Below are 72089 nucleotides of genomic sequence, written 5' to 3' on the forward strand. Positions count from 1 at the left end.
AGAAACATAACTCCATTGTTTCATGAAACACCCAGCGATGTTCATCTCTCGTGTTGAGATGTGTATCAACATCAGATAGCACTAATAGGAACAAAAAAGCAATGTCATGATTGTTTCCCTATGTTTTCAAAGTACATGTTAGCTAGGGTCACAGGGACCTTATTTCTGTTAAATACAAACCTCATTATGTTGTTTGTTGACACTTGCTTGCTTCCACCTAAAATTCGAATTCTGAATTATCAAAGTTCACAAAACAACAAACTGTACCTACAGTCTTCCAATATAATATGCAAAATAAATACATATGTATCACATCCTGTGACATGACATTTCCAATTTTGAATATCATATCGATATTCAACATACGTCTATTCTAAAGCGTAAACACTAATCCATCCTCATTGTCTGTTGTGATTTCTTTGAACTAGAAATATTTGCAGAGAGAAAGATGCTCCACTGCCGATAAGGTATAAACGATATTCATCATTTGAACATTGATTAGTGTTAATTTATGTAAATATATGTCTAATTAACACGAAAATGAAATTAAAAAAAATACCATTCGTTAGCAGTGTAGCATTTTTTTTTTCAATAAAGTTTTTCCTCTTTGTAAAACGAAAAAAAAGGAAATAAATTATTTTGTGCGGCATTTAGTATGATAGTACAAAACTGTGTTACTTCTTGTATAACACTTTTGTGTCGGGGCTTTGCCATTGTATACTTTGCCCTATCGGTCAGGGACTAGAGCCCAGTATGATATTAGCCATGGGTCGATCTTTTTCGCTTGGCAATCCGTCTTTTCTCAACTACGAAAAGCATGTACATTCTTTATTGGCATCATCTTTTCTTTACAACTTTAACTAAGTAAAATTAAACTTAGCCAACAAATTTCCATTCCCGTTGCAGTTATATTTTCGATATTTGTAGATTTCCAATAGGTAAAATGCATTTCGGCCACAAAACACGAAGTAATTGGAAATGAAATTCAAATATGACCTCCTGAGAGCAGATAACCTAATTATATTTTCATTGCATTGTGCCTATGACTTTTTTGTTTATATATATAATGTATTGAAATGAAACCATCCTTATAGTGTACTGTATCGGCATATTGTTTGAAGTGTGTAATAGGCTAATAAACCGGTCTAACATGAACAGGAACAATCAATTATGTTGTTTTTCAAAAACTTTGTCAACACATACAAAACATCTACTGCTAAAACTTGTTGAAAAGATAATAAATTGCTGATTTTTATTTGAGATGTTTTATTATCCCAATAACAAATAAAAAATAACAACATTTGCAAGTCATTTCGACTTTTGTCAGTAACAATAATATAATAATACCATGATTTCCTCACTTAACACACTTTTACCTTTCGTGCATATAAATGCATTTGTCTCGAAATACAATCAACATCTTTTGTACTGTGAGTTATGACTATGGTCGATTATAGATAATCGATGGTCTTCAATTAAAGTAATACTGTAAAGCTTATTGCAATCTCGACTTCATATCTCTGTGCGTCACGTTTTCTTTAGGCAAGGCCCTGCGTCGATTGTTATTGGCAGGATATAGAAATGTATATCCATTTGTCATGTTCATAATGTTTGTAAACACCTTCGGAACACAAAAAGTCATTTGGCAGAGTTCAGCACTTCTGTTCAATAAAATGCAGGTAAGTCTTTCATCACACTCGTCGGGGTTTAACTTCTAGCAATGTAATGGTATGTAGTTGGCTGGTCCTTTTATGGATAATTCTGTTGATACTAATTCCAAATTAGGAGGACAGTAAAAAGAGTTGACTAAATGAACGCTTGTTCATATTTCAGCATTAAACATAATACACTTAGCAAAATCTTTTGAACATTTTGGTATGGTTGTTATTTGCCAGTATTTAAGTCCTTATCCATTGTCCGATAACCGAGATGGCATAAGTCCCTTCTAATGGTATTGCATGGTGCCACACAAACTCTCATCGCTGTCAGAGTCTGCCGAACTCAGATCCTCTGTGGAACTGGATGAGTCTGAAAGAATAGCAGTAAATTTTGAATTGATGATGTGCAATGCAATGAATTTCTGAAAAGACAATTTAGACGTATCATTAACTTATGACGTTTTAAACATCCATACACGTTTTTTGTTAATGTATATGTTATTTTTTGAAAACTTATTATAAAAACCTTTTTTTTCAAAAAAAATGATTACCTTCAATGCTAGAAAGAGATCTGTTAAGATTTCTTGATCTAAAACTTGGTGTGTGTCTGGTTGTGATAGGCTGGTCATCATTGACGAATGTCATGCGGCCGTTAACCAAAGCAAGTTTCTTCCTCAATGGTTTGCCGGAGCTTCTTTTCCGTTTGGACAACGTCTTGATGTTGTCATTGATGGAAAGCAGTTGTTTCATCAACTGGACGTCTTGTTGTCTGAGGTCAAGCTGTAATATTTAAAGGAAAAAATAAACAATTGAATATCAAAGATGTAGGGAAAATAAATCACCATAATACAATTTCAATATATAACATAGCACTCTTTATTATTTGAGTGTTAAAAATTAATATAACTTCTTGCATCTAGAAACTTCTACGAGTGAAAATGTATGGCCAATTCAAAACTCATTACTTAAGAAATGAATGAAAATCATCAAATGTCGAGAACAAAACAATAATATAATATGATTTTATATAATGACTTAAAACAGAGATTTATACCATTTCACTCCTGAGAGTAGCTAGAGCGCTTGTTATCCTGTCGGAGGCGACGGTGTTGGATGTAGATTCCATCTTAATTTGTTCTGAGTTATAGAACGAGTTGTTCCGTGTAGTAGGTGAGTTTAGGCGAGAAGTAATCAGACTGGCGGTGTTAGGAGTATATATACCTACCCTATGTTACGGACTGACCACGTGGTCGTATGCCACTGGAGACCGATCGGTTACACACTATGTGTGTTTGATTGTTAATCAGGTGTGGCTTAAGTTTCACAGATGGTGCTAGATACGGCACCCGTACCCATGGATTTAGTTAGATTGTTCTCCTACATGGAATTGGGACGGCGGAATGCGCGGTCTGGCTGGAACAGGACTAGCACTGTTTGACATATACTGAAAAGGCAACGGAACAACACTAAACAATTAGTATGTGTTTATTTCATGTGGTAGTATAAGGATGGGAATTCGACATTTAATGGTTTTCAAAATAGTTTATAAGTCTCAAAGTGAGTCCAAATAAAATGACATTGCGTCATAACACAGGATGGTTTGTCTCTTTAGGACACTCAATGAAGGAGGCAAATGAAAGAAAGGTATCCAGGGAAAATTAGAAATCCAAGGTTAAAAACCAATACACATGAAAAAAGTAAAAATCAATACAATATATACTCTAAAGATACTCTCTTTCTTAGTATTAACGTGAATTTAATAACTGTATTATCACTTTCATTAAAAAAAAAAAAAAAAAAAAAAAAATATGGAATGTATGCGCACTTTTGGAATAGCATTCTACTAAGAGACGTTTTGTAATTGGCGTAGTTTCTATTTTTTACTGGACACTATTTTCCTGTTTTTACCAATAACATAAATATGTTTTTTTTTTGTAAATGCAATCAGACTTACATAATCATTTATCAAACCAAATTGTGTCCTTAAATAGGCAGGTGTAATTGAAATCACTTGGGCGACCGGGAATGTATCTGTCTCAACCTTCCAGCAAATATCATCATTGCGTTTGCTATAAGTAGTTAACTTTTCAAATTATACGTTGTAATGCGGACCAAATAACACTTGTACTTGGCTTTTAACAATGTAGTGCTGGATTGGTGTATATATGGATACTTATTGTTCTGGGCAAGGCTTGCTTTGATTTCAATTTAAACGCGAATGTATTCTAGAAGATTAAAACATTTAACAGTATCAGTGGAACATTTGGTTATTCAAAAAACGATTTTCTATGTTCAATACTAGAAATTGTATTCCTGTCATTGTTGGTAGTTATTGAATGCCTATGATAAGGCGTAACAATTAACGCTTCAAATGATGAAGGTTTTATTATAATATGTATATCTATACTTATACACATTCCACGGTCCTAATGCCAATTCGGAGAGATCACTTACATTGGCACATTAACAATGTTACACACTATTTTACATATCAACTATTCATAAACTATTGGATATATATCTATATATGTATATCAATGCAATTGATACCCTAACGGTAGGTACGGAAAAACATGTTCATAGAAAATAGCAATGAATTTGGCTTTGTCCATTCAGCTTGCACAACCCTATATATGAAGTTATTATCTTATGTCAAAAGTATAAAACGTACGTGTAGCCGGCATGATACATGTATTTGTATTCAAATTCGAACTCTTACAATGTAACGAATAAAGACAAACATATGACAGCATTGCGCAATGTCTGCTAAAATTGCAAGAATGAAAGCAGAATTTTAAATTTCATCTTCATGGATGACATCTAGGATAAGTGGAACTTTAATTCGACTTATTCTGGGTGTCATCAATGAAAATGAAATCAAAATTAAAGCTAATTACTACATTTGAATCCAAATGAAAGAACCTCCGAACATACGGAATTTGTTAAGTTTAATATATATCTAACGACGTCTATATTTCCTTTTTACGCTTTAGAAATTAACCGGAATAGAGTGACTTAAATGAAAAGAAAAAAAAATCCTCTTTAAACTATATACTGCTATTTTATGTGACATGGACCACGCAAAATATAATGGTACAACAATCAAAGAATGTTTGTAAGGGATATGACATATTACCATGTCGAGACGATTTGACTATTAAGTTAGAAGTGAACCATTCAATATAGTGCTCGTATTTTGTATGAATATTATGAACATAGTTTTCTATTGTTACAGAATTCTATTTTAAACATAACAGTCTTCAGTTTTTATTTATATAGACTGATAAGCTGTTACAGCCACAACTGAAATATATGATATTTGTGCATTGTTAAATTTAGTTGGGAAACTGCATACAATGCTGCTTTATCTTAGATAGTTGTTATATCAATATACAAACATGAACACAAGGTGAAAGTGTCACTTAAAACAAAAACGGCAGCATAAACTTAAGTCTTTTATTTCAATAGTAAACTTAACATAAAAATTGCACATGTCCCAATTTTTGAAATACGATGCATATCTTCAAAATATTAACTTCAAAAGCTATATATTTATTGCGATACACACCATCTAAAATTATACATTCTCCTTTCAGCACTCAAACTTCGAATCCGGTCTTTTATAATTCATTTTCTTCAAGTGTGAATGTAATACATTTACCCCCGTCGTCATCAGCATAATTCATCAACGTTAACATTTGTTTAAGAATACCACGCATATCTACATTCATTATGAACACACACGTTTATAATCAGGCAGTTTAAAGAAAATGTCAGTTCAGGGAAAGCTTTATCACTATCCGTCTGTCGTTAATGAGTCCTTTAACAGCATCAAAGTCCAACGTCTCGGAATGAACTTTATATATGTGAATGTCTAGCTTTATGAAAAAATGTCATGGAAATGTGTCGATATCTTTGTCACAATCACCTTCAGCAATGAAGAACTGTTTATTTTCTAGACCTGGAATAGTTGATCCAACGATGTATGATCATATCAATACCTTTTGAGTTTTAAGATGTGTCAATGTTCGTGGGAATGTTCCTACGCTGTCGATTAATTTGATGGAAGTCAACCCCTGTTTAAGTACTTCAATACGTCATCTAGATTAACCCTCAATATCAGAAAGACTTTCATCGCTGTCAGAATCTGCAGAACTCGAATCTTCTTCTGGGATAGATTCTTGTCTGTTGACGAATTTCCATCGTCTGTTGGCCAGCGTGTATTTCGTTTTACATTGTCTAGGTCTGCGTTTGGCCAGTGTCTGGATGTTATTGTTTATACTCAACAGCTGGTTCATCAACTGGACATCTTGTTGTTTGATTTCAAGCTGTAACGATAAAAGCAATAATTCTATTGTAGTCAAAAATGTACCTGGCTTTTAAAAATAAAATTAGCATATCAATCCATGCACTGTTACATACAACGAATAAAAATACATACATTATTTCTATAATACTTACCATATCGTTCCTTAGGGTAGCGAGTGCATTGTTGATCCTGTCAGTAGCAGAGCTGTTTGGGAACATTGTTAATGATTCCATTGCTGGGGAATACACACAATCGTGTAGAAAATTGGTCAGTGTCTATGTTAGAAATGACAAGAGCCTTCCCTGTTTCCTTATATACTACCCCTGACGCTGAACTACGTAAATCCGTGTGTGGGTTAGTATTGGGCACACAAAATACCTGTTTTCATAGCCAAGTACCACCGGACAGGTATAAGTTACCATACAATCATGTATCATACAGCGGCAAGGTATTGTTTTAATGTTAATTGTTCAGATGGTGTTGGATAAGGCACCATATTTATGTATTCTACTAGTAATCGATATGCTTCCTACGTTGTGTGTGTCACTATACGTATTTAAAGAAAATCCATACATATTCTGTAATATTTTTTTCATGTTGATGTTTGTTTGGCATAAGTATTATATAAATATTTTCAATAATGTTAAATCTAATGCATGTATTGCCAACATAAAGACCAATATGTTTACCCAAAGCTTCGATGTCAAAGATTTTTCTTTTTGGCTTAATGTCGCAAGTACAACTTACATGGGATGGTATTTTTATCATGTATATGTTCTGCTTAAGTTTCGAATAGTTTACTTTCCTTCATACGATGAAAAGTTTATCCTAGATAGCAAATTACATGTAAAGTATATATAAAGTTATTATTTTTTGTCATAAGTATACAACGTGTAGCTGATATAATACTCTTCGATTCGACTTACAGCGTAACGGCTAAAGACAAACAAAGTATCTATCGAGCGATGTCTGCTAAAATTGTAAGAATGATTCATGTCATGATTCATATGACACTCAATCTAAGTGGAATTTGAATGAAGTTAAATTACCTTGTGGCTCACTTTAAACTAGGTTGCTGCAACTGAGTGCAAATAGGAAAAAAACCAAACTCACAGGATTTAAAAGTAAGCTTATACCGATGAGTACAACATGTTGAGGATACTTTTTATGGTGACAATATTGGCTCTTTACGCGTAAGCAATTAACCGGAATAAGAGTGATTTAAATGTAAAGATACTCTTTAAATAAGATACTGCTATTACATGAACTATTACCTATGCCTAATAGACCACCCAACATATAATGGTGTAACAGTCAATAGTTTTTGTAACTGATATGGCATATTATCATATCTAGACGATGGATTTTCTAGTTATAAGTGCACCATTATATCTGCACTAATATTTTACAAGTGATCTATATCGTTTCTATTGTTACACAATCTATATAAAACATAAAACTCTTAATTTCTCTTATTTATAGCTTGATTAGTTTTTAAAGCTTAATATGTTTACCAAGCTGTCTTTGAGAAACTGCATCAAATGCATGTTGTTTTTCTTAGTTAATTATAATTAATTTTAGCAAACAGGAAAACAAGAAGGGAAAGTGTCTAATAAAACAAAACCGATAACATAAGCATACATGTATGTTTTTTTATTATTTCAACAGTGACATTAACATGGTTATAAATATTGCACCTGTCCCATTTTTTATATTCTGATCCATATCTTAAAATATTAATTCACAAGCTATATGTTTATTGCGATATGTTCTCAAACACTAAACTTCGAACTCTGTCTTAAAATCTTTCGTTTTCGTTAGGTGTGCATGGAATACAGTTACACCTGTCGTCATCAGTATCAAACTTATTCACACGCTTCAATGTTAATTTTTGTTTAGGAATAACACATATATCTACATTCATTCTGAACACATAAGTTTATAATAAGGCAGTTTGAAGCAAATGTCATTTCACGAAAGGTTTCGCCATTATCCGTCTTTTGGTATTGAGTCCAGCTTATAAGAATGAAGTTTTAACTCCTTAAAGTCTAGCTTTATGAAACCATGTCATGGAAATATGTCCATATCATTTTCACAATCACCTTCAGCAATGAAGCATCCTTCGTGTTCTAGAACTGGGCTTTGCTGATCCAACGATGTCTGTCCATATTAATCATATCTTTTCAGATGTGTCGAATGTTCTTGGGAATGTTCTCACGTTGTCAATTGACTTGATGAAGTCAACATTTTTGAAATAGCTTCAGTACATCATCTTTAGATTAACTCTCAATACCAGAGAGACTTTCGTCGCTGTCGGAATCTGTAGAACTCGAATCTTCTTCAGGAATTGATTCTTGTCTGTTGACGAATTTCCGTCGTCCATTGACCAGTGTGTATTTCGTTTTACGTTGTCTGCCAGAGATAGGTCTTCGTTTGGCCAGCGTCTGGATGTTATTGTTAATGCTCAACAGCTGGTTCATCAGCTGGACATCTTGTTGTTTGAGGTCAAGCTGTAATGATAAAAGTAATAATTCTGTTAGAGTCAACAAAGATAATTTAGTGTTGCAAATAAACTCAATATAATAGCAACTCATACCATCCTACATCTGTAATGAATATAATTGAATACATTATATCTATAAAACTTACCATATCGTTCCTTAAGGTAGCGAGAGCATTGTTGATCCTGTCAGTAGCAGAGCTGTTTGGGAACATTGTTAGTGATTCCATGGCCGGGGAATACACACAATCGTGTAGAAAATTGGTCAGTGTCTATGTTAGAAATGATCAGATACCTCCTCCTGTTACCTTATATACTACCCCTGACGCCGAATTACGTAAATCCGTGTGTGAGTTAGTATTGGGCACATAAAATATCTGTTTTCATAGCCAAGTACCACCGGACAGGTATCAGTTACCATACAATCATGTATCATACAGCGGCAAGGTATTGTTTTAATGCTAATTGTTTAGATGGTGTTGGATAAGGCACCATATTGATGTATTCTTTAAGTAATCGATATGCTCCCCACATTGTGTGTATCGCCATACTTATTTAGAGAAAATCCAGGAGCAAATGTTTTAAAATAGTTACATGAACTGTTATATTTGTTTTGTTGTTAGTTTGTTTGAAATAAGTTATAAATAAGAGTTACGTGCATTTTACGCTAATCCTCATCATTAATATCAAAGAAATTTCGCAAGTAAAACTTCAATTAGTGGCTATTTAATGTCTTGTATATGTTCTGTAATAACGCATAGTCTATTTGCATCATATGGTGAAACGTTTATCATAGAAAGCAAATTCCCTGCAAAGCATTTCTTATTAACGAATGGCAGTAAACGGTAATTTAATAAGCTTGTCATTAAAGGATGACGTGAAGGCTGTATTACCCTAACCCTCATTGTTTGTATGTATATATAGTAAAAAATGTTCGTTATAAATCAACCTTGGCCTCCGAGAGTAACAATGCTCCTCTTGTTTTATCCAAATGCCTACGTGTAGAGATTGATTACATTTGGTATATGTAGACAATGCATCTTAGAGTGGATATATTTTGTGCATTAATTCGTTTGCTAGCGATTGATAAATAAGGTATTGTTACATTCTTACAGTGATTACTGTAATTTGCATGTTTACCGCGCGGATTGATAATATGTATGTCATTAAAGTGATAATAGGCTTTTGTGCACAATCACCAAACGCATTCTAGGTCAAAGTTTCTTCGGTTGTGTTTAATTAGTAAGATGTATCTTATCAATTATGACGATATGTCGGAAAGGCAAATTTTTGTTTTATGGTTCTAAAATATAATCTAAGGTTATACATTAACCCTAATTTGTGATTTGAAACAATGAAAATACTGTTCTAATTAATAGAAAAACATAACTTAAATAATTAAATAATCAATGCGACCCAGTTCATTCGAAGCAGTTTGAAGTGAACCATTTTCATTGACGTTATGTCGCCTTCTATTCTATTATTTCTATAGACGTTCGTTTTTATATTTATTTGCCTTAAAGCGCACTTTTATAATCCGGTTATCATATAATGTGATGTTAATATAACACATGTGGGTCAAAGTCGTGGTATCAAAGATCTCTTCCGAGTAGCACAGATCATTTTCCACGTATATATGTAGGATACCAATTACGTCAAATTATAGTAAAGGAACAAGTAGGTAATTCTAACACTACAAAAAATATTATCGAATTAGTCTAATTTCCAAGGTAGTCTGCACGGTGAGTATTACATCACAACCACACATATAAAAGTAAAACAATAATATTGCAATAACATTTTATTTTGAATTTATTCTTATAATTAATGAGGTAAGAAATATTGCATTGCCCCAACAATAGCACTTAAGTAACAGGCTGTTTAGCGCCTTTGTCAACACAAACTTTATATGATTCCTACACAGAGATGCACCTGTGTATCCCCTAATTACCATGTCGTTTTAGTGAAAACGCTTGCTTTAATGTACATTTAGTCAATGGTTACACTCAGGTCAATTACACACATATCGTTTAGCATTTACTCACTATAAATTTGCAAATTAGTTCTTTTGTAATGACAAGAACATATAATATAATTACATGCATATGTTTCGTTTAAGCATGAAATCTCCTTCAGAGACGCACAACGACTCCTTTACTTTAACATGATTATGTGTATGATATGAATACTTTTTGAACACATTTAAAAAGTATGGCAGTTTTGAGCAATTGTCATGCCATCAACGTCTTTCTCACAATATAGCTAAAGTATTTTCCCTAGTTTCTTCCATGAGCAGTGGTAACCATCAATGCTCTTAGTTCATTGCATTCCTTCTTTAGATACGCCCTTTCATAGCTAAAGAATGTCTGAAATATATATCTGGATCGCCTTCAAATTATAATCCGGGTAAGCGAATTTGGTTTCTTCTCCATTGTTAGCATCAAAGTTTTAACTGTTTGTTTTCTGGAGGAAAGTTTTTGTTGAGTTAGATATCGACTAATTTTCATTTCCAGAAAGACTTTCGTCGCTGTCGTAATCTGTAGAACTCAAATCTTCTTCAGGGATTGATTCTTGTCTGTTGACGAATTTCCGCCGTCCGTTGGCCAGTGTGTATTTCGTTTTACGTTGTCTGCCAGAGTTAGGTCTTCGTTTGATTAGAGTCCTAATGTTGTTGTTGATGCATATTAGCTGTTTCATCAACTGGACATCTTGTTGTCTGAGATCAAGCTGGAATGAGAAAATGAAAAGTATGTTTAAATACCGGTATCTTTTCTTAATTGAGTTTCTATCACTGTATAAAAACAAATAGGTAAGTAAGTTATATTATTGCTTGAATTAAACTGCTTACCATGTCGTTTCTGAGTGAAGCAAGTGCATTGGTGATCCTCTCAGCGGAGGTACTGTTGGCCTGTATTTGTACGGATTCCATGTTGTATGTAAATTGGTAATTCGGATAAAACGTCTGAAAATTCTTGTTGCAGATAGACTGGTGTCTTTGGAAGAATTACCAGCTCTTGGACTACACTCCTATTTATACTGTTCCTCCACCCTGGCCTGGAGGCCTCGTACATTCGGCGGGTGGTTTAGAGTTAGAGCCAAAAACACCTGTTGTGTCATCTTAGTACCACCACAGACAGATCAATTACACCTCTTTTTTATGGTCAATACATTGGCATATTGTTTATGATATTGGCCTATTAATAAGGGGACGAATCATAATATGGTATTTTTCATATTTCAACATAGTAAGATACCTCACATAAGTTTTATTCCAATGCCAAATATAGATACCGAGGACCTCTGTGAGTCGGGTACCAGATACACCATGGGAGTCTGTTTATGCCCCATATGTCCTGACTCATATTAGCGAAACATTGGAGGGATAGAGCCCCCCCACCCCTCACCCTCAACCCCCAACATAGACAGAAGAAATTCAAAATACTTGGCAGATTATTTTTATCAATGACAGATTTAGATATAAAAAAATATTTTATCCTATATATTCATATGGCTTGGTACAATTGATCAATGGCATTCATGTATAACTGTGTCTATTTTAGTATTAGTCGGTGATGCAGAAAATCGAAATATCATCAAACACCGACGCTCACTTGAATTAGTTTTAAACGATTGTAATTTTAACAATCGGCATGGTCTAGTTTTGTACACGTGATATAATAAAAGACTTAAATCAATCATCCTCGATACTCTAGGTGTTCCGATCACTTACGATCTCTACATCCCTCGACTATCAGGGGAACAAATCTGAACCAATCACAGGCCTGCAAAGAATTCCTTTGAAGACTTACAGAGAGAGCGATGACCTACTTCAAAGCCACACAGTCAATCAAGGTACCGTCATGTGGCTCTTTTAATGGGGTGTAGAGATCGTATGTGATGGCAACCCCTAGGGTATCGAGGATAAAAACAATCAGAATCGTGTCAATTATTGAAAATCAAATTGAAAACCTTTGTGAAAATTCAAATATTTCCTAAAGATACGATACGAGTTTTTATTACTTTTTCACTTCCGATATCTTACTTATTGTATCTATTAATAGGTGTTTGCCTGCCCAGGTATTGAATATATAAGTTACCACTTTTCATAATTGTAGATTTTAATGCAAGATATAGCAAAAAACACTAGCTCAAGCAAAATATGCTTTTGAAGTACGGATGTAATTATGCAAAAAACCCAGTTCGCGTTAGCTGTGTAATACAGAAAATGCAAGTGAGATATATTGTCAGTTTAAGATCCATTTGATAATGTCTGATGTACTTCCTCTGAGAATTATGATACCTCTTTTGTTATCAATTATAACATACAATGCTTAATAATGACGGATTCCTTTGGCGATCTGCCGGCCCCTTCGTCGCATACTAAAGCATTGAGATGGCTATATCAAGAACAATTAAAGCAGAATCAAATTACATAAGCATGTATCAAAACGCCGAATTTAATGTTTATGTTATAAAATAAAGATATGATGAATTCAATACGTACACGTTTTTGTCGTTAATTAAAAAATGAATGTCTGTCGAAGGGAACATTATACTATATCTAAAATATACATTTTCTGCATAAATTAGGAAAAAGAGTTACATATTTCTAATTAGACAATTGTGTTTTAATTTTTTATGGTTGTTGATTGAGTTGATTGATTTTAATTTAAACTTTATAATTTTTTGTGCAGATTTTTTAAATTTTAGATACAACTTCCTTCAAACAAAATTGACTTGTTTGAAGCATCGATTAAAAAAATCAGGAGAAAGAAAATTGAAGTCGAAATATTTATTCATAGTAATTAACAAATAATTGCTTTCGTCTTCCATTTGAGAATAACTTTAGGAATAAATTAAATGCATATAATTACTTAACTCATATCCACATTAGTATGATATGTAATACTCCCTGACCGACTATGTACTGTGTGTAATTTCCTAGTAAGATTGTTTTCCAGGCATCTAGCTTTGGACTTATTTTCACCTAATTGAATATGTAAGCAAATGATATAAGTCGATTGTCGTTTATTCATGCATTAAAGACATAATTCGGGATATTTGACTCTGAAGAATGCAAAAAAAAAAAAAAAAATTCAATTCGTGGGGTTAATCTCTATAGAATGGATACGAAGGTCTAATAAAAAACATGGTGTGTGTATATAGTCACTGTGGTAGATGTCAAATTCAGAGGAATGAAAATTGTTGAAGACAAACTGCCTTTTGTTTGGGATTCACATTTCAGATGTCTACATACATATACCACCCTGGCGAACAATTGACAACCCCTGAAGAACACAATTTCATCAAACACCATCTACCAATGCAATATATTATAACAGTATTCCGTTTAATGTCTATCTACTATACAGGTAAGCTTTGTAGCAGGTGTAACCGATACCTCCCTGGTGGTATCACATCGTGTTGGCCAGGTGGTTTACCTGTCATTAACCAAACACAAACACGTGGTTTACCCCACCTAAGATTACGGACATGTATATAAAGCGCCAGCAACAGGTATTATATCAGTTTTTATACTGACACTGTGGAATAATCATCTGAATCTTATTTATTTCATTACACTACAGTAACCAAAATGGAAGCCGTTCTGACAGGAAACGCAAGTGATAGAATTAACAGTGCACTAGCAACTCTGAGGAGCGAAATGGTAAATATATTTATTTACATTCATCTGATATGACATTATATGATATTATAAGATTAAAAATGGATAAATAATGAAAATAATGTAATGATAATGATTAATGTACTCAAGATTTGATAACTTTAAAAAAAAATATGAATTGTTCCAATTACAGCTTGACCTCAGACAACAAGATGTCCAGCTGATGAACCAGCTTATGAGCATAAACACCAACATCAAGACCCTGGCCAAACAGAGGTCACACCCAGGCAGACAGCTGAAGAAGAAACATATGTCGGTGAAAGGTAGACGCAAATTCATCAGTCTACATGAATCCATCCCAGAGGAGGATTCTAGTTCGGCGGACTCGGACAGTGACGCCAGTATCTCTAGTAATGACAATGAGATATGATGGAATGGGTAAAGTTGGATCAGATGGATCAAACGTCTGGAAAACTATGATTCTGCGACCGAGCGGAACTCTACATGGACATGGACACGGAAACACATGTTCTGTGCAGGTAAATAATCAATATGAATTATTTTCATTCAATATGTAAGTAGTTAAAAGTACATGAAAATGGTCTTAGGATAATTGATTTCCTACACTTTAAACTTGAATTAACCGCAAATCTATTTTCAATTATATGTTATTTAAAATCCATATATAATATTTTCTTCGTTTTGTCGTTTCAGATGCATCCACGATACTGTATACTTCAGAGAGGAAAGTGACAACATGGGTCCATGGCCGAATTGAAGACTGTGTCTACACAACAAGGCAACGTTACACAACTATCTAATGTGATAATGTGACCTCTTAAAACTGTTTTTATTTCTACCTCCAAGTAACTACGGAAACATATTTTCCTAAAATTATATTGGGAAAGAGAGACTTAGCCAGACAGAAGAGGAGGGACTGAGATTATTATCGTATCTCTATGACATTTTTGCTGGAACGACTGTTTAGTGGAAAAGATATTTCAGTGAACATAAATGACGGAACATTTTTTTTTCCGATTACCAACCAAACATCTTAAAGTGCATAACATTCTCTTATATATGCTGAATACGCTGTGGATTTAAATAGTGGAAAATGAGCATGATACGAATAACAACATAATTATATGTGACATTTCATACACTATATGTTTAGATAATTTATATCTAAAGCTGTGTCATAACCATGGCGGTTAACACAATGCGGATGTACAATACGGCATGTTGCAATTATTTTGAAAACAAAAATAAAACTGATTGATTCAATATATTTTGTCCTGTTATGCATATATCGTACTTCATGTAAAACACATTTCAGAAGAGTATCTTGTTCCGCATGACTAAGATTTCCCCAGAATTAATAATTTGTTATTTATATGAAATCATTCCATTTCATTGAATCCAGAGAAGCGACAAAGATTGAAATTGTTTATTTATATATTACACTATCTTATCAGGACTCAGAAGTAATATAAAATGCTTTTTCATCAATATTCGCCAATAGCATTATAGAATATAACGATTATGTTTGTTTTCATCTTAGTACCACCAAAGACATATTATTTGCACCTACTCCATATAGTTCGTACTGTGGTAAAATGCTTATTATATTGGTTTTGTAACGTTCTTAACTTCTGTTGTTTTCTCTAGACTAATATCACTTCTGACACCAATTGTCGCGTTTCCAATAACCACAAATTCACTTAAAGTAATATTTACAATTTATTTACAACACTCAAAATATGTACAGGAGAACGAAACACAGTTGATACGAAATAAAACCTAAAATCCTAACGTCACTACGTTGACGATCCCAACTATCCAATTAAGAAACAAATCTAAGCGGAATATCTCTAATTCCCAGCGAAATGAAGAAAAGCCTAAGTCCCGCTCCCAGCGAAACACTACTATCCAAAAGCGCACTCAATTAGTCCCAATCCCAGGGTAAGCACTTTTGTAAAATCCTGTCGAAAAAGCCTACGTCCCGCTCCCAGCGAAACACTACTATCACAAAGTACTCAATTAGCCTCACTCCAAGGGTAAGCGCTACTTTAAAATCCGGTCAGGAAAAGCCCCAGTCCCAGGGCCGCAGCCCTTTTTATACCCATTCATTAATGAGCTCATGCATAAACATAACCTATATCTACAAATACAAATCAAATATAGAATCTACCAGCATCTAAATTAAGGAATCTAAGTAAAGATTTAAGGAAATACCCTTAGACTATATATAAGCTCAGCCGAGCATCTAAATTAGGGAATCTAAGTAAAGACTTAAGGAAATTCCCCTATACTAAATATACACTCGAAACATCCAAAATGAAGCTAAATATACTTTCCAAGCAAAGCTAAATAAAAACTCCAAGTGACCCCTAAAATAATTCTGTGAATTCCCCTAAACTAAATATATACAATGCCATCTCTCTGAGAAGTAGGTCAACTGGACCCTAAAAATACACACACACAGGTTGCCTAGAGTTCAGGCTCCTGTACACAGCCTCCCTATACACTAGTACCATTCCTAATTAGTTACGGCTACTTGACCAAGTGTCTAGGTTTCCCCCAGACCCAAACTGGACAGAACCGACCAATTTACACCCTTTAATGAACATTTGACTCGGGTAATAAAATAATAATCTAGACACTATGGAACTAATTTCTTACTCTTACCACCAAATGAATGAACGTAACATTATCTCCTGCCTGGTGTGAGCTCCTGCGAACACAATTAAATCCCATTGAGATTAATCCGTTATAGAAATCACAAAAATGAATTTAAAATCCCAATATAGATAATAAATATCTCACTTATTATTGTCAAGTTCATCACTGCTGTTAAATCCCAATTCAGAAATGAAATTTTCACAAAATTTTACTGTCAAAGTTCTTCACGACTGCTAAATCCCAATTAATGTAAGAATTGTCACACAATTAATGTCAAAGTTCCTCACGGCTGCTGCTAAATCCCAATTTAGGTAAGAGTTTTCACAAACTTAAATGTCAAAGTTCATCATAGCTGCTACTAAATCACAACGTTTGCAAGAAAGTTCACAATATTGATTTCAAAGTTCATCGCGGCTGCTGCTACATCCCAATTCAGGTAAATTTTCACAATATTTTGTGAAAGTTCTTTACGGCTGCTGCTACATCCCAATTTAGGTAAATTTCACAACATATGTTAAAGTTCTTTATGGCTGCCACTAAATATGTCAAAGTTCATTACGGCTGCTGCTAAATCCAAATTCAGGTATGAAACTTTATTCTTTTGGTAATATTTCAAAAGTTTCACTGACTTGTATAACAAAGTTTATCATAAGGTGTCATCGTAGAACATGGAACACTACTGCAAGGTGGTTGTTAGGCCCCTCAGTTGATTCTGGTTTTGATATATGTCTTTTGTTGATTCTTCACTCTACTTATGATGTTGCTGTCGATCTATGAGGATGTCAATCTTTGATGATGAAAAGTTTTTACTTTTTTTTTCTTTTGACGTACTTTTCTACATTTCTTTGTTGGTGCCGCTGATTCTTGACGTTACGTTTGTCGCTGTGGTGTTCCAAACACCAGAGTCGTTGTTTGCCCCAACGGTTGCGTTGTTCCATATCCATCCAATCTTTCAGCTGTTGATCGTTGCGCGAAGCCGATCCCGTCGAAATTCCTCCCAAAGAATGACACTCATTCTTAGAGCCTACACTAGATACCTATACTACAATTTTCATAAGAGCTTTGATCAATTTCAAAATAATTTTCACTATCATCAGCCAGATTTAAATCATAGACGAGAATTTTAGTGCCAAATAAGATGAGGTGCCAATTTTGAACATAATGAAGCACACAGCATGATCACTTCTTTTTAAATCCAACGAATATCAACACTAAAATATTTTGCAATATATACACACTTTTTGTAATCCACATGGAAACTAAACTTAAATCACTTTAAATATATACACTTTCTCTAATCGACACGAATCTACACAAATAGATGCACTTGATGTAATCCACATGAAAAGCAATACTTTCACTTCACTTCATATGCTATCCCTAATTCACACAAATAGCAATACGGAAATGATTTTTACTATAAACACTATTTAATCCATACGAATAGCACAATAATCCATATGAATGGCACAATAATCCATACAAATGGCACAATAATTCATACGAATAGCACAATAATCCATACGAATAGCACAATAATTCGTACGAATGGCACAATAACTCGTACGAATAACACAATAATTCATACGAATAACACAATAATCCATACGAATAACACAATAATTCATACGAATAACACAATAATCCATACGAATAGCACAATAATTCGTACGAATGGCACAATAATCCATACGAATGGCACAGTAATCCGTACGAATAACAGCACTGAAATCACATTTATATACACTAATTCTAAATTTCTATTCCTCAATAACTTTTCACATCACTTTCTAAATCTAACACCACTTTTTGTATCGAATGAATCTAGCACAAAGACTATTTAGGCACTTCAATAATTTCTTACACAATGATTTCTCCAACGCATTTTTGGCACTTTTTCTAAATTCTAACACTTTGATTATTGGCACTTTTTTGGCTAATTCCTATCACATTGAATAATTCCATTGAATTTGACACTTTTGCTAATTTCTAACACTTTGAATAATTCCATTGAATTCCGGCACCTTTTCTAATTTTTAACACTTGGATGGTTAACACTTTTGCTCTAACACTTTGATAATTGGCACTATTGATAATTTCTAACACTTTGAATAATTCCATCGAATTCTGGCACCTTTTCTAATTTTTATCACTTAGAATATTGGCACTTTTGCTCTTACACTTTGATAATTGGCACTTTTTTTTGGCTAATTCCTATCACTATGAGGCTCTAAGACACTTTTGTTTTCTTTCAAGCTTTACTCCAAAGAATTACCGGCTCCTTTCTCTGCATCTTCTGAAGATGTTGGTTGCTGATGGTTCTGGAGATAGGCTGTAGTATTTTGGACCAGACTCCAAATTGTAGACAGTATCTCCGGTGGCATTTCCGTGTTTCGTTTTTTTGATAGGTGGATAATTCCTTTTGTTGTTTTCTGGATATCTTGCTTCAGATTTTCCGCCAATGCCTTCTGGTATTCCATGCTCCTCCTTAGACTTTCATGGTTATGTTTGATTGCGTTAGATGTTGCCTCTTTAATGGAGATTTCCATCCTCCCTAGTCGCTCTTCAATATTTGTAATTCTGCCTGACAACCCTTCTAAAAATTTAGTAAGTTGGCTGACAGGGTTCTGTTCTGTTTCTCGTGTGTTAATTGTCGCCGCTGACTCGGGCTGAAAGCAGGTTGATGGCCCCGGCAATGGTGAGCAGTCAAAATCCACCTCAGACACTGGTGAAAAAAGATGAAACTCGTCTTGTAATGGAGTGTTAGGAGTATCCATGTTGACTTGTTGGTTTCAATTTGGAGAATGATGTTCTGTTTGCTTGGTTTTCAAAGTCATGTGATCGATAATGACAACCTCCCCCTCCCCTCTCAGTCTAAGTTTACTCGTGCCAAATCCGTGTCAGTACGTCTAATGTCCTTTTTAACAACATGAGAAGAAATTTAGAAACACTAACTCAGTCTGGATGGACGAAACCGTGGCCGAAATGTTCATTTTTGATTTTGACAAATTCATTTTCTCCTCGTAACTTTTACTAAATATCCACTGTCCACACTATTTTGACAGCACAGTTGGTCCTAATTTCTTCCATCTACATTTAGGTAAAGTCTTGACATACAATATGACACTATTTACAGACACACACAAGACAACTCCAATGTGTGTTACACAGTCACTAGCAATAAAATCCCTCATCACCCGCGAGCCCTTTCTTAGCCAAGCCTATTAATCCGAAGCGGCCGGGCTGTTTGTGATGTCTACTGCCCCGTCTCAAATCAGTTCATTCATTTTGATTTTGTGGATCTCCTGCCTAGAGTAGACCCCCACTCCAGTACTTTCATTAAAGATACACAGTTATATTGTTGGCCATATAGTGAATAAACATCTCACCTACGTGAACCAGTGAGACTTATGTTCTCAAACTTTGCGAAAACACAAGATGGTTCATCACTTTTAGTCACTAATACAGTACTTCGAAACACTTCCAAGTCTCTACATATCATTGGCACAAATGGACAATATCTCCAACACATTTCCACGTTCCTCTCCATGACCCCTAGTTTTAATACCTCATCAAAACTTAGCATGAGAACTGGCAAATATGTCTATATTTCCAAATCTCTCAGTACCTTTTGGCAGTTTTGAAATCGCACCAAAACTCCAAAAATGGTAAGTGTTACGACAGTCATTTAAAACTCTAATATTTCTACATTATAATCCGAAAAAGTCACATCACCAGAACCATAACTCTATTTGCAATATCCATGATTAGTTCAGTCGTCAGGCTAATTTACTTATGTTAAAATCTCACTTATTTTCCTGGATCCCAATTTTTGTCCGATTCAAGATTCACAAGATATTCCCTTGAAACCGAGAGATAAGTAGGGAAACTACGTTCTCTGTAATTATTAACACTTTCTTTTCTATAATGGTTTTCTTGTAAAACATACGAGTTGTCAAACATTAACTGACATGAAAGAAGAATAATTGCTAATCCACACACCATGTCGTACAGAAGAACCATCATACTCCAGCAGGTTAAATAGAAATCAAATCCAGTATAAGAATATCTATGTTACATATAATCCAAAAAAGGAAAATCCAATATCAATCCCAATCACTTGGAAATTCGAATTTCTCGGCACTTCTCAAAAATCTTGAATTTTACGTCACTTAAATCCCAAACATACACGAAAATCCAAATTCTTAAAATAATCCCTTTGAATGCGCGTGTTTAAAGCTGACAATGCAAATTAAAATTATTAACATGATTTTTTTTTAAAAATAAGTATACTCGTTTTTCCAAGAATCGTTTATGAGACATTCCCCGGTTGAGGACAGCCATTTTTGTTTTACATTCCGACGACTCACCGACCCCTATATAAAGCGCGTGAATCGACACACGTGCGCTCATTCATGTACCTAAACACCTAGCAGTCCACAGGTTATATCACCTACAAATAGGTAAACAAAACCCTCACCTGTAAAACTATAAGGGACTTTTTTTAGCAAGAAAACATGTCAACTCCTCTAAGTTGTCATTTAGATGTTTCTCAAAATAAAATTCCTACGCAAGTGAATAGAAATCCAAAAATAATCCGTCCACATATCTCCACGTATATCATCGTACCCGACGCACTCAACTGACCATATACACGTGACTATGTACCTGACCCGAACGAGCGACAACTAGCAAGGACACACACGTGTCGTTGTACATGTACGTGTAAAACTTAGTGTATATTGAAGTGTTTTATTAGTTCGTATTGGACATATGTTGGGATATAGCTGACAACACATTCATCTATTACTTCAATGAAATATTGTCAGGTGAGTGCAGTGTTTATTTTCAATTTGACATTGTTATTTGCAATATCGGGGCATGTGTATCTGAGACAAGATATGTTTAGAATGATACACGTGTGTCAAGTGTCCCGTGCTTTATATAGGGGGTTGGCCAGTGAAGGTTACTAAGCAGAGCAAAAGAAAAATGGCTGCCACTTCCTTAGATACCACACTGTCATAACTAGGGGATGTCTCAGAAACAATTTTTGAAAAAAAATATTTCGTTAATATTTTTTTTTTAATTTCAACTGCATGTTTTTAACTTGCATTGTCAGCTTTAAGTACGAATTCCACTTCTGACACCAGTTGTAACGTTCTTTACTTCTGTTGTTTTCTCTTGACTAATCCCACTTCTGACACCATTTGTAACGTTCTTACGCTCTTTGTTTTAATTTGAAGAAGTATCCCACTTCTGGCACCGGTTGTAACGTTCTTTGATTACTGTTGTTTTCTCTAGACTAATATCACTTCTGACACCAATTGTCGCGTTTCCAATAACCACAAATTCACTTAAAGTAATATTTACAATTTATTTACAACACTCAAAATATGTACAGGAGAACGAAACACAGTTGATACGAAATAAAACCTAAAATCCTAACGTCACTACGTTGACGATCCCAACTATCCAATTAAGAAACAAATCTAAGCGGAATATCTCTAATTCCCAGCGAAATGAAGAAAAGCCTAAGTCCCGCTCCCAGCGAAACACTACTATCCAAAAGCGCACTCAATTAGTCCCAATCCCAGGGTAAGCACTTTTGTAAAATCCTGTCGAAAAAGCCTACGTCCCGCTCCCAGCGAAACACTACTATCACAAAGTACTCAATTAGCCTCACTCCAAGGGTAAGCGCTGTTTATTAATAAGTAAGGAGATGAATAATGATATGGTATTTTGCACATTCCAATATATTACCTCCCTATACACTAGTAACCATATTCCTAATTAGTTATGGCTACTTGACCAAGTGTCTAGGTTTCCCCCAGACCCAAACTGGACAGAACCGGGAACATTTTGACTCGGGTAATAAAATAATAATCTAGACACTATGGAACTAATTTCTTACTCTTACCACCAAATGAATGAAACGTAACAGTTTATTAATAAGGAGATGAATAATGATATGGTAATTTTGCACACCTCAACATGGATTTTAAGCGAATGCCAAAAATAGATACCGAGAACCATTGTAAGTCGGGTACCAATTAAGACATTGGGAGTCTGTTTCTGCCCCATAGGTCCTGACACATATTAACGAAACATGGTGTGTAAAATACAGCCCCAAACAAAGGCAGAAAGTTTGTTTTTTTTTTTTTTTTTTTTTAAATAATTGTTGGTTTGTATGTATTAATGAAAAATTTATGTACAACGCATGGAATGTTTTGACCTAAGAATTCATATATATGGAATGTTTTGACCTAAGAATTCATATATATACAGTATCCAAGATATAAATAGTTTAACGAATTTTATAATAATAAACTTGAATAATCATTTTACAATCAATGAAAATCGTGCTAATTATGGAATATCGAATTAAAAACACCTCTAAAAATTCAAACGTTTGCTAAATATACCAAAATGTAAGCTTTTAATATTCTTTCACTTCAGACATTTTGCTGTTTGTACTTTCAAATGCCCATCTGGTTATTTAATGTATAAAATGACACTAATTCTAACTGTAAATTTTCATGTAGGCCTATTGTACATGAAAGTGCACGATCTAGTACAGAATATGCTTTTGAAATACGGGTCTGATTACTTAGTATGAAAAAAGCAGCTTGCATTAGGCATGTGATACAGATATGCAATTGAGAGATATTGTCAGCATAAGATCCATAAGATAATGTCTGGTGTACACTTAGCAGGTTGCCCAGTGGGAGGAATTACTCTGAGAAATATGATACTTTCTTTGGCTATCTGCCGACCCCTTCGTCGCATGCTAAAAAATTAGTATGGCTATATTAAGAAAAATTAAAAGAGAATCAAATTACATAAGCATGTATCAAAACGCCGAATTCAATGTTGATATTGTAAAATAAAGGTATGGTGAATTAAATACGTAGACATTTTATGTAGTTAATTAGAAAATTAAAGTATCGTGTCTCTCATTAAAGTCAACAATCCAATAAAACACGATCGAAGAGAACGCATGTGTAAACTATACATTTTCTGTATAAATTAGCAAAATGATCAAAACATTTCAATCAGAATATTTTATTATAATTTGTTATTGTGTTTACATATTAATTAATCTATTTTGTTGTTTAGAATTTTGATAGATTGAACGATTACTGTTTGTTTATTGTATCTTAAACTTTATCATGTTAAGTGCACATTAAAAGTGTTTACTTTTGAATTCAATCAAAATTGATTTTGTCGAAGCATCAGGAGCAATACAATGGAAGTCGGCCTCTTCAATAATTGCATTTGTCTTCCTTTTGGGAATATCCTTGAAATAAATCAAATACATATAATTACTTTTAACCCATATTAATATCATATATACTCCCCGATCGAAAGTTTATTGTGCTTGATTTCCTAGTATTGAAGGTTATTTTTCCAGGCATCTAGCTTAGTTCTTCTCCCCCCCCTCCCCCAATTCAATGTGTGAACAAACAAAATAGAGGTGATTGTCATTTTTACACATATTAAAGACAGAATTCGAGATATTTGACTCTGAAGAATGCAAACAAAATTTGTAATTAAAGTTCTTCGCGGGGTTAATCTGTATAGAATAGATAACAAAGACCTTATAAAAAACCACGTTGTGTGTATATAGGGGTAGATATCATGTTCAGAGGAGTGAAAATTTGTTGAGGACGTTTAATACAAACGACCTTATGTTTGGGATTCATATTTCAGATGTCAACACTACAAACATATACCATCCAGGAGACATTCACAATCCATGTAGAACAAAATTCCATCAAACACCATCTACTAATGAAACAATATATAACTATTATCCGTTTAATATCTATCTACTATACAGGTAAGCTTTGTAGCAGGTGTAACCGATACCTCCCTGGTGGTATCACATCGTGTTGGCCAGGTGGTTTACCTGCCATTAACCACACACAAACACGTGGTTTACCCCACCTAAGATTACGGGAAGGTATATAAAGCGCCAGCAACAGGTATTGTATCAGTTCTTATACTGACACTGAGGAATAATCATCTGAATCTTTGACTAAGTTTATTACACTACAGTAAACAAAATGGAGACTGGAAACGCATGTGATAGGATTAACACTGCGCTGGCTACTCTGAGGAGCGAAATGGTAAATATATATCTATGCCATACCGAATCATATAGATGTATCTAAGATATGATATTATAACAAAATGCAAATATGAAATTTAAGTTGTGATGATATTCAATTTATTGAAATATCGATAACTTGTTAATAGTTATGAATTGTTCCAATTACAGCTTGACCTCAGACAACAAGATGTCCAGCTGATGAACCAGCTTATGAGCATAAACAACAACATCAAGACCCTGGCCAAACAGAGGTCACACCCAGGCAGACAGCTGAAGAAGAAACATCTGTCGGTGAAAGGTAGACGCAAATTCATCAGTCTACATGAATCCATCCCAGAGGAGGATTCTAGTTCGGCGGACTCGGACAGTGACGCCAGTATTTCTAGTAATGACAATGAGATATGATATGGAATGGAATAGAGTTACCAGACTTCAGATGAATCAAACGTCTGGAAAATATTGATTCTGTCGAAGAGTGGAACACTACAAATATGGACACAGAAACCACATGATCAGTACAGGTAATTACATATTCTTTTTACAAATGTAGATAATATGCCCTTTAGATATGTACCAATTTAATACTCGAAATGCTCATCAGATGACTGTTTTCCTACAAATAAACTTTAAAATTCATATATATATAATATTGTCTTTGCTTTGTCGTTTCAGGTGTCTTCACGGTACTGATTGAGAGGAGTGGACAATGTATGATGTATATGAGTCTATGTCCTATTCAACACGGTACCAATGCGACGAGGGCAATGTAACTCAACTGTCTAATGCGATAATGTGATTTCCAAATCAACTCTACATTTTATAAGCCAGTAACCATAAAAAGATTTGCCTAAAGTCCGAAAGATATTTGGGGAAACAAGACAGTTACACGCAACTACAGATGGAAGTGAAGAGGATACGTTTACAAACTTTATGACATTTGTGTTAAACTTTTGGAAATAACCAAAGAACGTTTTAACGTGCTTTCGTTTAACAATATCAAATACTGGTATATGTTAATCCATAATGGAAAAAATACGATATGAAAATACCAGAATTGCATGTAACATTTCATACACCAATGTGTAAGCAATTTATATATAAAGATGTTTCATAACCATGGTGGTTAACACAACGTGGATGTGCAATAGGGCAGGTTGCAATTGTTTCTAAAAATAAAACTTATTGATTTCACATATTTTGCTTTGTTATACATTTATTGTGCTTCAGGTAAAACCACATTCAGAAGGGTACACTCATCATCTGTTATCTATAAGACATTCTTCAATTTCACTGAATCGAGAGTAGTAAAGACACCGAAGTTAACATGTTTTTATTATGCCTCTTTATAAAATAAGTTATTTTTTTCGTCAATATTCAAACGCACGAAAGAACACTACAATGAGCTGCAATGTGTTTGTTTACGATCAATGAAATCATGGAAGTGTAAGTGTAGATAAGAGGTAAATGTTTACTTTTAAAACAAAACTACTAAACTCCGTTAAGAAAACAAAAATTAAGGAATAAAGACACAAAACATAAACTTCAAATTCAATTCCTCAAAAACCTACTGTTACAATATGTGATACACCATACACACAAAGATTCACTCATTATTGAAAAGTTATGGCACTTTTAATGCTAGCCTTATAAAGGGTGCTATAATTTATTTTGCGATTTCATTTATGGTATGTTCCCGGGATGTTTACAATAACACCACAACGCAGAACTCTCCTTTGGTCTTGTAATATGTACCAGGTTACAGGAAGAATGTTAGAAGACATATATTTAAATGATTTATGTTAATGACAAAGTGTAGCTAGGAGGGTTATTCACTTATGTTTGAATAGTTTTACTATAGATAATTGAACTTATTATCGGTCTGATCCACTGTTATGCAACATTTTACTCTTGGATGTAAATTTGATAAGTGTTGCCTATTATGCATCATATTATGTATCAAGCTTCGCGACTCCAAGACTACTGGGTCAAGGTTTTGTTTTTGCTTTGTTAAAGTTATTGTAATATCTATGATGGGGTAAATGCTATTAATAGCAAATATTGATGGAAATTGCTCTTGTTTTTTTCGAGAAAGTTAAAATGGCATATGATATAAAGTAAGTAAAACAAAACTCTATACGTCATTAGCAATTTACCCAGCAGGGTGTCTTTCCTTGGAAATATGATACATCTTACAAAAAAATGACGGAACAAAATTTTTAATAATGACGCATTAGTTTGGCTAAATGCCGACCCCCTCGTCGTATACCCAAATATATGGCAACTATATTTGTCTCTTTAATAAACTATTAGTAAGATATCAAATAACATTCTACATTCCGATATACAATATTTAGATTTTGATATCAGTAGCATTTGAACGAAAAATATTGCGTGTGTTTAAATCACCGACACTAAACGAAAAACTTTCGGTAATCCTTCTTCAGTTATACAATGTCATTTAGCTGAAATAGCACATATATTTGATATAATGTTTCCAATTATACAAAGGGTATTTTTAAATAGTTATTAAAAAATGAATATCGTGATCCCATTAGTGCAATTACATATTGGAGGATGACATGTGCTTCCATACCAATCATCAAACATTTTTCTTCACTTTTCTCCAAAAGTATATAAGATGCATGCATTGGATATTACAAAAAAAATTGTGTCACTTGAGAAATGGTATCTATATTTAGAAACCACCATTAACACATTTCACATAACACACATATCGATAGAGGTTTGTCATTTAATATTGTTTTTCTCATTCTTGTTCCATTTTAAATTCAATATATTTATGTCTGAAACTACGTAATAAGTTACATTTGCGTAGTTTGTGCCTGGTTTAGCATTAAGTGCCAATGTAACAAAGATTATATCAAACACTTTATTTGATATCATATGATAAATGTGAATAAGAAAGTGGCGGAAATGGATTCCCAATGAGTGAAAAAGTTCTTTTGATCCTACGTTTCAACTGTTACGACTAAAGGTATTCGCCATGCGGGGGAACCTTCAAACCCCTGGTGGATCAATCAGAGATCATCAAACACCATCTCGTCAATTAGCATGTATTATTGTTCATTCTTTGTATAAATCTGATTTAAAACAAAGATATATGACAGGTGTAACTGATACCTTCCTTGTGTTGCCGCAGCGTGTTGGCCAGGTGGTTTACCTGCCATTAACCACACAGAGATCTACGAAATACCCCACCTAGGGATATAGGAAGGTATATAAAGGCTCCATCGGGGGAATTAGATTAATTTTTACATTGACGCTGCATGATTAACTATCGAACTTGTCTATATCTATTACATTACAACAAGTGAAATGGAGAACGTAGCTACTGGAAACGCATGTGAAAGGATAAGCAATGCATTGGTGATATTGAGGAGTGAAATGGTAAATATACAAAGTAATTGCATTTCATCCGAAAATGAATCATTGTGACATTTTAACTATTTCTTGTATTTCTATACCTTCAAATGAGAATTGAAATGTTTATACTATAATTGCAGCTTGAACTCAGACAACAAGATGTCCAGTTGATGGACCAGCTGTTGAGCATCAACAACAATATCAAGACGCTGACCAGGCGAAGAATGAACCCAAACAGGCAGACGAAAAAGAAATATTCCTCGGTTAAAGGAAGACGGAAATTCATCAATCTGAATGAATCCATCCCAGAGGAGGATTCTAGTTCAGCGGACTCCGACAGTGACGTCAGCATTTCAAGTAACGACAATGACATGTGATATAGGAGACGACAGTTCAAATGAATCAATCTCCTAAAGATAACGAGTTTGATGCCTTCGGAGAAAACAGATCAGAACTACCAACTGACCTTTTGGAGGTAAGCGTTTTATTGCAATAAAATAAAGTAAATAATTTCATATAGATCAATAACCACCATGTATAGTTAATCTATAAGCAAATGAATCATATTTAACGAAAATGATTTATTTCTGTATATTACAAAAGTTCGATTATTTTTATCATTTCAGGTTTCAACTGCCACTGAACTGTACTCGGCGGACACCCTGACAATCTATAGGGCCTGTTCTTTAACTGACCACTCAGTGTTTCCTGTTGCAGGGAATTCGGACAACGAAACATCACCGCAAAGTGTGTTAAACATTATGTGGAATTGAAATAACAGTCTCCTATCAAGCGATGTGTTCAGCACTTGACTTGACATCCACACGGGAAAGAAGACATAACTATAACAGGTCCCTGGACTATTTTTTGCTACCTGTTTTATACATGTCAGACAATACATACTGTCACAGTGAAGGAACTCAATAACATAACATTTGAATGTGTAGCAAGAGAAAAGTTTCATAGAACAAAATACGACATTTGGAATGATATTATTTCGAATATTCCAATTAATTGTTCTTCTCTTCAAGAAAGTAGAATCTTTCACAAATGTAATGAAATATTTTGCTTAACTATGGAAATGTGTTTCAACAAAAATCTAACGATGAATTCTTGGTTAAAATCATGTGCAATAGGGAAAGTTGCAATTTTTAATACAAAATAAGAATAATTTATTTTATATCTATATTTGTTTGTCTTTATTATATGCACATAACCAAACCTTTATGTCAATCATACGATTAAAATTGAGACACAGAAAGTTTGATTGAAAATGTCTGTTCTGATTATTTTTCACATAATATTATTGAAAATGTAATTTAGGGTCATGGCATTGACACTTATTACAATGATAAAAGTTGTAAACGGATATTTTTATTTGTCTTGACATATTAGAACCAGTTGTCATCACAGAAACAATATAATGGAGGCGCATAGTTCAATGGTACAGTATACCAGAACAGTTAGTATTTGTATGAGTTGTGTCTCAGTGATGTGCTAAAAGACATAACATATTTTAAAAATAACTTTTCATATTGAATCCGATTAGTACAGTATGGCTTATATGTGATATGTACTGTAATGTCATATAACACATTTATAAGAATGCGACATAAAGATAAGAAAATATGTCTATCGAAATGACAAAAAAACTAGGACGTTTCTGTTCATATGGCTGTTTCTTGGTAGTTATGAATTTTTTAAAGGCCCACTACCTTTCCGAAACGGCTTTTAATTTTTAAAATGGGAATGTATAACAAGATCGATAATTTTGTAGAGTCTTAAAAATTTATTAACTTACCGTTAATACTACATTTATCATCACCTTCTGAACGATTTGATTAAAATAGATAAAATGTTTATTTTCATAATGCGGTTCGTATACCGCGCGGTAATTGACTATCACTGCGCCAGACGGCAAAACAGCGAATTGACTTACGACTGTTCATATATTACGCAGGAAATCTTGCATATGTTTGGTGTCGTAACCTTATTTTAGGTCATTTTCTGATGTTATTAATGTTTTTAAGAAAGCTTTATATTTTGTTCCGGAAAGGTACTGGGCTTTTAAACATTTATCATTAAACAAATATCATTATAACAGCTGTTAGCTACATAAATATGTATCTACCGAAGCTGTGGTACTGAGTCACACATTTGAGATGAAATTACAAATTACTTACATTTTGAAATTCAGTTAAACAAAATAATATATAAAGCGCTCTTTTCTTACGTTTTTTTTTCAAAAAACACACAATATCAAAACAACAATAACAAAAAACAAACACAGTGATTCATTTGCATAAACATATATGCGTAATCATTTTAAAAGAATAATTAGCTCAGCAGGGTGTCATCCACCAAGAAACATGATACTATTATAACATCAAATATTAATAATGCTTATTAATGACGTATTGTTCTGGCGAATAGCCGACCCCTTCAACGCATTCCGGGAGATAACAACAAAGATGGCTATATTTGGAATAATAAACATTGGATCATGTAACCAATATTGTATTTCCAATTACAACGTATAGGGCTTAAAAATATATAATAAAATTATATATTTCATCAATTATATGCATAAAAGTTTATATGCATATGCCCTGTGTGGAAATTCTTTGTGAAATGCGGAATATCGCACGAATTTTGAATAAAAGATGAATCTTATTTTCAACCATAGCTCATAATGATTTGGTTAACCCCGTACATATTTCATGTAGAGTTGGGTAAAGTTAAAGAGTATATAACGACCGTCACCTGATGTAAATTTACGCGTACTATTTGATTCAGACTAGATACGGTACTAACAGGTTTGTTATGCATTGCACTATTGTCTTTGTTTACACATTATCTTCAGAGAGATACACAGCACCTTGCAGGTTCTTGGTACTGAGGACAATGGTCTAAATATGTAAGCTATTGTTATCAATTGATGGATATTATAGACCGAAGAAGGCACACCTTTTAATGTCAACAAAGCACTATGATTGCAAAGATGAAGTTTAAAACAAACCTGTTGTTAAAAGATCTGTTTTTAAGATGTGAGAATGAGTACCAAATATGGTTATTTCTTTACACAAAAGATTATTACGGTGTAATGAGTTCGTTGATAATGTAATGACACTATATACATTTGTAAAACAAAGATATCAGATCGGTACTACAAAGAACTAACAGAATTAACAAAGATATCAGATCGGTACTACAAAGAATCTATATATTTCTAAATAGCATAAGTATATGGGTTATTATGTGAGGAGACATGTGATATTACTCCCTTCAAAGAAATAAAAATACAAAAAATCCAAAATAAAAGGATAAAATGAAAACAATCATGCAATATGTACCGTCAACATTTTATTTTCTCGATTTGATGCGATTTTATCGGATTTTATGCAATTAATGATATTAAAGAAAGAATACAGAATAGATTTTCATTCTCCAAAATGCAAGGCTATTCGTCTCTCCTTACATTCCTTCCAGACATCCTAAATGTTTTCTCTGCCATTTTCATGAAAGCGATAAAAGATAACCACAGCGCTAGTGTATTTTTCTGTGTGTATTCATTTGCATAGAAACAACCCCTCTGTTTTAACCTATGTGTTGGTCCTGGTTTTATGTAGTTTTGCCGTGTATTGCTCTATCCTCCTACGTGACGTTGCTAACCGAGAACCGCCTTGTTGAAACATGACCTAGGGTCAAACTTTAATAACATCTAAAGCTAATCTCATATCGTTAAAACAATTAAAACCAAGCATTTTTCTAAGTTATCTTTTATGATCTTTATTGGACGTAAACAAAGTCTCTATGGTCTTGTGTGTAGATTCCACACATTGGTATATCCCCACCCACAAGTGTTGTAACATACCATGTAGGGAGGACAATATATGTATAGGATCCAAACCGCCACCCCGGTCATTTATGTAACGGACACGTGCACCTAACAACTAACTTTCGTCAACACGCCTTCGATTTGAAAGACTAATTACACATATAATGGAATTAATCACACCATCATTCCAAACAAATTCAGCTGAAAGAATCAGCAATGCCCTCGATACATTAAGGAATGAAATGGTAAGGGCTTTCGAAAACGTAAAAAAAAACATATTGAAACTACGTCTGATTAGCCATTGATTGATCTTAATTTCAAAATGATATACAAAACCTAACTTTCTGTTTTTATTAATGCTTTAGCTCGACCTCAGACAACAGGATGGTCAGTTGATGCAACAATTTCTGTGTATGAACGACAACATAATGTTGGTGGCTAGACAGAGATCAGTACCTTGTAGTTATCTAAAGAAAAGGCAATCTGTGGTAAAATGTCGAAGACGGGAATTTATGAACCAGAGTGAATCTATACCAGAGGTTTAATTTCTAAACATAAAGGTAATATATAATGAACAAAGTTTTCACAATTACAGCTACTTTCTTGTAAGTAAATATTCCTTGCAGGAAATAATTTTAATTGATAGCCTACTGAAAGATACATTAGATTTTCATTAGAGTGTTTGTTAACTTACTGTTTACTAAGTATAAAAGGCATTATTTGTCATTTCAGATTCAATCAATTTCATAAAAGACGAAACTTGTGAATAACGATGAGAGCCACTACTTCCAACCTAAAAGACTGACGATGGCTTTTTAGTCAGAAAATATGTTTTTACAATACAACGACACACGACTTGATTACTAATAAAAAAAGAGCGAAATAAACTGTTGTATTATTTTAAAACTAGATTGTATAATGTTGTTTAAGCAATGTATAAACACTTCAGTCTTAATCTACAGATGCATGGTTTACCTGGTTCGCTGAAAAAACTTTGGAGTCTTTTGACTCGCAAGGGATTTTAGTTTACAATTCATGTTATATGTTCAATGCCGTATTGTATTTTTATTTTCAAATATATATGAAGAAACGTGTTTGTAACATATCGCGTGAAACTGACTCCAACTTATCTTAGCTAATGTTGAAAGCTTAATTAAACTTTTATTATAAATTATATGATTTCATGCGATACTATCTTTTGATGTATGTCATAAGAAATCGACAACAGTCGTTTTAAGATTCATGACTACATTGTATTATTATTTTTACAGCAATGGCGATGATAACAAAAAAAAAAAAAAAAAGATTATTGTAGTCTCGCAATAATTGTTCCACTCTGATTGTATACGATACTAAAGTTATCGATTATAACGCACCCATACAAAAACATATGTAAATAAATTGAAAAAAAGGTTATTTTTAATTATTATCAAAAAGATAAATCAATGTAGAGTCTATTTGATGAATATATGTAGTGTTTGATGAAATTCGATGATTATGAATACTATGTTTCTATAATGCCGGGGTATACCTTTTTAATGCTAAAGTAAACATGGATAAAATCTGACCACTTAGGTGGTATTAATTTTTGTTTTAAGTTAGAAGTTTGTACCTCCCAAATCTTTGAATTATGTAAATGAATCATTGCCACGGTTCTGTTTCTTATACGTAATGTATAGGCCTATATGAATCAGTCAATACTCGCATTATACTTGTAAGCGAATGGACATGGGACAACACTACATGTCTACTTTTTTTTCACTGCAGGGGTATACTATTTCTAATGGAGGTTTTGTTAGCATGGAGGAAAAACCACCGACAGCCATACAATTTTGATCTAGTTGCCTGGATCTCTTGTTTGGAGTCAAATGGGAAGCTGTGTTAGATGGTCCTTACTGTTGGACATCTAGACAATAAAGGACATATATATAACTTTCAATTACTACATGTACATGTGTTAGATCATTATCACTTCATTTTAATTTCAATCATAGTAAAATAAACAAATTATTTATTTTCTCCTATATTTTTTAACCATTACATTCACGTACTCTAAAACTGTGACGGTCACATCCATTGTGACAAACTATCCTCTTGTAAAATATTGATAGCTAGAGTTTATGTGTCAATGTAATTATTGTTATTTTTAGACCCCCTACAGTTATCAATAATAATTCCGGTGAACATTACACTCAACTAAATGATGTTATACAATACCAATTGAATTGTTTACTTGTTTAGATGTTTACGGACATTTAAAACCATCACACACCACGCGTGGCTGGGGGTAGCTCGATTGGTGCTGCAGACGTAGGACGGGTGCACAAACAGTTCCGCCTTGTTGTGTATGTTTATGGAGGTGTCTGTACAGGCGCCGTAAATCGATAAACCCACCTGGCCGATAACAGGTACACCCGTACTCTTACACTCCTAAATACTCTTATAATTGATTTACCATTATCAAACGAAAATGACTCGATGGGTATTGATATATAACAATCATTTAATTGGTTTATTGGTGCATATGAGGAAGTTAATAAAATGGTGAGATGTAGAGTTTTACCCTAGGAAATTTTAATTCAAGGTAGAAAAAAATAACACACAGCTTTTGTTATATAAAGTCGACAAATAAACGTGAATAAAAATAGCAAAACAAATTTGCGAATGCAGATTTGGCATTACTTGATTAATTCTGTCACTTCCCAATTCTTACAAGTTTCATAACATGTCATTCTGAATAGACAGATACTTAGTGTTTCAAACGAAGTATTATCGTTAACCAAACAAATCCACTGACATGATATATATCGATATGTATATCAGGCTGCTTTATATGCAGACGAAGCTTGTTGCACAAACACACTAGCAATTGAGTCTATTTATATAGCAGATTATTAGAGACAACTCTTATGATCAAATAATGTTATCAGTCATGTCAACGAAAGTGCATCGTCTGCAGGTAAACCACTCCACTATGAGCCTTCGATCACATTGGATTGTAAAATAAAAAGTCACAGTATAACCTCAATATTTTAATAGCGATATTAATTTCTGTTATTCTAGGACTTCGAAATGGTTCAGGAGTGAATAAATCCAAAGAACAAAATAATGTGAGAGGCGTTCTGCCAAAGGAAAATATATTTTGTTATTACATGTTATATTCAATAAAAAAGTTTTGGAAAAAAAGAACAAAATATCAAAGCTAATATCACAAAGGTGTTAAGGTAGGCAAATGAAATGGGAAAAGGTTTCATGACTTTAACATTAGTCATGACAACATTATCATTTGCCATTTGATTCCATAGTTTCTAACGTCATGTTACCCAAATTGGCACGCTACCCAAAATGGCACACTTTTCGATAATATTGCTTCCGTTTTAATTCACTTTGGAAATTTTCTTTTAGCTGTAGCTATAATTATTCCCTGATCATCATGAAATTCTTTAATGGTGATATTTCCACATGACCATAGCTAGGAAGGATTTTGTTCAGCTATAAACTTGAGAAAATACCTGAAATCAAGTGTTACGGTAAATATTGCCCCGTGCGATGACTCTAGTTTTCCACTTTTCGCTCAATAGTCTGCTCTACAAAGTGTGGAAATGGTATAAACTATGTCTAGAACACAAATTTAATCAATTTAGTTGTCAGTTACTTGGTAGTTTCATAGTTCAGAGCTGTTTTATCCTCAGTAAATGTTGATTTTCTAGTATGGAAATTTTTCATCTGCGATAATGTGCGCATGCGAAATGAAACAAAGGTGCGCTCGAGTAGCACTTATACATCCAAGAGTTACTTCCCTTATGCCATTTATATGTTTATTTAACAGTAAAACACACACAAAGCTTACAAAGGCAAAATATGCCTAAATATTGTCTTAAAAATTATGTAAGAAAGGTAAGTGATAACCATAAAGATGAAATTTTACCTGCGTAATGACTACATTGATTTTGACGTCAATCATCCAAATAATACATATAGAGAAAAGTGTTCAATGGCATTAATTGTTGATTTTTGTATAAGAGTTTCAATATAAGTCAAATTATATTTGAAATATCCCAATATTTTTCAATGCTCACTGTTTTTACCTGGGTGTGCCAATCTGGGTACGCGCACCTGGTTGATAGCAGGTGCGTTCCAGACCTGTATCCAAGGATGCTATTTATGGAAACACGTGCAGAAAGAATTCCAAACATAAACCAACAGACAGATGATAGGCTCTATTTGTAAGATTGATACAAAAATTGGAATTTTATTGCAATCTGAAAAATAGATGCTTAAAAATAAGAAAAATGTGTGCCAATCTGGGTTACATGACGTTATAGATTACACGTCGTATTTTGATCACAGTCTCTGTTTTAAAAGAAGTATAATCATTTGTTTAACTATATCATAAATGTTCATGTTATGGATTTAAAATATGAAAGTAACATATTTAAAATTCTATAAAAAAACACTTAATTCATTTGTACAAATAGAAATGTAAGCAATTTACTGTTGAGGTTTATATATTCACTCTATAGTGCTTTTCCTATTACTATGGATTCAGAAAATTGCTTAGATTAATAAAACCATGACATTATCTCATTATGTATTCTATCAATACAGATTCAACAATTTAAAATGATTGTCCTGGCGTTTAGATGTTAAGAAGAAAATGGATGACAAAATAGTTATAGTATTCTTAATAGTACAAATTTTCTGATATCACAAGATTGCAAGATAAAAAAATAATATAGAAAATAACAATCAAATGCATCATATTAATTTACCCACACGAATACAACGGTTTAATTAATTATAGCTGAACGTATTTGAACTGCACAACAAAGTAACCTGTTTACGTCTTCTTCTATGGTAACCTTAAGCAAAGGGATTTTATACCAGTAACTTAATTATTTGATGAGCCTTGATGTGTATACATATTTAGAAGCATATCATGAAAAATCAAAATTTAGGGAAATACCTCGAGCAAAATTGCAGTTTAAGTTACGCTATCAAGCTTAAAATTTAAAACTGATGTGCAACTCTAATGTGTTTTATTCAAATCTCGATGGAGTAGGGCACGGTCATGGGTGTTAATGGATACAAATATTTGATAAATTAATAAATTGTACGAATTTCTCTCCTGCAGCGACATTCAAACAATATCTATAGGGGTATGTCTGGCAATAAGCTAACTAAATCCGTCCTTGAATGCATACCATAATTTAACCTATCATTAAAGCATGGAAGTTATTTTAACATTTGATGGAGCTATTTTACAAGGCTACATAGGTCTTCTGCATAATGACGCACAATACGTTATCATGAATATAGTTACGGCAGTGAAAAGGCACTGACGTTCGCTCCATTACGCGGCAACAACAATTGACATGTTTCAGGGTAAAACCGCGTGAAAGCCCTGGATTTATTGTATCTGGTGATTAACATAAACGATAGCAAGACGCTCTCGCGAAAAAAGTATATGACTCACTGGAAAACACATCAGTGATAAAGTGAAAACCTAAAAACAAACATCACTTGATAATGGACAAAGGGAACCAAGGAGATAATAAACAAAATGTAATACAGCATAAGTCAAGATTAGGTTCCGTGTTTGTTGCTGACGACACAATATGTTTGATCTTATCACTGGTAACACCCACATATTCAAAGACAAATACATGCAATTTATATATGGCTTAATGTGCATCGATTTATCTCAAAGCGCATTTCCTATTACCTAATGTACAAATAAAATGTCATGGTGATATAAATAGCAAATAAATCTTTCCCCTTTGTTAATTTCAAAATAGTACTGTATAGAATAGTGTTTTGCACTTTGAAATGAACATCACAAAAGTTATCATGCAATGCCTTATTAATGAGGACCGGAAATGAACGTCTTTTTCTCTTGAATCTGTCAATGTGCAGAATGCTATACTTTCACGATGTTTTTAAACACAAACATCACATATATTTTAATTGAATATTGAACATTAATTCGGATATGTGATTAAATAAACATTCCCACTGCCTGGTACAGCTGGCTTCAGATACATCAGATAGTGTTTAAATGTAGGAACATTAATGTTAAATCAGACGGGGTTTGTAGGGACAACCTCATCTCTGACGTCATAAGTGCCAAGCGTATCGGTTGATCAGAAGAGTGCAAAATCACTTAAGTGTAGTTTAATGACATTTAATGCATTAATAAATCATTTCACTTTTCTCCTTTCAAAAATGAAGCCATAGCGCCGTAACAACATAAGGTGTTGTCTAGGGGAAAGCGAAATATATCCAATATCTTGTTTTACAACTAGGAAAAACATCTAAACCAAAGTCAACTCGTTCACTGGATCGTTTTCTAGACGTTTACGTCATGTCATGTTTTATGCGACGTGCACTAATGCTACATTTTGATTATAATTTAAATCGCTGGAGATTATATTAACATGATTTTATAGTGTGATACGTGTCATATGGAGGTCGACGGTAAAACAGCTACATTTCGACATGGATGACAGAATCTCACAATACATATCACAGTTCGTTACATATTTAATAGCATACAGTCCCTGGTCTCAATTCAAACTGTATCGAAATCATTCGCGGATAGTAATGAAGCAAACATGATCTGATAATACAAAACTGGTTCAAAATCTTATTCTCAACAGGAGACATGTGCAAAGGATGGTTTTAGGATTTTATCTTTTTTTTTTTTACTTTAATTATTTATTTTTAATAGAACTTAATATTTCGGATTGTATCATATACATGATGCCTAAATAATTGCATACCACCCATTATCGATATTTTATCATGTAAATCGTCTGAGTTATGTTGCACCATTGGTGTCCTTTTAACTGATATCTATAGTATTGATCGATTGATATCACTCCACTGAGGTCAGCCGGAAATCCTAGCATAGGATATATCTTAATGTCAATGTTTTCTTTTCTGCTTGTTTCAACTCATTATGATTATATGACCAAACATACACATAATAACAATACAATATGAACAGTTGAAAGGGAAAGCCCATAGTCTTCCTATCATATAATGTGCGTTTTCTATGTCTGGGTGTTGCCTTTCTTTATGTTCATAAAGATTTTGTTTTGTGTGAATGAGAAACAAGTCTATGTAAGCAAACTTGAATAAAGACATATGAAATATATTAGGTTTGGGAATTAAAAAAATATATTAGATGTAATTTCTATTGGATTTTTTTTTCTGCATTTGAAAATACGGAGATGTATTGGATATTTTAGGAATATTTATACCGTGTTTGGATGGAATATCCAATACGTTGTTAATTGTACACTGGGAATTTGAAATTTACTTTTAAGATAAATTTATTGATTCACTAATGGAAATTTCCTGGTTTTCCTATGATAGTTTATATAAGAAATTTAACTATATACGAGTTTATAAATCAGTTTCAATACCAATATTGACATAAGGGTGTCATGTAATCGGAGTAACTCCTAAGTACCGAAATGGGTTGCTATTCTTCCTTGTATTTTTTGTGTATATATCTATTGTACCTGAGATGACAGACCTCTATTACATCACCTTTATTTGGTACTTCACTTGTAGACATCACCCTCTTGTATTGAAGTGTTGCTAGGGATGCAGACCTCTGAACAAACAAATTGCCGCTCCTTCTACCCAGTGTACTATTACGTAACTCGTATGTGCAGGACTGACGGTCCCACCCATAAACAATTTTGTGAATGATTTCTGACTGATTTTACTCAATGTTTACAAATAAAGAATGAAACGTTTTTCGTAATAGTAGTTTCATTGAATGAATGAGAACATACGATGTGTTGTATTCGTATATTCCCACACACTCAATGAAATATTTGGTACTACAATGGCTTTAGGGTCTTTGAAGATACAGAAAGACCGAGTTTAGGTAAATATTGATCACACTATCCTGTGTTTAGTTTTGTTGTATACCTTTTTGTCGTTTCCATTTTACGTTAAAGCAAATATATCCAAAATATATACACTAAAAAGGTTGAACAATGTGTCCTCATAGAAAGCTTTGTTAATAAATTATTCTTCAATAGTGTTCAGTATTAGTTTTAGAATAATGTATCTATAGTACTGTACATAGCTATTTGTCGGCTTTTGTGTTTTCGGGAATTGAAAGAATAAATATTGAATTACGACAATCAATTTACGTATCGTAAATAAGCTAGCAACTCGACAGTTCAACAACGCTTTATTTACACCCTAAAGTCTCTTTGAATCACATGGTTCCAGACAGTTTTGTTTGCCATACAATTTATAGTGGTATATTGTTTATAGAATTAATCAACAACCAAAGACATATAGTATGGGTTTTAGAGTTTTATTTGCTCTGATCTCATTCGGTAGATAACACAATCTAGACATTCATAAATAACCAGGTACGTACACACAGGTATAGTCTTCCACATTCATACGATAGCAAACGCCCGACAAAATAATGCTGAACAAACAGATATATCCCATTCATTCATACTTATCGACAGATCGATAATACACGTCAAACTCAAACATTTGTTTTACTTTCTAACACAAGCTCTCTGGCTTTACGATTCAACAATGAAGCGTACATTAGTTATGGGGCGTCACGTTCCCGTCTATCTTACTCACACACCCACACTCGGTAGCAATGAGCAATGATGGTAAAGTCATAGTCTGACGTTGTAGAGTAACATGACAACTTGTGCCATTGACTCTTAGCACCATATGATGTGATAGACTACCACTTATGCGTTATCCATTTTTTTAATTATCCCATATTATGTACGATCTTTCGCAATTGTCAATCACTCCATTCGGAAAACAATAAAATTGTGTCCGTTCATCAATTCTAATATCAACACTTTGGATGGATGTAATGGCAGTTATTGCAGCAAAATGATATTGGTATAGGCAATGTTCATCTGAGCACCTCCGACCCACCATTGTAGACGCAAATGACTTTTCTGGAGATCTATGAAGGTATGTCCCTTTGGAAGATATTGCACATTACGGAGGAGGAACATCCTTGTTTTACTCTCTTTACGAAAGTCACGGCGGTGAAGGTTTCCTCACTAGTATCAGTCCCCCTCACCGAATCATCGGGTGATTTGGTACTAATATCTGAGCAAGATTTTGGCGTCAGGCTCACATGTTAATGTTCCATAACATGGCAGGGTGTAATCATTTGATTCATCGAGGTTCAAGACACAACTGAATGTTCGAAACTTTCTGACTTGGAGAACTTCCATAATTTAATATTTCTTCTGAAAATTTCTTCATACGATTGCTCGTCTGTTTCGGGAATTTTGGCTATGAACATGGATTTCGATGTAACAGAAGATAAGGAGTCACTGAGAGTGTGTTCTGTACTACAAAGACTATCATCGCTATCTGAGTCCATAAACCCCATGTCTTCTGTTGAACCAGATGAATCTGAAAAATGAAATTTAAACTATTAGATCTCATATTGAAATGTTAGTATAAACACCATGTTTTTAGTACTTCACATTAATTTAATTTAAGTCATAAATTTATTTAATACTTTTAGATTTTTGTAATGATCTGAAGAACTTTATGTCGACGTAAAGAAACTGTATTTCCCAGTTTCAACAAAATGTTCTAAAAGAGGTTTTTATTTGCTGTTGTCAGATTGAAATATTCTTTGAAAAGTCATATTGATATATTCTATATATGAAAAGAGCTAATTAATCGTAATATTAATGAACAAGAAGAAAATAACAATTTACACTGTGTACTCACCAATGCTTCCAAAAGATCCACTGAAACTCCATGTCATTCGTTTCTGATGGATGTTTGAGGACGTTTCTGGAATGGATTCATCACTATTAACAAACTCCCTCCGACCATTTACAAACGATAATTTCTTCTTCAGGGGTCTGTGTGTACTTGGTCGTCGCTTGGAGAGACTCTGAATCGTATCGTTGATGTGAATTAGCTGTTTCATTAGCATCACATCTTGTTGACGAAGATCAGCCTGAAATGATCAATATTAAAATGTTAATATCATTATCAACTGGAAAATTTGTGAAAAAATACATAACGTAAAATATATAAAAGAGATAAGGAAAAGGTATTCGTAAAAAATGACATAAAAGTATTTATATAATTTGGCTAAAAAATTATTATTTTCTATATCTGATTTCAAAATAATATCAAAATGAATTCATTAAAATATAATAATCCTGTCTTTTCATTAATATCATAAGTTATAAACCAATACACATAATCTGTTGGTAAATGAAAGAAAACAAAATAAAAATTTACCATTTCACTCCTGAGTGTAGCTAGTGCATTGTTAAGTCTATCGCCAGCATTGTTACTGACTGGAGCTGTTGTCATTAAATTTTCCATTGTAATCCTGTAACTTCTCCTCTCGATTTCTTTGACACTTAATATAAGTTCCGTGTTACCTGTAATGTGTCGGTCTTACAACTGATGATATACCTGGCGCTTTCTCCCTTATATATACTATGGGCCATTAACACCTCCCAGAGCACCTGGTGATCCGGCTATGTGAGATACAATACACCTGTACCAGGTAACAACAGGTAGGTTGTCAGTCGGGGTTAGGCTCTCTCCGATACCTGTACCGTTATAAAACATGTTTTCGCTGTAAGTATTGGACTCCGCTGTGGTCTTAACACCTATCGAGGTCATTTGGTCCTTGAACTTTGTTTTTCGGAGATGTTGACTCCATACAAAGATTAAATGTTCGTATTATCAGGAATGTGACATTTTTTGCATGCTTATATCTCTTTAGCAGGAATGGTCTTTTCTCTCATATTTGAGCAAATGACGATGTTTCTTTAGACAAGAGGCCCAAGAGGCCTTGACGGTCACCTGAGTGCTGATACAGAAAGAGCATTGCAAAGTTGGTTCAAATCTGTAAAAAATTATTTACGAATTAGAATAAATTTTAAAGTTGAACCTTCGTATTAGATTTTTTTTTTTTTTTCATTTTGATAGTTAGTGTATTATGTTACCAAACCTTATGCTTAAAATTCCAATTTGCTTTGCAAATGTTAAACAGCAAAACCAAACTAGAAGTCAGTCAGTGTCAGTGATTTTATAAATTTCACTTTTTAATCTATGAAGATTATTTGGTTCCATCAAACCTGTGAAATCAGAAGAAGATTTTTGAAATTTTAGCCATTTTGACCCATTTTGGCCCCGCCCCTCTGGCCCCTGGGGGTCGGCAAGGACCAATATGGATATGAGGTTAAAATGCGATCTCGGGCTAATAAAACTAAGCAAATAATTTTCAAAAATTTGTTTTTCCAATATAAACTATAGTAAATTTGACCCCTCCCCAGGGGAAAATCTGAGATCCCAGGGCCATGAAATTCACAATTTTTGTAAAGGGCCTTAAGACCTTTCCGTCTATGAAGAGTATTTGATTCTACCAGTTCCATAATTTCAGAAGAAGATTTTAAAAGTTTTGGCCTATTTGACCCCTTTTGGCCCCGCCCCCAAGGCCTCTTGAGGCCAGTCATGGAAAATTTGTTAATAGGATTCAATGGCCATTTCATAGGAATATTTCTGACAACATATGACTAATTTCCTATTATAAATGACCAAATAATGCTAAAAAATATGTTTTCCCTACATAAACTAAAGTAAACTTAACCCCCTCACCAGGGGGAAACCTGAGACCCCAGGGTCATACAATTCACTATTTTTGTAGAGGGCCTTGAGACCTTTCTATCTATGAAGAGTATTTGATTCTACCACATCTGTGAGTGGAGAAGATTTTTGAAATTTTAGCCAATTTTACCCCTTTTGGTCCCTCCCACAGCCCCCTGGGGGTGGGGGTCATATAATTCACAATTTTGATTTGCCTTACGCCTTAGTAGGTTTGAGCAAAATTTCAATGAAATGGCTGCAGCGGTTTTGAGAGGAAGTCGAAAATGTAAATTGTTTACGGACGCACGACGCACGATGCACGACATACGACGGACGACGCCGGACGACGCACGACGACGGACTAAAGGTGATTAGAAAAGGTCACTTGCTCAGGTGACCTAAAAATTGAAGTCAATTTCTCTGAACACACATAAAGAAACATCTTTTTACACAAAATGGCGTTTATGATTATAAAAAAACAAAATGAAAATTCGCATCCATGTATTCTGCTTATTAATTCTTCTTTGACCAACACTTTAAGTCGTAAGTCAAAACAATGACTATTTCTGGGAAAATTGTTTTAAATTATGAAAATAACATTTCATTATGACTTAACAAGTACGTTAACGCTTATTTATCCTTTTTTTAGATATTAGATTCTGCCGAAAATATTGAAAATTATTGAACAAAATCTAATTTTCTATCTCCGCATATACCTTTTCCTATCATTACTAATTATTGATCGATCAAACATTACTACATAATCTTCTAAATCAATTTTATTTTCTGTATATTCAAAGCGCTTATTTTCTATTTGATGTGAAACTACAATTAATGAATTCAAATTCGAACATCATGCATAATTATCAGTTATCAATTAAGCCGCTATCACTCTTTTCTTTATTATAGTTTGAACATAAATATATAAGAATGTTCCAAAAAAATGTTTATTTCGTGAAACAATATCATAACACCAGTTGAATCACGTTGTCGTGATATCTTCACATGATCATATTTAAACAACTTCTGACTTTACATATTTTTTTTTTTTGAAACGTGTAGTAAGTGTATCGTACGTTCAAAAATTGCTGTGAATACATATGTATTAATGCATGTTTACGTAACTGTAGAGTTGGGATTTCCAGGTAAAGGTGTTACGACCGTTAATTCCAGGTTCTAAGACAAGAACCGTGTTAATGCGGGGGATTCAGTAATGAATTTTACCAAACTTGAGGTGTATGTCAACGCTTTGCTTGAAACAAATGCATTTATGCACACAATTAGCATACTTCTCACCACGATATGTAATAACATGCAGGATGACACCACATCCGAGGGGCTATAGTGTTATGGTAATCATTCAAGGTGATTAATTAACTCTGGCCTACTCTAGGCCATTGTATTATGTAACCTCACCCATCAATTCTATCCACAAATGCTTTTAATGTTCACTTGAAATCCTTATGAAATGTCTTCAAAAGATAATTACCTTTCTCTCCTATTGTGTGTCAGATGTGTTGACGTCATATAGATCATGGGAATCGAGGAAAAATAAATAAAAACCGGAACTAATTTCCGGTTGTGGTTTCAGTAGCCTTAACTCATCGAACTTGACAATAAACAAAAGATATTTAAATATAACGGCAAACAAACGCTCATATAAATCATAATATAAATTAGTGCCATTAATGACTTTTCCAACTAATCTGCAATACTATTCTACTTTCTTTTGGTTGTGTTAAAATTGTTAAAAGATTAAAAAAAACATATCTTTATTAGTATTATTCCGATTAATATATAGCTAATTTTCATTTTTGACTCAATGTGACTCTTGTTACATTGCCATCAGTGTCAAATACTAAAGTAATCAATCAGTCCAAAACACTGTAGAAGAAACATAACCACGAATTAGGCCATGATACTGTACAAAAAAACACCATAACAATCATTTAACAATAGAGAACCAGATAAAGAGACCCAATATCTTTTCCTTGGTGTCTTAAAACGAGAGTAATTTTAAAGACAGATCGAGTACTGAATGTTCCTGTACAGAGGTGAGACCACCTTGGCCCTGTTAATGATACAGATTACTCAACAATGGCAAAATCACACGATTCCAACAGGGTGGCAAGGAAGGCCTTTATCTCCGTAATCATTAACAGGACCACATGCGTTTTTATGAATATGATGGATCTACCTGAAGTACTAAACAATATATCTACCACCAGGTATAGTAATCCTTATGCATGTGCTGATTCTCTTTTCATTTTATTGCGTCACTACGTGGGGCAGAGCAAACATGTGTCTACACATGAATTAGAGACTAACGCATGATCAGAAATAATTGGATGTCATTTAAACTTAGAACATCCAAGTCCTTGGATAACTTTTCTCTTTAGTTCTATCTGAATTAAATTAAATCATAATTATTAAAACTTACCTGCAGACGTCATAAAATCTTTGATTGTCATTAACTGCATTCAGTTTTGTGTAACAGCAATGTCATGATTGATATCAAATAAAAACGAAAAATAATAATAATAAATAAACCGATATGAATGCCACCCCAATATCAAAATCGATTAAACTCATTCACAATAAAAACAGTATGATGTTCTTAAAGGGACAATTCACTCAGACTAATTCTTTTACATAACCAAGAAGTGAAATATGACATAAATGTATTGTTCTATATTTCTTATGAAACAAATAACGTTTAAACATTGACAAATTCCACGTCATTGTTAAGTATTTTAATTAATATCGTTGAAATATCAAATCGTTGATCAATACGATTATGCAGGTAGAATATGGACGCTGTCCATATACCCGAGCCAAAGTCACGCACGTTAAACAAATGAATTACATAACCACTGCGAAGGTGATAAAATGAATTTGAGGCAAGATAATTCACCTAATAAGGTAAACAAACTATTGTCAGAGTGATTTGAGCAGTTATAGACAAAAGTTGCATTACTCTACGAGCAAGGGACAGGGTTCGGCATACAAGATGTTCGACCACAATGTGTAATGGCGGACAACGAACGAGTTCGAAAATTTCACACACATGTCACCACCATGGGGTTTTCAGGCACATCACAGTAAAACCAACTGATCTAAATTCCATTAGAACTGGGTTTTTTCCGATATATGTACAAATGTTAATGTTCTCTTAGAATGAATTGTCCCTTTAACACAGGAAAACAACAACAAATGAATCAATGAAAAGCAGTGAATGAAGGGGAAAAACTAAATTAACGAAACAAACACGAAAGGGTAGGCGTGCTTTTGCTCATCGACAAATATTCTTATATGAATATCAGTGAGCACATTTACATGCATAACTTTTATAAATGTAGATAATTTCATTCTTATCCTTCTCAACTTTTATGAAGAAGACATACTCACATATTGTGCACGAACGGAAAAATATTTTGTCACTAATCGAACGATTAAGCTAAGTATATTTTGAAAGACAGTCGCAGGGTGCTGCAGAATAAACATATTATTTCTAAAATCGGACAAGGTCCGAAAAGTACATGTTCGACACATTGTGAATTGGTCTGTCTCAAATGGGGTAAAATGGTTATAGTTTCGTTTTCTCTGGATTTGTTTTGAATAACATTTTCGTACTAAAGTGTTGTTTTAATTAAAAAATAAGAAGTTCTTGTCACTTTGAATTTACAACAGTAAACAGTATGTTTCCCAAAAAACCTTGGACGATTTAAAACACCTGGTACCACACACGAGATAAACATCATCAAAACAAACAGTTTAATTTCGATGTAATATGCATATGGTTGTGAATAACAGGTGTTGCTGCCAATCTTCACAGTAAATTGTATAAAACTAGAAAACATGTGTTTCACTTAACTCTGTGTCATAGTTATGTTTATGGATATGCAAAGATATTATAAACATGGCCAAGGATAACAATACCTTTATGGGGAAAATAACATTTTCTTTTAGTTTCCCATGCCAAAATAAGCATTATGTAAATAACATGTTTGCTGAATAACACCGGGTTACATTTGATATTTCTTTTAAATAATATTTTTATAATCACTTTTAAACATAAATCATAAGGCTGTAAGTATAACATTTCTATTTTAGCAAGAAAATGAATATTAAATATATTTCTATATAAGCATCACTCACGAATGATACTAAGGCTTCATTTCATAAGATTCAGTTTTCAATTGATACATTTCAGAAGTAATCATTGCTATCTAAAATTAACAGTAACAGTAACTACATTTAAGTTTTAAATGAATCAAAGCCAATGTGTATATACTTCTCTTAAGTAGTCAGCGAATCCTTTTAATGGAATTAATTAATGACATCGCCTGTGTTTGAATGACGGTGTGATGACGTAGGTAGGGGCTGTTTCTTTCCTTGAAGTCTGAGATTTGTTGAATTATAACATGATTCACGTCGTCGACACAGGCGCGATGAAGTAAAATCTCAAAGGTGTAAACAAAGAAAAGGGAATTCCCAATAAATAACTTAAACATGTCACAAATTGTAAAAACGTAAATTTATGTCGTTTTATTTATTTATTTATGTAGTTATTTGTTTTCCTTTCTGTAACTTGTTTTGACCATTTTTATTTGCTGTAGTTGCCTGAAAGCTCGTGTTTATATACTCGATAAGTTTATCTTTTAGTTTTAATCTAACAATTGTACAAATGTTAATACGTAAAAGATCGGTTTAAAATCAAAACCGTTGAAGAATTCAACCGATTTATACTGATGAAACAAACTTATCAACAAAGCTCACCAGAGTGTATGTATCGCAAAACCAAAAACCGACGATATATTATGTAAGAAGAAAGTTCCATCACTCGACACCCACATTCACACTGAACTTTTACATTACCCCTTATTAATTCAAAATAGTCCACCAGTTGCTGTGGGCAGGATACATACATGGTCTCAAGATAATGCCCATTATATAATATTGATTCCAACTTTAATTAGATTCTTCTCATTTGGGTTGATCCATATTGTATTTTTGTTTAAATCTGATTACATATCTCAGGCTGATATAGTTTAAGCCTGACGAGTTCACGAATCCTGGATTATGGGTATTTATCTGTATGTATATGTTATTGTTTACCAACGAGGGTAAAGGGTCACCTGTCACTTCACCTTTCAGTGACCGAAGATTCTTTCATAAAAAATACTTTAATCTACAGGGGGTTCGATTCACGGTAGAGATAGTAAAGGCCTTATTTTTCTGGTTATAGATTGATAGCTTAATTACATCAAGTAAAAATATATGAAATGTTTACGTTCAATACTTCCTTGCCTAATTGATTTATGAGGCCTTTCATGAAATTCAATGGTAACACATCATCATGTCTGAACCTGTCAACATATTAAAAGTATATTATCATTAATTCATATCAGCTTGTTCATATATAACCTTCTAATCTGAACTTTCTTGAAGAACATTACCAGACTCCGCTTCAAATATTTTGACGTACCTTATTCAATTCTGTAGAGCAAACTATCAACAAAATATCTACCTTGAAATTAAAAAACAAAACTCTTTTCATGTGTCGAGAGTCGTCTACAAAATTATCAACACTCATCACATTAAAACCAATCGCCTGGCAGTTTTCCAGTACCTCATTGCTTTAAAATAATGTGTAAATGTGACGTTCGACGCTACTGTTGGACAAGCTTTTAATGGAAAAATCAAAGTTATTGCCAACCACATTTACAACATTGTCCATAAATGTCTTTTGAGTGTAGTTCGTATCAAAACACCCTAAGTTGTCGATTGGCTGTTGGGACAAGAAAAATAAACACATAACCTTCATAGCACTTCATCTTTTTATTAATGTGTGTAAGGAATATCTAAATATTATGATTGAAATATGTGATTAATCGTGCACTATATCATTTATTGAAAATAATCGATTTGCAATGTAAATCTGCCAGGTCGTGTTCCTGGCGACTTTAAGTGATTGCCTGTTTGAACATCCAATGACTATCAAATAAAGCTGATTTATTCTAATATAGCTACCAAAATATCACTTTAAACCGCAAATGGATTTAATTGCATGGCATTATTTATTGATCGATATCTATAGGATTTACAGAAATATTGATGGATGGTTCAGCTACTTCACCTGTGATTTAAGAACCACATAAGGATTTTCCACCACAAAAAAATCAAATTTTCCATTAAATTTCGAATTAAATTGACAGCAATGATGTAAAATACAATCAATTGCATTATTGATTAATCGTCGTTACAATCAATATGCACTTGAATATTCACAAAAGTAGTGCTTTATTTTCAATGCATGAAATAAATATAGAACATGCTTCAAATGACAAACAAATGATAACGGTTTTGCAAATACTAACTATGATTGTTGATGACATTCATTATACAAGGTGCTTATTTTGACCATCTCATATTTCATAAGTTTTGGACACCAAACTTCGACTCTTTGGGTCCTTTTGAAAGGCTACAATAACTCCATGAAACAGTGTAATTACACTTGCCAACAGGCCGTAGAGTCCGAGCGTTACAAATTAAAAAAAAAAAAAAAAAAAAAAAAAACATCGTTCTAATTTTGGTCACTCTGAGGTCTTATGCATAATTACAATAATATCCCAACAAATATACTAGTAAATAAATATGATTTCTGCATCTAGGTACTTCTATCCAAAACTGTGAGTCTGGTGGTCAGTATGGTACCGGTTTAGTACCATCTCCTAAATGGGATTGTGGTGAACGACGAACACTGCCGTTTATTGTTAGCCAAACCTTGGGCCATGTCTGTACACACACTCTTATAGATATAATTAGCATATGTAGTCTCGAGATTATCGCCGCCAGACAACAAACATGGCGGAGAGGGTCATTCAGTGCGAAACAAGTAAACAAACATGGTGCAATATAATCAACAGTTCCTCATAACGAGCTACCATGGCAACAGAGATTAACCTTTGTCTGTCAGTCGTAGTGGTCCGGATCACGAAATTGCACGTCTGAACATAGAATACTTCCTTATCTAACAAATATTACCGTGTTTACTCTTCTCATAATCCGACTTCACAACTATTGATATTTTCAATGATTCATAAACCAAGCAATACATGTTTGTAATATTATTTCTGTACTGAAATTATCTTTTTTTCAATCTATGTAGCTACATGTTTCGTAAAAAGTGTTTTCTTCTTGCAAAGCGTTCGTAATATTTCAAATATCAAGTTTTGTTTAAATGTTTACTGAAAATCATTTATATACTAATGTTGATCTTATTGGAGTATCCGTATCAAAATGAATTCCATAATAGTATCTTAATGAATAGTAATTACTTTTATCAATTTAGTGTGTATCATTCACAGTCATGACTATCGTGGAATTTCGGTACAATCATTGATGAGAGATACATGCTTATAACTAATGTGGAGAAAAGCTAACGGTAATGAACATTCAAAAACATGAATGGAGAAGGTTTCGTGATGTTTAATAGAAAGTTGTAAGACTGGTTTTATTCCATCAGTACAGATTATCGTGTCCGGAAATTACATAAGTTATCGTATTAAGCCCATAAAATGGTTATACGATGATAGTTGATCTTACTTTTTATGAGATAAGACAGGTTTAATATGTTTTAAAGGGGACAGATCCGACCAATCCTATATATTGATCTGATATCAATGATACCAGTAGTAGATATTGCCTTTATTGGACACGCCCTGTAAAGAAACATGTGATAGAATAGATCTAGACTAAATTACTAGTTTCATTCATGAACGGAGCAAATGTAAACAAATAATTTCCTATTCGATTTCTGAAATTTCATTTGTAGTTTATTTGCTTGAAGTGTATTTTAATAGTGTTGAGTGAATTCCTCGACGTCTCGCGACAAGGCGTATATCTTGTCCTACGATGATTACTTGGGGATTGTCCCAGTGATTTCATTGACTCATTATTAGTTATTAGCGATAACACTTAATATCCATTTAAGGTTTAAATAAACACCTCTGTTGTCTCATATATGCACTCTGTACCACCTGCAAAAGATTGCAATTTCTCATAACAAAAAAATATAGCGACGTTGTTTAAAATGTTTCGTCTTCAGCTTGTAAGTTTGGTGACAGTAATGATATTGATACACAATCAATAGATACACGTATTTCCTGTGTGACGTTTCGATAACTGTTACCATTACACTGCCACCTTCATTACACAAATCAAAGATGTCTTCGAGTCAATGTCGATTTCGGCACTGTCGAAGTATACAATGCTGTGCTTTAGCATTGTAATTGTGCCTAATTGACTTGGTTTTGCCACTCTTTGCCTAGTACCTAGTCAAACATGTCGATGTCCACCTTCGCCTCGATTTAATACTGATCCAATGAGGCGTATCCAAATGGTTTCTATTATATGTTGCTTCAGGAGAATAATGCGTATGCTGCATGACCATTTGTCTGATAAAGATGACAATGTACACATCGTACATCATATAAGAACTATGAACAAGTTGTGTAACAGATATCATTACAAGACAGTTATCATAAGCTGATTATGTTATCATATTCATTACTAAAACATTGTCAAAAATGAAAAGTCATAATTTTTTTGTACATTACTGATAGGATCAGTTGCATGCAGTCTAGAGAATATGAAACCTTTTTATTCACATACTTAGTTAGCATTGGTAGTAGTTCCTTTCAATGTATTAACGTTGTTTATTACAAATATAATATCGAACGTCTCAGCTGTACTTGTTAGAAATGCCAAAATTATTGTTAACACATGAATATAAAACTTACACAATTACAAGCTTATATCGGTGCATTCAACCACTCGTATTACATTTCATGATTTACGTTACATTTAATCCAAACGGAAGTCCTATATCTATAAATAACATAAACAGTCATTTATATACGGATACAATGAAAAAGTTAATATGAAAACGAATTAAAAGAGCGTTAGGGTCATATCCGATAGGATCTGTGTCGGGTACATGTTTTTATTTATACTAGTGAGACTTGCCTGTTTTACTTGTGGAAGCATGAACAACCCGGATCTGATTGGCTAGCTAATGACCTTGGTATAGGTACTGGTCGTGTCAGTAAGTACCTGGTCATAATGAAATCGCTCATATGAAAATGTCAAATCATTTGGATTTGTGAACCATTTCATTTATTGCTAGAGATGACATTATGATAATTATGAGCAATTAGATAAAAAGTAAGACCAAGTACAGATTTGACGTCATTTTCACCACTTAACACCTTCCCATAATTGAATGCTCTGAGTGAGTAAAACTTGACAATAATATGAACTAGCTAACCTCAATACAATCGTAATTAATTTTGATTGATGATTATAAGGCACGTGTAATAATATTCTTAAAAGAAGCTTTTTGTCAATTTATTTCAACTTTGAATTGTTGCATTTTGAATATTGCATCGTTCTATTTAGCACAGAAGAGATTGAAGTGTAATACATTCATGGAAACGAAAGTTGCATAGTATACGATCGTCTTCTCACATATATACATTGTACAGTCACCGTATGTTTTAGAGTGGTGGTGAAGTTGGCATGTATAGTTTGCAGAGAAATAAACTAATAATGACCATCTTCCAATTATGAGGGTCTAGCCTTTATGGTTTTGTGAACGTTCAAAATAGCAAGTTCACATTTATACACATAAATATGTACCATATATGTTTTACTGTATTCATCACTGACGGAAAATAGTTGTATTCTAGAAATTCACCACGTGCGCCGATTCCACTGACTTTACTAAAATATATATGTTTTAATGAATTTTGTCAGTTGCTTAAAATACATTCTGTACTTTTGGCTCAACCAGAAAGAAAAATGTGGCTAGCCAAAGGCCCATCATTCTAAACCCTCACCAAAATATAGATTATACTTTAAAACACTTAACATGTATTCTCCATTTATCAAACAAAAGCATCTAATATGAACGTGTTTTGCATGTTACATCGGTACAAATTAACCACATATCTGTATATATAAATTGACTAGTTTTGTTTCTATTTTATAACAGGTTGTCAGTGAGGCACGTACATTTGCCCGGAACACGTGTCGTATGCCGGACACATACCCGACTACGTATCCCGTTACCAGCAGCAATGCTCTGTCTACAGAGGAACAAACCGCTTGACAAATAGATACTTGATTGATACAGAGCTACACAACTGGGTATAAAGCGGTCCGAAATAGACACAGACTCGTCCATTGACGTACTATCCGGAATTTAAGGGGTTAAACAGACAGGTTTAGGAAGTCCGTTTGATAATCCAAATGTTTACACAGTGCTCATAAAATCAAATTAAAGGAAATCAGCCTCGTATCGTGGCATGGATACACTTTTTACATGTTTGGAAGGAAATTTACATTTGTGTAGGAAGGCGAAATCACATGGCATTGTGTCCAAAACAGCTACAAATAGATAAATAGGCTATACTTAGATTATAATAGTTTAGATATTTAATAATGAACTCACAGTTAGGCTTTAAATCAAAACACATAACAACCTAAACATATCTTAGGGAAAGTTGCGAAGAAAGAAAAATCTAGGAGAAATATCTTGCTCATTTCAGATTTAACATTAGAGTATTGAATATTCATTTGCTACGATAAATTATATTATTCATATTCATACTACTTTTTTATTGAGCCCAGTAACGCGAAATAGAAACAAAGATATATCATAAATAAATAAGATTTGTATGTAATATTATTTACATAGGCATTTTTGCAATTAACACAGATGGACGACTCAGTGGAAAAACCCTTTCCTTTCTCAAATATTACCGACCGGTGAAAAAGTTACTGGCTTATATCTAACCACATGGGTTTTTCCAAGTGTTACGTTTATTTGAGATCATTTGAACATTTTGTAGTGTCAATCATGCTACCCTAAAAAACTAGTTTAATAAAACTAGTCTAATAATTATCCCGAATCTATGTATTTTCTCAGGACCTGCTGAGGGACGATAAACACTGAAAATAACTACACAATGCACTGATAACATTTTTACCAAAACATATTAAAGCCTGACAAAAGCATTCAAATGCGATTAAACATTAATAATTTCGAAATCTTTTATGAGACATTCCCCTGAATGCCAACATTCCATTTTTTCTCCCTCTATCAGTATTCCATATTTTAAAAAAAATCGTAAATGCATGCTTTATTGCCGGCTTTTACAAACCGTAAATATGAATATACAAACAATAAATACTGATTATTATCTTATCACTTGTGGGAACATGACATTATTTACACAAAACAAAGTAAAATCAATATTTAATAATACTTTTTTATCATTGAAATTAATTGTACATTTACAATTTTTGACAAATCACAAAGACAATCGTGTGCTTTTATAACAACAGACGCCAGTAAATATTGGAGTACTTAGTGTATTATCTCTGTAGATGTGGCTTGGCATGCCAACTTCTGTTATCATTTGTATTGCTCTTACGTTTTGACAATGGTGACCAAAGGTGAGGTTTGCTTGTCAATCACTCAGCGGTGTCACAGATAGATCCAGGTATGTATCAACTCACCAGCCTCTCCACGGAGCCCACCTACACCGACAGGAATGCTGGGATTCTCACCGTGTACCAGCCCCCTTGGGACTTATCTAACACACAAGTGCTGCATCTGGTCAATGTCCAGAACAATATAAAACTGTTAACCATACTTCAATACGCCAACCAATGTAAATCTCATACAAATACATTTGTAACTGCCTTACAACGCATAAATTAGAGATAAACACAATTTGTATTTTTGTAGTAGCTAAGTCCAAAAAGGATGGAACGCTCGAGGAATTATTGTTGAATTTAAATTAGCTATACTCTGTGGTCGTTCTTAAATTGGTGGAATACAGACTGTATATGACGAGTTTCTAATTTGTCGCGGGTTTGATATTCTTGCGGTTTCACATGACATTGCTGCAAAAATATAGAAATGGTTAAATAACCTTCAGACTAATCACCTAACTTTAAACCGTTTAGATATGTTTTCCCGCTTTAGTCATAAGCCCGAAAATAACTGGCTACATGGCATTTCATTTGACCATTAGAAATATCTTATTGATTCACACGATTGATATTCAGAGAAGGATGTTTAGACAACATGCCTTAGAGAATATGTAAAAGTCGAGTGAGAATCATATTGCATTCGATTTGTATTCTGAGTGATATTAGTTCCATCATTCTGAAAGATATTTTACTGTAATTCTTAAGTAAAAATCTACAAAACTTTCTATTTCAATATTCTGCTGTCAAATTAACAAGGAACAATTTGAGTAACTGGTTTGTATAAGTGTATGCAGATGAAACATTTTGTACATGTGAATCCAGTCAGGTCCGTAACGCAGCAAACATCCAATAAATAAAGACAAGCTACCAGCGAAGTCTTTACAATAATGTAAAATAAGATTACTGTGGGGTACAGATGAAATTACATCAACTTACAGAAGGATTCAGAACATATTTACAAAATAAAAAATACAAATAAATAAGAGCAAAGAAAGCAAGATTCAACTGTTTTCACATAAGCAAGAGTATTATTTGATGTTGGCTTTGAAATAGTCAGTTGACAACACAGTGACAGGGGAAGACTATAGGTACGTACCATGACTATACTGTGTCGTAATTTGATATAATCTGTTAACAATTAATCTGTTAACTTTCTTATATATGATAGGACTTATTTTCAGGACAGTATGCAATGTTCAGTTATACTACTGATTCAAATATTAATATGTAATTTGACCAGGATTATATTATATATTGTGTGTATGCTTGCACTTCCAGATCCCGTAGTTTAGCGCAGCTTCTTTCTTCGCCGTTCTTAAATTAGGACAGTAGCTCTGACTCATTAGTTTTATAGAGATAATTATATAAAGGTCTATCTTTTATATTTTAGCATTAAATGTTTTAGAATTTTGTTTGAGTGATTCATTAATCATGCATTTTTTTTTATTTTATTTCATTTTTTCTTTGCGGGAGCGCAGAGAAAAAAAGATATCATCTGGTGAAGTAATCATAATAATTCTGACGTTCTATCGGCTTTATATATTGGTTTTGTAGTAAATAATAGAACAGTTCGAACAATGTGGTCTACCGGGGAAAATACTGTAAAGTATAAATGGTGCATTGAATTATGGAATGCCTGCATTCATTTTCTTTTCTCCGTGTCACCGTATTGTGATATTAAGTTATAAAAGTAAAATTGCATTGTACACAAATAACTTAAAAAAAAACTTCAGGCACAATGAATACATAAAAAGATATTCTATTATTTTCACTTTTTATTTGAAAATGATTTATCATTATTTTTATTATCATTAATTTTAATCACACCACTTCTCAACGTAAAATAACAATGTCATTTATTGTATTGTTATTATGACAATAATGGATGTCGAAGATAATTATATGTCTGAGTCGATACCAGGGTTTTAAACTTTCAGTACAAGGTTGTGTTGAGATGTACAGTTCACTATGACTTGAATGAAACCCTGGGGGAGAGACCCCATTCTATTATTATCATCATCAAATCCATTCCAATTTGGATATTTGATTCAGGTAACACTATACATTAAAAGTTTACAAAAAGTTTGTTTTCCGCAATAATAAGTTAATTAAACTCTAACAATAACCCTTAACCTACAGTACCCTGAAATCACACAAAAAACTTTATTATTTTTTTATTTTCTCCTACGAGGAAACCTTATGATGACTATGCATTTCTAGATTAATTTTAAGTTTGACATACATATTATGCTATGTTATATTTTAGATACATACCGGATAAGAAAAGTACGAGAAAAAGAATGTGTTATTCAATTTTTAAGTATAAAGAAACTGAATATGAATGTTTGTATATGTTTTGTATATCTTGGGTTTACAGTTTATCATGATTTACTGGTTTTGCCATTAGTAGTAGCCCCACTTGACATATAAGTTTTGAAAAAAAACCCCGAAAACAAAAAATCTATGGCTTGTTCCCTTAGATCCTATCAAAAGAAATCATGCTGTTGCTATACAATATTTCTCAGTTGGTGGTAGTGATTCGAAGATGTGCACTTCACCCGACAATATCTAACTATTATCCTATTGTTATTTACGACCTTTGTCTGTGCTATCTAACGGGGAACTGTATATGATAGTCGTAGTATTGATAATTGACTTGTAAGCTGTGTAAGAGGAGTTAAGTGTTTATGCTGGGTAACGTACGAGGTGCTGTGTAGGGGGTACCACACGCCGGATAATCCTCAACTCATAAATACTCTTATTCTGCAAAGAGTATTACCACAGGAAAAACATATACAGTCGGAACCATTAAATTTATACACAAATATATTGAAATCATTTGAAAGGTTTGTTTATATGCCTTCGTTATCTTTATCTCGACCATTTGAACGATTTGCAATACCATAAAGACTTGAATCTGTTTTGCTGTTGGAAGATTTATTAAAACGTTCGGAAATATCCTCAAACATTTGTGTAATACCTTTATGATACATTACAAACGCTGTTTATTTGTATTGTGTATAAAAATATATGGATCATGGTTTTGGTTGTCGCATTTATACTTAATAAGTTATGCTGACTAATTAAGTTAATCCACCAACAAAGCTTGTAAATATTACCTATTTTACCTGAACTGACCAGAGGTCAATGACACCGTGCACGATATGAAAACTTCTCCTCTGAAAAGGCTTCACTCAACGACCAAAGGACAATAACCCCTACATCCATACACATACCGACAGCCAAGTGAGGTATACTGGAGCATTGACCGGGGAATTCTTACACAAATATTATGATTATACGTTCCTGGCTTATAAGATATATGGTTTAGGTGAATACTAATACCCAATCGATTACCGACCTAGCAATTTAGAAATTTGTTGAGAACTTAATTTTGACAAATGTATTTTTCTGAGTGATATATCCGTATACGACTGTCGTCTATGTGCTATTAGAAGGGAGGGAGTTGTAGTTAAGGAGGTGCTTATAGAATCGTTCACCTCTGGGGTGTTAGCTGTTTAGTAGTGAGTATTCAATACTATAACAATTCAATTATAGGCAAGTTAAAGATGTCTATGAAGTCAAAGAAATAATGTCTATGTATTTAAGCTGTCTCTAGTACTTAAATGCATTACATCTTTGCCGTATTTGAATTACCTACGAGATACGCTGTAACAGGTTTTTTCCCTGTCTAATAGGAAATTGCGTTGCCATATATAATGCAGAGTTGATTATTGAACCGAATATCTTCCACATTACAAAAAGAGCAAGGGTAACCTAGTTTGTTTCTATAGATGTTAGTTATTATATCATAGTTTATTGTTAGTATTCTATAATAAATTCAAATGTTCTCAATTACCATTTTATAAATAACCTTTAGTGAATGTTCATGGAATGCTTTATAAGTGTTGTTAACCTTACACAAATTTAACATTTAATTTGATTTGCGTTTTTGTTTATTATTTTCCTATCGATACAGAGTTAAGAGTCAGATTCAATATTATCCTTAAACGCAGTGTACATTCATACCGCAACCACACACTTTCAATCATTGTCGTTATTAAACTGAATAATGTCTTAGTGATTTACAGCCTAAGATAATGTTACTTCCCTTTTTTTACTTGTCAACATTATTTTAACATTTATGACGTGTATGTACGTCGTCTAACTTAGATGTTTTGCAATAAAACTTTTTTAATTCGTACTTTCAATTGCTAGATATCAATATATCTAATCAGTATTTCTATTTACCTGATTCACATGGTCTTCGGTCTAAATCGGCATTTTAAGATACATGTTAGTATTAAACGCATGATGATACGACTGACGAATTCATGTTTCAGATAGGCATCTTGAAATCAGTATGTAGATTATGCCAATCTTTAAAAGTTATACCACAGAACTCAAATAATGTTTTGGGTAAAATTATCATACATTTGCGTCTGTCAGTAAAGATAAAGGTATTGAATATATATATTATATAAACAGGCATTGGCAAATATATACGAAATGTTCAATCACAAAACGTAATGTAAACGAAAGACCTGAATTATGTCGTAAGTCTTATTAATGTTCACGGATGTGTGAAGTATTTCATGTATACTTGATGGTAAGTACATTTAATACAATTTACTAGCATCTGTAATATATATAAAAAATATTTCTAAGAGTAAACAGGATTCCAATCTACAATGAATGATTATTTAGCGTACTGTTTACAACTTTGAACATATAATGAAATGAAAAAAAAGTATTTAGGGTCCAATAAAAATATAATCGATCAACGACTACTGTCCGGCGATATTTTTAAATTAAACTCAGGATCAAGAAAAAGTTAAAACGATTTTCAGTCTAATGTGAAAAAAAATCGGCCACCGTGACCCCTTCCGCTTGTGTGGTGTAGTAATAAGTCATGCGTACACTTTATCGTTATCATTGTTACTCTCTAGGCCTACGGGCCATGATCTTATTTTATTATCGCATAATCAGTTTATCGTTTAATTGCTAAGCTAATGTAATATTGAAATAAGTATTTTGCCTTGTAGCGAACACTAACTTTTGATGTCAAAAAGTTAAATACTTTTCTCATTCTAATCATAGATGAAGCGACCATTGGTTTTTTACAAAAATATTAATGAATGATTTCACAAATGAAAACTTATATGAGGTACAGCCGAGTATTCGAGTGTAGTGAGTTGGAATGTGTTATCTGGTGCTTGGCCAACACCATCTGAATTCATGCAAATACAATTATTATAACTAACTAAAACACATTATGCGAGTAAAAAGACATGCGTAAGTTAACCAATTAAAAATAATGTACCGACTGTAGGGGCAAATTAATATTCAAATCAAAACTGATATCTAAATTGACAAAATATTTATCATAGCAGAGCCTGTTATAGAAAACAGATAATCAAGTTTGCACTTATGCATACATACTTATGTATGTGACTCAGGATTATTTAAGTTTTAAATACACCGCATAAACTCTCGTTATTTGCAGTATACATGTATTAAGCCATTTATTTTTTATAAGTTATAAAAGAAAAAAAAAAAACAGAAATTCTGCATTTTTGTTTCGAGAATTCGGGGCCTAATCACTTAGCTATCCCAACTATTAGAGATAGATCGTCAATAATATTTGTAAAGCTTGTGTCCAATTCTTATAGTGGACAGTTACGGCAATACCTTTATATGTGAAATCAAAAGGTACTGTGATAGTTTTGACGCTTACTTGTGCAAAAAGAACAGTAAAGTTTTGTTAAAACTCATTACAGATGTCACTGTGACCAAACCTCTGCAAAGCTTGACTCTAATAACAATATGTATAGAAAGGCATTGGTTGAACGTTGTGGCGTCTTATATCGCTCAAACGATATTTCGCATATCAGATGATGTTTAGTATATGAGGTTTTCACGATTGTACACGAAAAAGTGTGTTCTTTAATCCAAAATAAATTGATGCCAAATTATAATCTATTTTCGGTAATTATTCTCATGAAGATCACAAAATCTGTTTAAGTATATGTCAACATAAAAAAAACTCATTTGTACCTTGCGAAATATTGCCTATATCAGCAGTTTCGTATGTAGTCTTTTAATGAAAACAAGTATATGTATTGGCAATTCAACCGCATGTGTATTGAAGAACGCCCATAATTATCCCCAAGCTAACTTTATCAATAAATGGTAATCGAATGGAAAATTTGATGTAAATGCTTTGATATATTTAATTTAGCAAATACTTCAAATAACTAAATATTTTGAAACTTTTCATATTCATATCAAGACATAAATCAAGACACCAAATTAATGCATTTGCTTAAATAAATATACTTAATAAATTAGAATATTTTTTATATGATACAATGAAGTCCTTGTTCAATACAAGCACTATTTCAACTTACACCAGGTAGTGTTAATGACTCATAACAAAAGATCGAACTGCAAGGTTCTAAAACTGATATTTATTTATGAATGATTACGTATATAATACATTTCCTGATTCGTACAGGTAATTTGCAAGGGAAGTTGTCTTTTTTGATTGAAAAGTTGGCATTAATCTTCTCATATTTCTGTCACTTTTCATTTAAATGTGGTATGATATTAGTTCAAGCTTTTGAAGTTATTTTGGTATGCCGCACATAAGGTACACAACAGATGTCCTCTAGTGCATCAGTTTTTATTGTGATGATGTATGCTAGACAATATGTTTATACTGATGTCGCTCAGGCCATTTAAGGTGAGATTCGTCTGGTATAATCCATATACAAATATTTATCATGCTTTGTAAAGTCAATGTTTTCACATTTTTGAGTAGCATATACTCATTCAAAGTGACATGAGTAGATATATTAGTTATTAAAGTACATTTATCCAATAAAACTGATAAACAGATCGTTCATGCTGATACCAGGTACATTTAGTAGTTTTTTTATCATCAATTTGTCAAAATTTCGTTTAAACTATTTGACATTAGTCATTGCCTTTCCAATACGTTATACATCTGGTCAACGTTTATATGAATTCACATTAAAGATGTATCACAGGTTCCTAGTTGATAGTACTTGTGACTCACCTGGGAGCTCCTTACCCATTATATCTACTTGAATACAGTGTAACTAGCAGCGACCGCAATTGCCTCCGAGCGTTTCATGATCTCGGCAAAGTTGATTCAATTGGTTAAAATCAATATATTACGTCTATACATATATCATGATCTGCATCACATTCGGGAACAAATTTACATTTCTATTATATTAGTAAGTAGAAATATACAATTTACAAAGTATAAATGTGTGTTTATAAATAGTAAATGATTTTGTGGAGTTATTTTTAAATCTTGATAACAATAGATGGGTAACCTATCGTTACGAGGGGTTAATAAAATTACGTGGGCCCCGAAACTAAATCTAAGCATAGCGACGATAAACAGACAACAACACAGGGCCATGTGGTTGTCTTCAGCAGGTTCATATTGGAATACGACTTTAAATGTTATGTATATTACGTGAGTTTTCATTGATCAGACCTGAGTAAATGAATAGAGCATTTCCTTTAAACTTTGTATAACGAAGGATTGTGTGCTAGGGCATTATCAGTCTTTATAGAGCATGGAATGTTAATCGGTGAATGCTGGATACATGTTTCATACAAGTATAGAACACTGGTGTTTCAATTTCTTTACATGGACATATAAGGTATTGGTACATCCTTTGACATTTACCTATCCTCAAATGCTATATCGTATGCTTAATATCTTTAGATTTTTTTAAACCAGCACATTTTATAGCAATTATAACTTTGTGTAAAATGACAGAAAGGACTTTCAGTAATATGAACCAATTCTTCTGCTACACTTATTAACGATTAAGACAACTTCAAACGTGTTCATTTTTTTCAAAATGGTTCTGGACTTGATAATTCCGATAATTGTTAAGAAAACCATATAAGCTATAGATGTAAACATAATGATCTCTAAATGAGGATATTTATTACCTTACGATATACTATATTATATTGTCAAACAAACTACAGATAAGAGATAACTCAGGCAACTTACAATCGTATTTAAACAGCAGTTAGTATGGCCGAGTGTTGATGACCTACTTAAACCATCGGACACATGTTCTGTCATTTATCATTTTATATTTCTTTAGAGATCCTCGACGTCCATGAACTGATAGAAGGTTTTTAAGGAGAAGGACGTCTGTCATAATTTGTTTTACTTTATGAGTGAGTGTTGATTTAGGTTTGAACTTAAATTTCAACTTTCGACACCACTTGTTTCTAAACTTAAGGTTTCTTATAACAAGAAAACGTATATTTGTGTTTATTGTAGGCCTCTTGAAACTTTTCATTCAAACATAACACTTTTACTTTATTTACTTAACCTTTCTAGAGATTTTCGTGGATTACAATACTCCACTCTAACCTGTACATCCGGTGGTGTCTTATCGCACCTGTAAACAGATACGGATTCGGACATCAATGACCACGTGTGGTCAACTTAAAATCATGGATCTATTTGTCGTTGTTATTTTAGCAATAGTACGTAGTCGTCCGATCAATTATGCATGTCTGTGAAAACGCCAAAGCGCCATTACATCATAATGAAAGCAAACAAATTTCAACAAGGAAAATCAATAAGTGCATTTTAAAGTATGAAATGAAATATAGCTTTTAAAAAAAAGTATGCTGACAATGCGAATAGCATGGTTCGTTTATTATATCAGCTAAATCCGACTGTGTATTCTACATACAACAGACGAAGTCTTTAAATAATGTTTACAAACACAAATGTTTGAAAGGTGACATCTACTCGCGAATCATGGTAGGAAGCTTACGTTTCTTCTAGTACTCTTATACACACAACAAATTCCGGTCATTTTCTCTAAAGATTTGCATAATGAATATCAAAATTTTATCATTTCAGAAAGACTTTCCCATATGCCATTATAGATATATACCATACAGGCAGGGAACGAGAGATCTAAGGTAAGAATTACACTACGTAGATGTATCATTTATAAAGAAAACATGGGGAATGGAGAAATTTTGAATAGATGCATCAATGGTTGGTGATAACAATACGTGTTATTTGATTTAATCAATTTTATTCCCTACATAATACATTATAATGTTACAATATAAGTGAAAGTATTATTGGTGTTCAATAGACGTATACGCGCGAGTATTAAATCATTCGTTCATCAAATTTAATGTTATACGATCAAATCATGTGAACATTGAGTATGCCAGGCTGATTTGCTCTCGCTGAGACCTGAATCAGACATATGTGACTGTAGGATAAAGTCGTCATATCAACGTGTCAGTCCGGATGTTTCATGCTGTATCCAGATTTCCCGATCACCCAGACGTATACAATCACATGTTATTTCTGTGTAATTATATTTTTAAGCGTGAGAAAGATCCAGCACATCAGATAATGGGCTGTGTGAATGTCAAACTGAAAATGATCACTATAAATGATATAAATGTAATGCATATTGAATTAATTTTAAAATTGGTGGGTTAAAATGCTACCATAAGGCTGATATTTCTCTTATATTCAATTTTATGACCGTCATACAGTTGAACGATTACAGTATCTGATATTATTCTTTGTACACCTTTACTAGTTTGGTTAGGTACTGGCTTCCCCACACTATTTCTGTTGAAGCCGCTGTCGTCCACTAAGAACCCCAGATGTCCTGTATAATTGCTATTGTTAAAAAATGAAATTCTAACATAACATACCAATTCGCATTTGTAATAAATGAACTTGATGATATTAGTAGCACTTAATAACAACAATACTACATTCTTTATTATCATTTTTATGATCGAAAAAGCAGGTCATGGTACAAAATATACATCTATGTAAAGCTCATTGTATTAGCAAAACTTACAAACAAGTTATCTTAATTAGAAATGTATAAATGTTAATAAACTGCTTTATCGGTCCATTAATGTGATAACTGCATATTAGATTAGTAATCGTGTATAGATTTAGATATTTATCTTTGAAGTGTATTTATTAGTGTTTGACAGCCTTTTGAGTTATAATGAGATATTCAAACAAAAAAGCAATTATTTTGTAATTTTAATGTGTACTCAAAAACACTGATTGGAAAAATCAAAAGATATACCACCAATGGCAATTCATTTACAATGTAAGCCATGAATCAGGATTACCGATATATCACTTGCGTCGTAAAAATAATAATTATCTATAGAAGAACAATGAAGAATATAAATTAACAATAAATATAAATAAAGGAGAATATATAGGCAATGTACACAATCGACATCGAGGATCGACCTTCGACTTTCATTTCGAAGAACTTGGTCATCTGTCTGATGACGATGGCAATAATACAAGTCATCGAAACGTTACACATGAAACGCTCATCACTGATTTTGTATCAAATATCCCGAACCACAAAATGTTTAGACGTACAATAATTAACCATGTGTTCTAAAATCATGATCACTACTTAATCGTAAAACACACATCTTAAATTTTCGTAACCTCAACGTTAAGTTTTGGATATTGATATGAAATGTATATCTTCAAATGCGGTTGTACAAACCAGTCAGAGTTAGTCCGGTAAATAACAACATTGCGTACAAATAAAGACCAGGATTCCTGCATGTATTTATGATGGCAGTACGGAGTTATTATGATACAACACGACACAATACCAGACAATTCACTGTACAATACAGTATAGTACACTGTCGATACTATCTACCCTGGGATATCTCCAGGTTCTATTTCATTTTAGATATAGTTGGAATGTAATAGCATGTATATTCGTAAATTCAAAGCGGAACGACATGGATGTCTACCAATTCCATAGTCAGTATGGTATCAGTTTTGATTAAAATGTTTTTAAAAAATCACGAATCATTTCTAGTAGTAGCATTAGACTAAATACATGCATATCAATTTTAAAATATGGCAATCTGTGTAGAAACACAACATTTTATGAATATTATATTTTTAACATTATTTCTCAAATAATTAGGTGAAGGTTTTCGTTAAACGTAGAGCTCAATTTTGTTCTCAGTATTACTTGGTTTCAGTTGCAAACTGAGTTTTGAATTGTTTCGACATTGATACGCGGATTTGACAGTAACATAAAGTGCATTAGAGAGTTCATAAAATTGTAAAACCTGTCACTTAATTCACCAAATACAATTTCAAAGAGAGTCAAGTCATCATGTCTTGTCTTCCTCATTAGGATTCACATTTACCTTAGTCTTATCTAATAAGTAAACGTTCAGTCATCCTTACACACGGTAATTTTATTTTTATCGAATTTACATTAAATCCTTGCATTTCTATATAATACTGTTATACACGATTTATAATATTGAAGTGTTGGAGTTAAATAGAAGTTTATTTTCCTATATATATAGGATTATAACAGGCAAATATAATGTTTGTAAACATAATAATTAGGATACAAAGGTTCCTGATTCTCATTAGTTATAAGTACTTGCTCTATTCTGATTATTTCAGCTTGGCGAAATAGGTTCCATATAAATGATATTTGAATTTGTAAGTAAGATCAAAGACAAATCGTTCTCTGAATTTTGGTGCAAGTTGCAATTGACATTGAACTAATGTCTTACTGGTGGTCTTTTATCGCACCGTTTGCATTCAAGCGATAAAGAACACAGGAGGATGAAATTAGAGATGAAACAATCGAAGCACAGAAATATTCCGCAGAATATGTTTTAAATTGTATTTACACAAAACTGCACGCTTGGCATTCTTCAAACGCTTGAAGCAGGATATCAGGTCACAGAGGTGTAGACTTCTATTTCAGTCTTATCGCTCAGCATATTTTTTTTGTCTTTTTTAACGTCATAGAGTTCTAGAAATTATTTTCATTTGTATATATTTATCAAACTTGCAATTTCAAATTATCTATATTAGGATTTTTATTGTAAACACTATTCATATAAATATGTTATTTTTGAATCTTTATTTCGGGGTAAAGACAGTAACTTTTTTCAAAAATGATAAAATAACCATGCTTTCCCCTTTCACATAGAGGTACTTTCACATACCAAAATCGACATACTTTAATTTCGTTCATGTACTTATGCTAACATTCGGATGTTTATCAATGCCATCTTTACACATGGAAACGTAAGTAACACCATTGCCTGACCTCAGTGATCTGTGCTGATGTTTTAGAACCACGAGGGGAGGGAGGGGCGCTCATTCAACTCTGTGTAAAGCGTAATAACTGCACGCATTTTACACGTTCGCCAGTACACTGACATACATACATGAATAAGAAAGTGTTTTGTTATCTCTCTGTGGCTAATTCGTTATATGTGATGCTAAACCTTATTTAGTACCAGGGCAAACCTTTTCATTAACGAACTTCGTGACTTCACATAAAGAGTATGAGTAGGAGCAGTTATACTTATGATTAGATAATTAATTCAATGTTGATGAACTCGGAGTATAAACAATCCTGTGGACTAATATCGTGACTGTAGAGTTACTTATTTGTTTGTTTGTAGGAGAAAACAGTTAGTGGATCAGTACCGTAGGACAATGGTGCAGATGTTTGGATTACTATAGACATATATATATAACGTCAGCTCCAGGAGACGAACAGTATTGGTAAAAGGTTGGTGTGGATGCTGACAGCTGCTGACATTAACTATGATGGCACTAAGTGACAGAGCGGAGAGCGTGTCAAGGGACTATCTCGGACTGGTGGATAAGGTCAACGATAAGCTCAGGACACTCAGGGCTGACCTGGTACGTATTACTATACATATGAAGGTCCGAATACGAATAGATATCAATTTACTGATAAAGTACACTATCGTACATGCCATTGTTCATTTCACTTTTATTTTCAACTGAACATGGAAGGTTTTTTCTTGTATTGAGGGGATACAGAAAACATTACGACAAAAACAGTGGTTCAAAGCATACCTGGTTAATTAAAAGCCATTAACACTCTTCTATAAAATACCTCTCACGATTTATTTAATATTAAACATATGTTCAAATATGTCTTAAGTTCTTGAGGAGAATGGCAATGCCCAATTTGATATCGTAAAAAAGGTTCTATAGATCAGTATTTGAAAAGTCTAAAATTCGACTGATTTTTTCTCAATTTATGGAACTATTCCCAATTTCATCAATAGTTTGGTTTCCTTATTTAAAGCTAATTTTACATTTGATCATTTCATGAACCATGATTAAAACGTTGAGAACCGAGTCGATTTGTAAATCAATAGATATTTAATTACAAAAGATTTCATGATCGGATTGATTTTAGCATTAGAGCTTCCATTCTCAGTAATTTTTTTTTTTTAAACCCCACACTTATCACGGAATGTAAAACGTAATACAGGATAATAGGACATTATAATTACTGTTTTACCTGTGCATGTTAATGTTTAATATAGTCTCACGTGAATTCGCCAACATAAACCATTGTTCATTGGTCAACAGACTACGTGTGTGCTCAGCTGTCGTCTTTTTAATTGATTTTCTGTTTCAAAAGTGTTAGGTCTCCTGCAGAAACATTAATCTGCTATTGAAAGTAAGAAAAGTTTTTACTCAAATGCATATAGAAGTCATGCATTGTGAAAATAGGTATTTCTCCAGATTGCAATGGAATGGTTGCTATTATAAACTACTTCGAATTCGCTACATTGTACAAATGAAGTCCTGTTGGTTTGTAAAGCTAAGCTTACTTTCATGTAAGTTTAGTTTTTGGACCTTATCCCTATATTGTAAGTTTTATAAGCATTAAAAAAATCCAGTTATCGAGACATTACACCGTCGACATTTACGATAATAAGATAATAATTTCACATGAATACTGTTAAATATATTAAATATGTTCATATATATTTTTTCTAAATAAAGTAGAGAGAAACCCCAAGAACCAGAGAAGGTTAAATAGGATCGGGGCCAACACAGAAAGTACACACACTTGAATAATTCATACAAAAAATTGATACAGTCGATCGATTTGGTATACAGGCTGATTGCGTAATTTGACTTGACTTACATTGTACAGTCACGATAGGTAAACGAATAATCACAAAGGCTGCAGACATTAAAAGACGATGAGAAAGGATGCTGGACAGTGTATCCAAACAAATACAAAACATTTCAAAATCAAACTACCCTGTCAATCGAGTAATCTAATCTATATGGTTTTTTTTACTAATAAACCTAATTATATAATTCATTTACGGTACAGTTGCCGTTGTATAAAACGAATGTGTGTACAGTATGATTGTATTAACATGTGGTTTGTATCAGTTAATCTGGTTTTCGCTCGTTAGTGAGCTATGATGCGATGGAGCATGGCTGTATCGGCTGTTTTTGATTGCTGTTGCATAACAACATAACTTTTATGATCTTCTCTAAGAGCTATACTTAGCGTTATTACAAACCTATATCGTTACTTTTTTCTGTATTGCTAATTCTTGTACAATAACAATACCGCGCCCCTTTCTTTCCCGACCGTACTAAATATCAGGTCGAATATCAAACGAACAATTACATATGGTTTTGTTTTAAAACATGAAATGGTGAACGATACTGGGTATTTAACATACACACCTGTATATATATTTGCGTTCCGGAATGTTAATTAACGACTTCATTGCATGTGTAATTAATTGTGTAATGCAAATCAGCTATGACGAAGCAACTACAATGTATCTTATCTTAAAGGTTAAAGTATCTTGTTTGGTTATAGATTAAAAGATAACGTTAGTGTTATCTTTGTCGATACATAGAACAAATATTGAGTTGCATTCACTCCGACTGATTTGATGATCTAGAAAATCTCTGAAAGGTTTAATGTAGACTTTGTCGGTGTAATTTTGTTCTACAAATAACGAATCTGAATCTATGAAAAACAATAGTAAGTTTGAATTATATTTTAGAAATAATTCGTCTTCACACCAATAAACATTAAGATTATATCTAACGGGATGTTTCTGCGTTACTGTAGGTGGTTAATCAACTATAAAAATCCTTTCTACGGTATTATTACTAAATTAATATAAATCGCCATTTTCCTAATTATTACTATCATATCCACATTCAGAAATAAAAATAAAAGTTACAACTATTTCCTTATTTATCATTAACCAGTTTAAAAGGTATCATCAAATTATATCATTTTTTTTCGGAAATAAGAAATTGAGATATTTAAGTTATATGTGCCATAATATTCATACTGTCAAGAAAATGTTTTCATATGTTATTCACCACTAAAAGTTACCAACATTTTGGGAATTATAATACTTACAATGCATGGGTTTTCATTTTAAACAGTCAAATAACAGCACAAAAGGAATTTTGGCAGCACTGTCAAAAATCATTATATTTACATCTACAGTGCAGTTAAATAAATACATAATATGGCCATATCATGAAGCCAAGATGTGGTCTACATGTTTTCATCTAAAATTACATAAAGCATAAAATAAGAACTATTTAAATATTGTTTATAAAGCATCCTACATGATTTTCTATATCTTTAAAATGGTTTTCAGGATTTAATTCATGAAACGTTTCCAATTTAAAGAAAAAAATAACATTTGAAAAATTCCGCCCAATATAACTTTAATAGAATAAGATAACATCAGAATATCACTACCTCTGAACTGTAAACTAAAATTCCCCAAACGGTATTATCTAATATCCTGTACACAATCAACATCAACTTAGATAAAAATAGTTAAATGGTAATATGTTGGTAATTTTAATTATATTGGGGTAGAAGCTATGAAAGGAAATAGCGCGTAAAGATCGATAACTCCGGATCCCATTCGTGTCTCCCCGTAAGGACAGGTTACAATCGAGTAATATTTCTACCGCTGACGAATGGTATTTTTTCTCTATCAAAAACACGAGCAGACAAATTAGTGTTTTTCTTCAGTTACAAAATGTACTTACTTTACACTATTACCATATTTGGAAAGTTTGATCTTCTAAGTTTTATCTTAATGATAAAAGTATTAAAATAATTAATTGCATCCCGAAAAATGCCTTGGCACTATGTTCTATATGGAATGAACTACTGATTGCACATGCACCATAAGCAAAATGAATTGTTTTATAACATTTTTGTGTTAATTAGACACAAATACATAAATGATGAGTGTCGTTTATACTCTGACGGCGGTGGAGCATCTTTAAGAAAATAATTATGTAAGCATTTAAACTGTTGTATTAAAACCCGTTTTTTATAACAAGATATACTGTTGTGAAACTTTCTTACGCGAATAATTCAAAGCTCCTTTTAACATGACATAACTACTGAATTGAGTTTTGATGAAATCGGGATCTGGTATCAACAACAATATTTTCATAATTAATTTCCCATTATCCATTATCTTTTCATGGTACAGTGAATTTCATATTTTGTTTTTCAATTTAAGACGAAAAGGATAAATGCATTTGTTAATTGTTTACGTTCAATTTTCAGATTTCTATGAGGAGACAAGATGTAAAGCTGCTAAAACAATTGGTGAACATAAATGACGTTATCCAGGCCATGTACCAGAGAGCCAAAGAAGTTAGAAGTGACGAGGACGAAGACACTGATGAGCTTCAAAACCTACGGGCGACACATGTGTGGCGGGAAACGAGCAGACGAACACCACTAGTACGTCAGCAAAGTGTTCCTTACTACTGCGGGGCACCACGGACTCTCGCTACCGCCAGCATGGGAGATAGTATGGAAGGTAG

General features: G+C 33.2%; 9 protein-coding genes and 1 long non-coding RNA gene across 11 annotated transcripts in view; 5 read left to right on the top strand and 5 right to left on the bottom strand.

Moving 5' to 3' along the window:
- Window positions 1-1249: 1249 nt before the first annotated feature.
- On the bottom strand, window positions 1250-2872 carry LOC138333746 (uncharacterized). The gene is made up of 3 exons (XM_069282313.1): window positions 2713-2872; window positions 2210-2438; window positions 1250-2028 (listed from the first exon to the last, which is right to left on the bottom strand). The coding sequence occupies exons 1-3, from the start codon at window positions 2782-2784 to the stop codon at window positions 1946-1948; spliced, it is 384 nt and encodes a 127-aa protein (XP_069138414.1). The 5' UTR covers window positions 2785-2872; the 3' UTR covers window positions 1250-1945.
- A 2255-nt stretch (window positions 2873-5127) lies between these two features.
- On the bottom strand, window positions 5128-6290 carry LOC138333756 (uncharacterized). The gene is made up of 2 exons (XM_069282326.1): window positions 6120-6290; window positions 5128-5986 (listed from the first exon to the last, which is right to left on the bottom strand). Exons 1-2 carry the CDS (start codon window positions 6198-6200, stop codon window positions 5765-5767), a joined length of 303 nt encoding a protein of 100 aa, XP_069138427.1. The 5' UTR covers window positions 6201-6290; the 3' UTR covers window positions 5128-5764.
- A 1328-nt stretch (window positions 6291-7618) lies between these two features.
- LOC138310815 (uncharacterized) lies at window positions 7619-8774 on the bottom strand. Its single transcript, XM_069252144.1, has 2 exons — window positions 8617-8774; window positions 7619-8477 (listed from the first exon to the last, which is right to left on the bottom strand). Exons 1-2 carry the CDS (start codon window positions 8695-8697, stop codon window positions 8247-8249), a joined length of 312 nt encoding a protein of 103 aa, XP_069108245.1. The 5' UTR covers window positions 8698-8774; the 3' UTR covers window positions 7619-8246.
- A 1481-nt stretch (window positions 8775-10255) lies between these two features.
- On the bottom strand, window positions 10256-11483 carry LOC138310824 (uncharacterized). The gene is made up of 2 exons (XM_069252155.1): window positions 11316-11483; window positions 10256-11194 (listed from the first exon to the last, which is right to left on the bottom strand). Exons 1-2 carry the CDS (start codon window positions 11394-11396, stop codon window positions 10964-10966), a joined length of 312 nt encoding a protein of 103 aa, XP_069108256.1. The 5' UTR covers window positions 11397-11483; the 3' UTR covers window positions 10256-10963.
- A 2501-nt stretch (window positions 11484-13984) lies between these two features.
- Window positions 13985-15366, top strand: LOC138333761 (uncharacterized). The gene is made up of 3 exons (XM_069282337.1): window positions 13985-14135; window positions 14287-14632; window positions 14808-15366. The coding sequence occupies exons 1-2, from the start codon at window positions 14064-14066 to the stop codon at window positions 14521-14523; spliced, it is 309 nt and encodes a 102-aa protein (XP_069138438.1). The 5' UTR covers window positions 13985-14063; the 3' UTR covers window positions 14524-14632; window positions 14808-15366.
- A 9381-nt stretch (window positions 15367-24747) lies between these two features.
- LOC138310836 (uncharacterized) lies at window positions 24748-26081 on the top strand. The gene is made up of 3 exons (XM_069252164.1): window positions 24748-24904; window positions 25057-25409; window positions 25561-26081. The coding sequence occupies exons 1-2, from the start codon at window positions 24842-24844 to the stop codon at window positions 25291-25293; spliced, it is 300 nt and encodes a 99-aa protein (XP_069108265.1). The 5' UTR covers window positions 24748-24841; the 3' UTR covers window positions 25294-25409; window positions 25561-26081.
- Window positions 26082-28125: 2044 nt separating this feature from the next.
- LOC138333771 (uncharacterized) lies at window positions 28126-29433 on the top strand. The gene is made up of 3 exons (XM_069282349.1): window positions 28126-28296; window positions 28413-28747; window positions 28899-29433. Exons 1-2 carry the CDS (start codon window positions 28225-28227, stop codon window positions 28647-28649), a joined length of 309 nt encoding a protein of 102 aa, XP_069138450.1. The 5' UTR covers window positions 28126-28224; the 3' UTR covers window positions 28650-28747; window positions 28899-29433.
- Window positions 29434-32136: 2703 nt separating this feature from the next.
- On the top strand, window positions 32137-33811 carry LOC138310847 (uncharacterized). The gene is made up of 3 exons (XR_011206484.1): window positions 32137-32355; window positions 32476-32670; window positions 32843-33811. It is a non-coding gene; the product is annotated as an uncharacterized lncRNA (long non-coding RNA).
- A 6627-nt stretch (window positions 33812-40438) lies between these two features.
- LOC138333778 (uncharacterized) lies at window positions 40439-42580 on the bottom strand. The gene is made up of 3 exons (XM_069282363.1): window positions 42398-42580; window positions 41873-42107; window positions 40439-41545 (listed from the first exon to the last, which is right to left on the bottom strand). Exons 1-3 carry the CDS (start codon window positions 42482-42484, stop codon window positions 41313-41315), a joined length of 555 nt encoding a protein of 184 aa, XP_069138464.1. The 5' UTR covers window positions 42485-42580; the 3' UTR covers window positions 40439-41312.
- Window positions 42581-63541: 20961 nt separating this feature from the next.
- Window positions 63542-72089, top strand: part of LOC138333786 (uncharacterized) — a 10662-nt gene continuing 2114 nt past the window's right edge. The window contains exons 1-4 of one of the 2 annotated variants that reach the window (XM_069282372.1): window positions 63542-63559; window positions 64260-64321; window positions 67874-68117; window positions 71827-72085. In XM_069282372.1, coding sequence (XP_069138473.1) covers window positions 68019-68117; window positions 71827-72085 — 358 coding nt within the window. In that variant the 5' untranslated portion in view covers window positions 63542-63559; window positions 64260-64321; window positions 67874-68018. Of the gene's footprint in view, window positions 63560-64259; window positions 64322-67605; window positions 68118-71826; window positions 72086-72089 lie in introns of those variants that run through there. The other variant, XM_069282383.1, reaches the window with a different exon arrangement.

Source organism: Argopecten irradians, chromosome 1 (genome assembly GCF_041381155.1).
Source record: "Argopecten irradians isolate NY chromosome 1, Ai_NY, whole genome shotgun sequence".
NCBI classification, from domain to species: Eukaryota; Metazoa; Mollusca; class Bivalvia; order Pectinida; family Pectinidae; genus Argopecten; species Argopecten irradians.

Bases quoted from the DNA above. Each gene is read 5' to 3' on its own strand.
- LOC138333756 (XM_069282326.1), bottom strand. From the start codon at position 6,200: ATGGAATCATTAACAATGTTCCCAAACAGCTCTGCTACTGACAGGATC. The intron at 5,987-6,119 runs GTAAGTATTATA...TTATCGTTACAG, and splicing joins CTACCCTAAGGAACGATATG to CTTGAAATCAAACAACAAGA.
- LOC138310815 (XM_069252144.1), bottom strand. From the start codon at position 8,697: ATGGAATCACTAACAATGTTCCCAAACAGCTCTGCTACTGACAGGATC. The intron at 8,478-8,616 runs GTAAGTTTTATA...TTATCATTACAG, and splicing joins CTACCTTAAGGAACGATATG to CTTGACCTCAAACAACAAGA.
- LOC138333761 (XM_069282337.1), top strand. From the start codon at position 14,064: ATGGAAGCCGTTCTGACAGGAAACGCAAGTGATAGAATTAACAGTGCA. The intron at 14,136-14,286 runs GTAAATATATTT...TTCCAATTACAG, and splicing joins CAACTCTGAGGAGCGAAATG to CTTGACCTCAGACAACAAGA.
- LOC138310824 (XM_069252155.1), bottom strand. From the start codon at position 11,396: ATGGAATCCGTACAAATACAGGCCAACAGTACCTCCGCTGAGAGGATC. The intron at 11,195-11,315 runs GTAAGCAGTTTA...TTCTCATTCCAG, and splicing joins CTTCACTCAGAAACGACATG to CTTGATCTCAGACAACAAGA.
- LOC138333778 (XM_069282363.1), bottom strand. From the start codon at position 42,484: ATGGAAAATTTAATGACAACAGCTCCAGTCAGTAACAATGCTGGCGAT. The intron at 42,108-42,397 runs GTAAATTTTTAT...TGATCATTTCAG, and splicing joins CTACACTCAGGAGTGAAATG to GCTGATCTTCGTCAACAAGA. The intron at 41,546-41,872 runs GTGAGTACACAG...TTCATTTTTCAG, and splicing joins TGGATCTTTTGGAAGCATTG to ATTCATCTGGTTCAACAGAA.
- LOC138333771 (XM_069282349.1), top strand. From the start codon at position 28,225: ATGGAGAACGTAGCTACTGGAAACGCATGTGAAAGGATAAGCAATGCA. The intron at 28,297-28,412 runs GTAAATATACAA...CTATAATTGCAG, and splicing joins TGATATTGAGGAGTGAAATG to CTTGAACTCAGACAACAAGA.
- LOC138333746 (XM_069282313.1), bottom strand. From the start codon at position 2,784: ATGGAATCTACATCCAACACCGTCGCCTCCGACAGGATAACAAGCGCT. The intron at 2,439-2,712 runs GTATAAATCTCT...TAAATATTACAG, and splicing joins CTACTCTCAGGAGTGAAATG to CTTGACCTCAGACAACAAGA. The intron at 2,029-2,209 runs GTAATCATTTTT...CTATTCTTTCAG, and splicing joins ATCTCTTTCTAGCATTGAAG to ACTCATCCAGTTCCACAGAG.
- LOC138310836 (XM_069252164.1), top strand. From the start codon at position 24,842: ATGGAGACTGGAAACGCATGTGATAGGATTAACACTGCGCTGGCTACT. The intron at 24,905-25,056 runs GTAAATATATAT...TTCCAATTACAG, and splicing joins CTACTCTGAGGAGCGAAATG to CTTGACCTCAGACAACAAGA.